Source organism: Lissotriton vulgaris, chromosome 9 (assembly GCF_964263255.1).
Source record: "Lissotriton vulgaris chromosome 9, aLisVul1.2, whole genome shotgun sequence".
Taxonomy (NCBI): Eukaryota; Metazoa; Chordata; class Amphibia; order Caudata; family Salamandridae; genus Lissotriton; species Lissotriton vulgaris.
In genome coordinates, this window is record NC_141697.1 from 211,146,848 (window position 1) to 211,218,936 (window position 72,089).

Below are 72,089 nucleotides of genomic sequence, written 5' to 3' on the forward strand. Positions count from 1 at the left end.
TTACAAGGTGCTTCAAATGGAGGCACTAAGAAGCCTATTTACGAGATGGTTTGTATTGCTGTTGCACCGCGCAAAGTCAGATTTATGAAACCATGCAGGTCATTTTGCGTGGTCCCGGATGGCTCCATAAATCTGGAGCAGGGCAACACAGCGCAAATTGCTGCATTGCCGTACTCTGCCCTGGGAAGGAGTACCATGGGTGTTGCGTGGGTCTTCCTACGCAACTCCCACCGAAAAACAATCCTGAATGTAGCGCAGACACCCGTGCACCATGGGCCCTGTATAGAACAGGACACTGCGCTGTACTTCATGACAATTTCATTTCATATTAAACCCTTAGGGCCAGATGTAGGTGGCCCAATACCGGTCGGTAACGGCCGAAAATACCGATTCTCGGCCGTTACCAACCGGTATTGAGCCATCGGGATGTAGGAGTCCGAAATCCGTCCGAATCGGTAAATTTACCGAATCGGTAAAGTTACCGAATCGGTAAAATACCGAGTCGGAAAAAAACACAATCGGTAAATGTACCGAATCGGTAATATACCGATTCGGTAAATATACCGATTTGGTATATTTACCGAATCGGAAGAGTTACCGAATCGGTAAAATACCGAATCGGAAAATAAGAAGTGGTAAAAACGTTGATTGAGATGTAGGGAAGCACAGAATACCGAATTAGCCTCAAAATCGGTATTTAAGAGTCGGTATTTACCATGGATTGGAATTAGGTGGTAACCAACCGCAACCCATAAAAAAGGACCCAAAATGCAATTCAACTTGCAGAATGGCGGCATTTTATGTCATTGCAAGACGGCTACAGCTACAGCAGGAAGGAGAGAGGGCATGGCAGAGAGAGGAGCAGGTCTACAGACAGAGGATCACCCTGTTCATGCTCACAGAGGCAGAGATCCTCCAGAAGAACAGGCTGGACTCAGACACCATTTTGGACCTCATCAGGGACCTCCAACCACTGTTGGAGCACACCACCCCAAGGGCACACGCTATCCCACCGCACATGAGGTGCTATGCAGCCTACACCTGCTTGCGTCTGGCAGCTATCAGAGTGTGGTTGCTGCGGTAGGTGGGGTGACCCAGAGCAGCCTGTCAAGGTTTTTCCACAAATTGCTTGATGCCATGTTACAGAGGATGGACCAATACATTTCTTTTCCTGCAACCCATACGGAACTGGTACAAACAAAAGCAGACTTCTACCAGATGGCACGATTCCCCCATATCATTTGCTGCATTGATGGCACGCACATTCCCATTTGCCCCCCTGCTGACACAGAATACATATACCGGAATCGGAAGTCAAGGCACACCATCAATGTGCAGGTGATTTGCAATGCAAAGTGCGCCATCACTGACCTGGTGGCAAAATTCCCTGGGAGTACCCACGACTCCTACATATTTCAAAACAGCGGCATCTATGCAGGGGAATTTGGTGAAGGATACCTCCTAGGTGAGACATTGTCAGACCCCTATAATAACAATAGCAGTATGAAGTACATGTATGCATGTGAGTAATGTTACCCCTTATCCTTCTAGGAGACAGTGCATATGCCCTCCGCTCATTCATACTGACCCCCTACCTCAACCCCTCAACACCCAGCCAGAGGAGGTATAACCGGGCCCACAAAAGCACAAGGAATGTAGTAGAACGGACCTTTGGCATATGGAAAAGCAGATTCAGATGCTTGCACAAGAGTGGAGGTGCAAGGCAGTATGCCCCCATCACCTGCTGTAAGATCATTGCTGCCTGTGCCATGTTGCACAACCTTGCGGTAAAGAAGGGCACTGAGGTGGAGTTGTCAGACTACGAGGATCATGATGACAACATTGTTGTGCCAGAAACCCCACCTGCTGGAGTGTCAACACCAAGTGATTGCAGATACAGACGTGAGGAGATTACAGACAACTATTTCTGAGTGAGTAAGATACACAGACATGTTGTGAATGTGAAAAACAAAATTGAATGTTGCCAGAATGTTCATGCACTGATGTGTATCAAACAAAAGAAATTATTTAAAGGGGGGGACTGTTAATGCCCCGGGTTTCCTCACGCACACTGTCAATGTCATTTTCAGCTGTGCTTCCCAGAGCCACTGGGATGTTGCTCACTCCCTTCAGCATGGCCTGCATGCTCTGCTGAGCGCCTGGTGCTCCTGCGTGGCTCTACAACAGCGCTAGCCCGGCTGCTGCGGCTACTGCTGTCGTCTGCCTCAGCCGCGTCCAGGGCAGGATTGACAGCAGTATGAGAGATGATCATGGCCTCCAGGGCACTGGTGATCCTGGCCATGCCCCTGGTTACCTCAGCGGTGTTTTGAGTGAGGCTCTCCTGCATGTTCATGTCTCTGCGGCATAGCTGGGAAGTTGCCGTGGCCAGCCAGTTCACAGCCCTGTTGTGCACACGTGCATCCCTGCGCCTTGTGTGCTTGATGGTTTCCATTTTTGCACACAGCTGGTTGATGGCGGTGGTCATGCGTAGCATTCCTGATGCAATATCACTGTTGGTCTTTGCAACCTCCCTGTTGCTTTCCACTAACTCACTAATGCCCTTGCCCATGTCTCCAATTTGCAGATTTAGGGTCCGGAATTGGCGGTGGCAGGCCTGAATACATTTTCCCTGCATGCGCTGGATGCGCACCATGCTCCCCTCAAGGCCACGGAACACAGTGCCCTCTCCAGGTGGACTTGCACTGCTGGGACTGCGTTGGTGGCGGCGAGTGGTGCTGGGCTGATGGGTGGACTGCTGTGCAGCAGGAGTGACTTGTGTGGGTGCTGGAGCCTCACCCTAAGCTCAAGCCATGACTCTCAGTGGGGCCACAATTCTCCTCCTGGCTGGTGAGGTAGCAGGTGCTGGCAGGGACCGTGACGGGGAGTTCTCAGGTGAGAACACCAATGGGGGGGATTGAGATCAATTAATCAATCAATCAAAGACATTTATAGAGCGCACTACTTACCCGTAGGGTCTCAAGGCGCTGGGGGGAGGGGGTGCCGTTACTGCTCGAACAGCCAGGTCTTCAGCTTCTTCCTGAAGGAGAGGTGGTCTTGGGTCAGGCGCAGGTCGGTCGGGAGGGAGGTCCAGGTCTTGGCGGCCAGGTAGGAGAAGGACCTTCCTCCTGTTGTCGCTCTTCGGATGCGGGGGACGGCGGCGAGGGCGTGGTTGGCTGATCGGAGGTGGCGTTTGGGAGCGTAGAAGTTTATTCTGTTGTTGAGGTAGCTCGGGCCTTGGTCGTGTAGGGCTTTGTGTGCGTGGGTGAGGAGGCGGAAGGTGATTCTTTTGTTGACGGGGAGCCAATGCAGGTCTCTCAGATTTCCGGAGATGTAGCTGGTTCGTGGGATGTCGAGGATGAGTCTGGCTGAGGCGTTCTGGATCCGCTGGAGTCTCTTCTGGAGCTTAGTGGTGGTACCGGCGTAGAGGGCGTTGCCGTAGTCCAGTCGGCTGGTGACGAGGGCCTGGGTGACGGTCTTCCTGGTCTCGGTGGGGATCCACCAGAAGATCTTCCGTAGCATGCGTAGGATGTTGAAGCATGCCGAGGAGACGTTGTTGACTTGCCTGGTCATGGAGCGGGAGGAGTCCAGGATGAAGCCCAGGTTGCGTGCGTGGTCTGTCGGTTTGGGTGCGGTGCCCAGGGCTGGAGGCCACCAGGAGTCGTCCCAGGCGGAGGGGGAAGAGCCCAGGATGAGGACCTCCGTCTTGTCTGAGTTCAGTTTCAGGCGGCTGGTCGTCATCCACTCGGCTACCTCTTTCATCCCTTCATGCAGGTTGGCTCTGGCGGCGGCGGGGTCGTTGGTCAGGGAGAGGATCAGCTGGGTGTCGTCGGCGTAGGAGATTATGTTGAGGTTGTGTTGGCATGCGATGGCCGCGAGGGGGCTCATGTATACGTTGAAGAGGGTGGGGCTCAGCGAGGATCCTTGAGGGACGCCGCAGATGACTTCGGTGGCCTCTGACTTGTAAGGTGGTAGGCGGACTCTCTGTGCTCTTCCGTCGAGGAAGGAGATGATCCATTCCAGAGCCTTCTCCTGGATTCCGACGTTGCTGAGGCGCTGTACTAGGGTGCGGTGGCAGACAGTGTCGAATGCCGCGGAGAGGTCTAGGAGGATGAGGGCCGCTGTTTCTCCGTTGTCCATCAGGGCTCGGATGTCATCGGTGGCGGCGATGAGGGCGGTCTCGGTGCTGTGGTTGGCTCGGAAGCCAGACTGTGAGGGGTCGAGGGATCCATTTGTCTCAAGGAAGGCGGCCAGCTGCTTGTTGACGGTCTTCTCGATGACTTTGGCTGGATACGGGAGGAGCGAGATGGGGCGGTAATTCTTGAGTTCGGTGGGGTCCGCTGTGGGTTTCTTGAGTAGAGCGCTGAGTTTGGCGTGCTTCCAGCTCTCAGGGAAGGTGGCGGTGTCGAAGGAGGTGTTAATGATGTCTCGCAGGTGGGGTGCGATGACAGCGTCGGCCTTGTTGAAGACGTGGTGAGGGCAGGGGTCGGTCGGAGATCCGGAGTGGACGGAGTTCATCGTGCGGATGGTGTCTTCGGTGCTGATCGGAGTCCAGGCGCGGAGGGTGGTGGTGGGGGGTGGTGGTACGGTTGTGGTGTGCGATGGTTGGTTGTTGAAGCTGTTGTGTATGTCCGCGATCTTGTTGTGGAAGTATGAGGCGAGGGAGTTGCAGAGGTCTGGCGATGGGGTGATGTCGTTGTTTCCTGCGCTGGGGTTGGATAGCTCTTTCACGATGTTGACGAGTTCCTTGCAGTTGTGGGCGTTGTTGTCCAGCCGGTTCTTTAATGCAGTTTTCTTGGCGGCGCGGATCAGCTGGTGGTGCTTCCGGGTGGCAAGCTTGAAGGTGGTCATGTTGTCCGGTGTTGGTTCCCTTCTCCAGACTTTCTCGAGGGCTCGGCAGTTCTTCTTGGAGCTCTTGAGTTCGTCGGTGAACCATGGGGCTTTCTTGCTGCCGGGTCTGCTGGGCGGGGTCCTCAGCGGGGCGAGCTCGTCCGCGCAGTTGCTGATCCACTTCGTGAGGTTGTCGGCGGCCTGGCTGGGGTTCGCTGAGCTGGCAGGAGGGTGCTGGCTCAGGGAGGTGGCGGGCTGGTCAGCTGTGATCTTGTTCCAGCTTCTGTGGGCAGCCTGTTGCTGGTGGTGGTGGGTCGTCGTTCTTTTGAAGGTGAAGTGGACGCAGCTGTGGTCCGTCCGTTGAAGCTCTGTGGCGTGGCTGAAGGCGATGTCTGTGCTGGATGAGAAGACTGCGTCAAGTGTGTGTCCGGCGAGGTGGGTGGGGGTGGACACCAGCTGCTTGAGTCCAAGATTGGCGAGGTTGTCGAGCAGGGTGCTGGTGTTGCGGTCGTTGTTGTTCTCCAGGTGGAAGTTGAGGTCTCCCAGGAGGATGTAGTCAGCGGAGGGGAGGGCATGCGGGCTGACGAAGTTGGCGATGTCCTGGCTGAATTGGGTGCGTGGTCCCGGAGGTCGGTAGATCAGAGTGCCTCTGAGGGTGGTCTTCGGGTCGGTGTGGATCTGGAAGTGCAGGTGTTCGGCGGTGGTAAGGGTGTTGTCGGTGCTAGTCGTGATACGGATGGTGTTCCTGTGGATGATGGCGATGCCTCCTCCCATCTGGTTGGCGGTGCGGTCCCTCCGGGTGAACTTGTAGCCCTCTGGGATGGCGATGGCGATGTCGGGAGCTGAAGAGGCGTTCATCCAGGTCTCCGTGAGGAAGGCAACGTCAGGGGCTGTGGTGTCGAGGAGGTTCCAGAGTTCGATGGCGTGTCTGTGGACGGAGCGGGTGTTGAGCAGGATGCACTTGAGGTGGGTGCTGCTGGAGTTCGACTTGGTGGGTGCTGGTGCGATGCAGGTGAACTTGCAGGCGTGGCAGCTGAAGGGTCCGTGGGTGCGTCGTGGTGTGGCGTGGTAGCACCCTGGGAGTCGACCGGCGTTGAGTGCGCTGAGGTTGGCGGTGGTGTACGTCAGGCGGGTCGGCCGGGGTCTTCGGGGGCCAGGGGTCCTGGCACTGGGCGCGGTCCAGGCGCGGATGGGCGCAGACGGGCCTCCCTTTGGCGCGCCTTCGGCGCACAATCGGCGCACCCGCTGCGCGTGACCGCTGCGCGTTCGCACGGTCGCCATATATGGTGTGGGGAGTGGGGAAACACGAGGGGATGAACAGGGTCGTCCTCATGGAAGAAGGCAGTGGTGTCTTCCTCCTCCTGCTAGGCATCTATGGTGCTTGGTCCTGCCTCCATACTCTCCTCCCTCGCTGGTGCAGTCCCTTGTAATGCAGATGTTTCACTGCCTGTTGTTGCCCCTAGGTATAAAGAAGCGTATGTAAACTGAGTGCTAATGTGTTACAGTCACTTCAATAAATGCATTGCACATTTCACTTTCATTACTCTCATTTGCTTTCAGTGCCTACCTGATTTATGTGCACTTACATATGGTCCTACATTAGCTGACTACATTTCCCATAATGCATTGCTCATGTATAGTGCTAGCAGTACTGGACTGGGGTTGGCCTGTACACAAAGGCTAAAGGGGAGCTGTTTGCTTGGGGGTGTCATGCTGCGCAAGCCTCTTACCTTTTGTAGTAGCTCTGGCTGAGCTGTCCACATCCCTATTCCCACAACACTGTCCGGCTCGATGGTTGACGCCACCAGTTCCTCCAGGTCAGTCAGGGGGGGCGCTGGGTTCCTGCCTCCACCGGTGACACCAGCCTGCTTGTGGATCTCTGCCATTTTTTTTTGGTGAGGCTCCTGATGTCGTAGAACCTTTTCTTCAGGTCCTCTATGCTCCTGGGGGTCACACCCACAGCATTCACCTTCTCTCCTATGGCAGTCCACAGTTTTCGTTTGGCTGACTCTGGTACAGTGAGGGACTGCCTGCCAAAGAGCTGTTTGTGGACCCTCACCACTTCGTCCACCAGTACCTGCAGCTCCATGCTGCTGAACTTTATTTCTCGTTTTCTTTCAGCCTTCTGGCTCTCAGTGCTGCTTGCCATTATCACAGTCTTTCAATTCAAACAAAACTCTCCCTGCTGCTCTGCCTCTCTTCTCAGCTCTGACTGTCTCTCCAGAACCTTCTAATGAGTTGCAGCTGCCTGGGTAGCCACTCCCTGGTAGGGTGGCGGAGGGTGGTGCCACCTGATTGGCTGTTTTCATTAGTTTCACTTTTACTTGCTTGCCGATTCGGGATTTACCGAATCGGTATTTACCGATTCGGTATTTACTGATTCGGTATTTCCAATGCATTCCTATGGGCCTTTTGGCCCATAGGGTTGTATGGCCATTACCGATTCGGTAATTACCGATTCGGTAAATACCGATTCGGTAACTACTGAAAGTCCGATACTGAATTTTTCCGATTCTGTATTTTTTCCCGAATTTTTTCCTACATCTTATTTACCGATTCTTGAATACCAAATCGTTAAAATTCGGTATTTAAGAATCGGTAAATGACTTTTACCTACATCTGGCCCTTAGTCTTCAAATAAAGTATTAGTAAACACCTTTTTCCGTCAATGGCCAAGAAAAAGAGAACAGATTCATCAGAAAAACTGATAATTATTGTAAAAGGGAAGTATGTGTTTTCAAAAGTGCTCCCACTAATTTTCTGAAACAGGCTTTTAGTGCTAACAAATGGGACCCATAATTTGCTCTATGAGCTGTCAGCAACTCATGGAAGAATGGCTAATACTTTTTTGTTAAAAGGTCCAGGAAGGAAAGATAAAGGCACAGATATTACGGGATACTGACTGCTCTTGGAGTATCTGGTAGGAGCACCATGAATGAGGGAGGACTGATGATCACCATCTGTGGCATTCCTCCAACTGAAGCATAAAAATATCTATCAGAATTGTATAACTTGCATTTCTATATTCTTCTCCTCTGACAAATGCAACTACGATATGTTTTTGTGAGTACATGTTCTCTGGTTCTCATATCAATTTTGGCTATTTCTTAAACTATAACATAACTAGCAGCCCGCCCCAGCGTTGCCTGGGGCAGAAAGGGGCTGGGGGCAGTACACCCGCTCCCGCCCTGACCCCCTCCCGCACCGACTCCCTCCCGCCCCAACTCACTCGCGTCCCCCTCCCGCCACGACTCACTCCCACCCCCCTCCTGCCCCAACTCACTCGCGCCCCCCTCCCGCCCGATTCACTCGCGCCCCCTCCCGCCCGACTCACTCGCGGTCCGACATTTTCATTTACTGCTGCCTCCTTCTTACCTCCCCCTGCATCACACAGTCTCACTTTCCCTTTCCTTACCTGTGCCCCCGCTCCTCACTGCACAGCCGCTCGTCACTGCACCGCCCTCCTCCTTCGTCATCACGCACGTCGCGTAGCGGCCAGCGCTAGGTCCCAGCCGGCGCTACTTTCAGGGGACTACTTTGTTTACAAACGTAATTTTTAATTTTTTTATTTTTTTTATTTATATAGCCTATGTCCATCTACACACCCTGACATTTTCATAGATGTATCGGGTGTGTAGATTGGCACTCTGGTTCCCGAGTTTACCTGGCCAAAAGGTGCAAGTTCTCTCTTTATAATAGTAGTATTGAAGAATCAAAGATAATGTGAGAAATATGCTTACTGTTTGAGGGAGGTGAAACCCTACTCAATGAGCAACCACAATTCTAATCAGGTTGAAACACAAGCAAACCCCAAATAAACCTGTGCTTAACCCTCCTCTAGCTTAGCACAAAGGCAGAGAGGCTTAACTTGGAGACAGTGTGTAAAGTATTTATGTAGCAAACAAACAGTAAATAAATTAAAAACAAACCACAAGACAAGAAAATATCCAATTAGTAGAACCAAAGATAAGTAATTTTAAAGATTTAGGTACAAATAATTAACAAGTTCAGGACGACTGTGATGGCGTGTGGGCCAAATACAGGGGCCAAGTTAGTCCCCCTAAGAAATGTACCTTAGATCCTGGGGAGACGAGAAGCGAGCAGAGCAGGAAAACAGCTTTGGAAAACAGTGAGACAAAAAGTACTGAGGAAGTAGGGCATGGGGCACTGTAACCTAATGGAGAAGTAAGCTGGCTGACTGGACTTGTCTCCGAGTCCAGGAACAGTCTGGCAGTCAGCTGAGGTGAGCAATGCGAGGCCTCCGGGCAGTTATGCGCTATATAAGTGGAATTTTTTCATTTCATTTCATTTCAGGTGGTGACTGGCAGCAAGAGAAGATGGCAAGACCTGCCCACTATGACCGCGCTTGCAGCCTTCATTAAATAGGTCCTGGGAAGGGTAGGGGGCTGGGGAGGCGGGAAGTGGGCAGAGCTGGAAAACGGCATCTCGAAACAGCGGGTGGGAGGGCCTGGGGCACTGTAACCTGATGAATAAGTTTGCTGGCTGAATGGGCTTGCTCCCTGGGGCAGGGGTAGTCTGGCAGTCAGCTGAATGGGAGCAAGGGGAGTAGGCAAGACCAGCTCACTAGGGCCATGATTGATCCTTCATTCAATAGGTCCTGGGAGGGGCACTAGGGAGGCAGGAAACGTGCAGAGCAGGAAAACTACGCAAAGAAAAGGTTGAGGTGGGAGGTAGCAAGTGTGCAGGTCCTGGGGCACTGTAAAATGAAGGAAATGTTGCTGGCTGGCTGGGCTTGCTCCCTAGGGCAGGAGTGGTCTGGCAGTCAGTTGAGGTGGCAACTGGCATCAAGGGGAGCTGGCAAGACCTACTCACAAAGGCTGCTCTGTGGCCTTCATTAAATAGGTCCTGTGCGGGGGAGAGGCACTGGGGAGGTGGGAAGCAGGCAGAGTGGCAAAACAGCATGCAGAAATGGTGAGGTGGGTGGTAGCAAGGGTGCAGGGCCTGGGGCAGTGTAACCTGATGGAGAAGTCTGCTGACTGGCAGGGCTAGCCTCATACAGCAGGAGCAGTATGGCAGTCAGCTGAGGTGGCAATTGGCAGCAATGGGAGCTGGAAAGACCTGCTCACTAGGGTCGCGCAACAGCATTCATTAAATAGGTACTGGGAGGGGACATGGGGGCTGGATAGGTGGGAAGTGGGCAGAGTAAAAAAATGGCACAGAGGAATGGCTAGGCGGGAGGTGGCGAGGGTGCAGGGCCTTAGGCACTGCATTCAATAACAAGAGGAGCTTAGAGGGAAAATTACGGGTATTAATGGGAAAAGCCCTCCACTCAATGAATACAATCCAAAAGAATTCCCAAAACCCGGGACTTATGTTAGTGATTATCTAACAGGCATGCGACTTTGATCCGCCTAGATTCTCAGGGAGTAGAATCTCGGCAAAACACCCGATATTAATTCTATATTGAGGTGTTTGTTGTCTCTAATGCCTTACTGTCCTAAGACAGACGATCTGGTCTGTCAATATTTACTGATTGTGAGGGGTTCAATATATTTTCAAAATATTTCCAACTCGGCGCAACCAAAAAAATGTGTCAGCCCTGCATCGAGCCATACACAGACCCACACATATACCAAAATAATAAATGAAAAAAATGTGTGGCGGAGAGGAAGGCACCTCATGGGCGAACACCCTCGGGGCAATCTGGTCAGATGTTTACCAGAGACTTGGCCCCTTTCTCATCATAGGCGGCCGTTCTTATTCCAGAAAATTGGTGAATAAGTGAGAAGAAAGTAAAGAGAAGGTGCATAGCAAGGAGATTTTGAGCGTGACTCCTTGAACAAACAAAACAGAGTGAAAGATAAAATCAACAGCCACACCACTCGAACTACTTTTATTTATGAAAAAGGTGTGAGAAGTTGAAATAAAAAGGCTGGTAGCTTAAACTTGCATACCACTACCTGTGACCGATATGTTTCACTGCCCAGAAACCTTTATGGCAGATTCATCAGGGTCAATACGCTGTTACTGCACCCACTTCCAACATATTTTAAACAGGAAGCTGCCGAGTTGAAAAAATAAAATGAAACTAAAATCACGACCAATTCATAGTCCAGAACACGTAAATGTTTATATTTTTCATAGCAAAAATTATTCAACATCAATTTATATTTAAATATGAGTTTACCCTTATTCAGCTATGCTCCCTCGTATCAGCTGAACAAAGGGTACTCCGCCAAGAAGTCGGTTGTCACATCAACCTGTAGGGTATTTGTATACAATTAGTATCATAGGTATACATTAGCCTGCTCTTAAAATTGCCCTTGCATGCGTGGGCTGCCACCCCATTTATGCAAATGCGTAAATCCAATGCACATGTACCCCAAAAGAGCATCAACCGAGAATAATGCAACAATCTCTATTTTGCCATATCAATACATATGGTCTGAGCTCATGGTGCCATTCATTGGTGTCTATGCTCAAGGAAAACCAGCTCAATGTTTTTTATAAAAAATATTTCATATGACTAAAGTCAAAACTGGAGCATTCGCATAACATACATATTTCCTCTGGCCCCATATTAGATAATCTGTGTAGGGCAACCTGAGTGCTGTTGCTAGTGAGGTCAATCTGAACCAGCTTATATAAATCAGGGACTGTGCATTCCTAGCGTGAATGTTAAAAGCTAGCAAAACACCCAACCAGCTTGCTATCGGCGTGTCAGTAATATCAACACAAACCGAGGCCGAGTTGTGTACGAAAAAGCACATCCCGGTTTTCGGTTATCTGTCCATTACATGAAACATATATGCAAACGTCGGGCTACTGGCGGCGCCCGGGAGTGTAAAGTAACTTGCAACACACCTAAATCAGCTTGTTAACGGCGTGTAGGTAATATAAACACAAACTAAGTTGTTTAACATAAGACAAATGCCGGTTTTGGGTTATCTGTGCATTACATCAAGCAGATATGTAACAAACGGGCTGCTGTCTGCGCCAGAGACCCGGAGCCCTCTCCTTACCGAACATAAACGTAACTGGGGCGTTGTATCATCCCAGGAACAACAGGCCGAGGCATACGTGCACTATTTAAACCTCTGCTGCCAGACAATCAAGCATCGCGCAACCAGAACACGTGATCGGAGTGGACCCCTAGTCACGTTATGATGCCTGAAAACCGAGCAAGGCTTCACTCTCCAAAACGGGCGCCATTATGAAATTAGTAAATAACCAGCGGGGGTGAAATCGGGTGGATAATTTTAAGGATTAAGAGTGGAATATCGATTCTCTGAGAATTCAATTGAGGATTTAAGAAGAATAGATTAAATAGCCTTCCTCACATATAGCAATCTCTTTACCCTCATATAATTGTTACTCCAATCTGCTTGCATGTTCAATGGAGTACAGGGAAATCAATAAACAATCTGGGCGCCATTATAGAGTGGTGAGGACTGGTAGGCACTGCAACCTGATGGAGAAGTTTGCAGCGTGGCTGAGCTTTCTACCTAGGGCAGGAGCAGTTTGGTGTCAGCTGGGGCAGTAACTATCTGCAAGGGGAGCTGGCAAGACCTTTTCATTAGGGGCACACTGCTGTCTTCATTAAATAGGTCCTTGTAGAGGTGCTGGGGAGGCAGGAGGCAGAAAGTGGACAGAGCAGGAAAATGGCACTGGGAAACTGCAAGGAGCAGGTAGCAAGGGTGTAGGACCTGGGGCGCTCAAATCTGATGGAGAAATCTGCTGGCTGGGCTTGCTCTCAAGGGCAGGAGCAGTCTGGCACTCAGCTGAGGCAGCAAATGGCAGCAAAGGGAGCAGGCAGGATCTGCTCACTAAGGCTGTGCAGTGGCATTCATTAAATAGGTCTTGGGAGGGGCGCTGGGTAGGCACAAAGCTTGTGGTCCAAACAGATGCTTCAGAGCGTGAGGATGGGGCAGTGTTGTCACAGCTAAATTATGAGGTTCAGGATCAACCAATTCCCTTTATCAGCAGGAGACCTCCCCAGAAAGCATTGCTGGTGTGCCAAAGATAGGGAAGTTCTTGCTTTGTTTGGTCACTGACAAAGCTGAAACCCTATCTGTTTGGGACTCTCAGATGGCTCATGTAGATGAGAGGGGAACCCCTAAACAGTTGAGTTTACTCAGTTCCATTGCTTCAGTTTTATGCATATCTTTAAATTCTTAAGGTGCGCAGGATTCTCAAAGGTCAATGTTCTTTCTTTGTACGTCACTTTAAAGAAACAAGGGTGAATGAGGACGTAGCGATCATTCATAGAACGAGGCATGGGTCTGAGGTTCAAAAACTCCTTTTGGCGATTAGCCGTGGCTTTTGAAACATCTTGACTGAAGAAAATGTTGCGACCTAACCAAAGCATTTGTTTATGTTGTTTGGCGGCAGCAAGAGGCTCCATTAGGTCACAATATAAAAGAAAATAGTCAATGATACCTAGAGGTTTGGTTGAGGATTGTGCAATGCGAGGGACAATCCTATGAGCTTGCTGGATATTGAGATCTGTCGACTTTAATAGACCAACAATCTGTGGATTCTGTAGTTTCAGGAAATAGATCGTATCATTATCTTTGGAACCCTCTGGAATACCGTAAATAAACAGATGTTGCATCTATTTCTGTTTTCCAAATCTTCTGTAACTTTCTTCAGCTGAGTTTCTTCTTTAGATAAGGCATTAACTGTATCAGCCACTGTGGAAGAGGTGTGGCGCTGCGGCCAGGGTGACTGACGCTGGACGCTAGGGATCACGGTTCGATCCCTGGGTCCGGTGGCAGGGGTCTGCCCAGCACCATGCGACTCTGGGCATTAGCTTTCTTAATCTTTGCAACGGCCCCCAGTGCCGAGATACCCCTTTGGGGGTGATTTGTGTGCTATACCAGTACTGGATTTGCATTTATTTACATCTTGTGCATCACTAATTCATTTCTCGACATCGGTTAACCTTAAGTCTAAGCCTGTCCATTTTTCATCTATTCTGTGGAGTGTCGCAGTGGTCTCTTCCATGAACGTACGGATATTCCGTAACTCTTCCATAATGTCTTCCAGTGTTAAAGGTAGTGGAGATTTAGACAGAGAGGCAGGGTCATTTTTTGCCCTTTTATTAACATTACTTGCAATTTCTTTACGGTTGGCATTGCTGGAACCAGAGGAGTCATGTGATTTATTTGAGCTAGCTGAATCCATTGTGAAGATATGCTTAAGGAGCAGAGACTTCGGAGTAACTTGTAAAGTGAAACAAAAGGCGGCTAAAAATAGTTCCTTCCAGAAGGTTGAGGCAAAAAACAACTACTGCCACTGTTAATGTGAAAAACTGGAACTATCAATAACACTCATAATTCTTTTTATATATCAGCACAATGATATCAAAAATGTGCGTCAAACAATATTGTGGTCAACAAAAACCATTACAAATCCTCCGTGATGCAATACGCTCAAAGGAGTCACATGTTGAAAAATATATTGCTGTGTGACTATAATTACAGCAAGGAAAGGGACGCGGAATTACTACATTTCAAAGAGAAGGGAGTGCGCAAGCTCGGCAAGTGTTAAAGTTTTGAAAAAAAGGAAAAAATATGAGAAGAAAAATCAGGAGCTCTTCCTCCAAAATGGTGACCCGGACGCGAAGCAACCCAGGAGTGTATTTGTCTTTGTATTTATTTATTAAGCGCTGCATTCATCCCGAGGGATATCAAGGCGCTGGTAGCGAGTATTCTGGTTCGGCTGCGGGAGTGGGACTTAATATTTGGGGAACTAGTGAGTTTTTAGTTTTTTCCAGAACAGCACGTAATTGGAAGTGAGCCGAAGGTCCAGAGTAGGAGAGTATATCTAGAAAGCTAGACCAAATTTAGGTCTAAAAACGTGCCTCTCCACTCCTGGGTGCCTCCCACATCCATTCCCGAGTCCAGCTATCAGTGTGTGCGCATTTAAGCGCCCCGTCACTTCCAAGGATCACCTGGTGCTGTGGAGATAATCACGGAGTGGCCATCTTGTTTTGCTGCCGCAGGCGTGTCTTAAATGGTTGTCTTAATGGTTTTAAAATGTCCCAGCAATGCATAAGATTGTCTCTACATTTTACCTTCTGTGTCTTTTTAATTTCAATAACAACCACATATTCGGGTAGTTGATGAGAAATTAAAGTTTCAGAAAGCATCATTAAACAGAGCATTGACGTCCCTAAATCATAGTTTCAATGGGTGAAAGAGACCGGAGAAGGAATATAAGAAGTTCATCAAACAGAAAAAAAACCCAAAAAAACAGGCACATCCCAAAGCCTGCGATGTAGTAAAATGAGGGACCAGAATAAGAATAGAAAATCTTTTTGAGAAATTGTTTCCCGGGATGTTCAGGTAGGTCAAATTGCCTTGAGCTGGGTATGGCTGCTAACAAATAAGTGAAGCATTATAATCAGCTTTTTTCACCCTGTGATGTCACAGCTGCCCCCTTTAGTGGTTTGCCATGTAGCAAAGTGAAAGAATTAGCTAAACTATTCCAGAAACAAAGAGTTAGCTAAACCAGCCCTTCACGTGGAAGTGGCAATTGTTAGCAAAACCACAGGAAGGCTGTCGTAATTTGACAATGGCCGAGTTAGCGCTTAGCTGTGCTACACGTTTTCCCGGTTAACTTGGCTATACTCGGAAACGCCATTTTGTGTGTTACGGCGGCCATCTTAGATCATAAGTGGCCAGCGTGCCCTTTAGTCCGTTGTCCGTGCCACTGACCACTCGAGTTTGCCCAGCAACAGGCTATTTTTAGTACTGGTCAAGCCTGTACATGCGCAGTCCCCACTGACCAGTCACCCCTCAGGAATGTGCCGCCAAACTGACCAGCGGAGTTGTAACCCCTCCAATGAGTTGGCTGTGTTCCAAAAATGACCATATATGTACATAACGCTCTGTAACTTTGTACCGCCTATCTTTTTATTACCTGTAAATGATATAAAAGAACGGGTCACACCGATGTTCGGTGTGATACTTCTTGCATTACCGAAGGGTGCTGTAGGAATGTACCACCACCCCATGGGGTCTTAATAAACTTGTTCTTTGAATTTTTCAGTTTCCGTGCCAACAGTTCTTGAATGTAAGTGGGTTATCTTCGGAGCATGTAGGCCTTGGGAACCCGATACTACAAGGCTACAGACTCAGACATGGTCACCCTTCAGTATTAGTAGATACTATAAGTATCTGGGCCCTGCTACTAATATTAATCTTTAATTCCATTCAATGAATTGATATTGTTCCAACATCCAGCGATAATTCATGAATACATCCCTTTAAAACTAAGGCCTACAGTCTGATGTCTCAAACTACTAGCCAAATTCCTTGATTGGGGGGGGGGCTGGCATTAGTGATTAGCTGGCATTAGTGATGAAATGAAGTCGTTAAATGGGGTACAGTGTTGGTACCCTACTCCTACATTTGTACATTGTACATGCTGAGCTCAGAGAACTGTCACTTTCAGTACAAAGACAAAGACGTGGTTGCTGAGTTTTGGCTGCTGGAGAGTTAAATTGATTTACATATGAGCATCCTGCATGCTTTTAGTTAGTATTAACTACTCACCAATGTTTGTGGACTGGGTCAGGGGAATGATGATTTTATAATGTTATATACCTGGCGCTGTCGCAATTTTCCATTTTTTGGATACTCTTGTTCGGCATTTCTGATATTTATAGAAAAAATATACAAATTATATGAACATTGTTTATGTTGTCTAGACAGTAATAGGTGTGCTTTATATGTATTTTTGTTTTTTTGCTCCACACCATTATTAATGTAACATGTAGCACTTATGACAATGTTGAGGCAGTGTAGTCATGGGTTGTGGCTGATCGGAGTTTTGTTTGTGATTATTATCAAAGTAAACTTTAAAAAAAATACCTTTCTATATGTGATTTATGGATTTTAAATTCACCTTTGATTGTATGAATTGGTATTTGCTTTGCCTAGATCCATAGCAGCAGGGGATACCTGAATGAATTGTGATAGCAGCAAATGTTACAAATGGCAGTATATGCAAGTGCCCAGAAGAATTCAAGATAACTAGAGTACAAAAAAGCTGTGTGATGTCCCACTATTTGGATTATTCAGTGATGATAATAACTGTGATGTTTGATAATACAATTCTGCATATGTTCTGTACTAAAATGACTTGTCTAAATGCCTCTAATAGTACTGGCTCTGCTGTATTTTGTGAGTGCTCATTATTGAGAAAGGATGAGGGGGAAAATTATGCTGTTGTCTTCGTTAAGTGTTGTCTGTTCAATCGTAACGTGTCTCCCTTCTAGGTACGTTTGGGAGGGCTTCAGAGGATCCCTATCACGTTTCCCTGCTCCAAACAATAAGTTGATAGACCTGCACCGAATGGGTGGGGGTAAGGGAAATGTACTGAGAAACTTCCCTGAAGGTCAGGACCATTGATTTTTTCTATCTTCTAAAAAAAACTCAGACTTCTGGAGTTTAGTTTTGGGAAACAAAAATGGTTTACTGAGCAGCTGAAAATGGCACACACTCTGGAAACTCTCGAGTCCTCAGTGCATCTGACTCTGTATAATAATAATTCTCGGATTTGTAGAGCATGGCTAATCACTTCTGAAGGCATCCAGGCACTGTCCATAGGCATGCGGAGATCAAGCGATTTGCCCAGAATCACACGATGTTGAGCTGGTGCAAAGACTCGAATCAGGATTCATGGTTCCACAGTTAGCAGATCTGGCCTTTACTCCACATTCTCTCCATCTTCATCATCAATTTTTATAATAATATTGATAAATGAAATAACAGCATTTATATCAATACAGCTGAAACTAATAATATTGATGTATTTTTGGAACCATATTTGTCAAGTAGATGTGTCACACTTGCACCACACAACAGGGTGCAAGTGCAACACAACTACTAAGTGTGACTTATCAAGACACGTTGGGCCACCTTGCGTGTCCCTGAGTGGCTGGATTATTCTTGAGTAACATAACGCAGAGCAAGTAGCTGTGTCTTGTTACTCTGCCCCGGAGAGGCGCTCCTTGGGTGGTGTGTGGGTGTTCCCAGCCAACACCTATGGATTTGGACTCATTCCCAGATAAAACCTGTGAATGTGCCAAAACTCCTACACCTCCTCAGGTGAGGCGTAACGAGGGGAAATATGTTTATCACTCTAGTTTTCTTTTCTTTCGTTGTGTGCTGCATTCTGCTGCACACATAGAAAGAGTAATATTCCTCACTGGATTGTTTTTGTGCAGGAAGGTCTTCCAATGCAGGCAACCTTGCACCATGGTGCAAGAGTGCACCATGTAAATGTTAAAAATGCACATTCCTGTCCTCTCCCAGTCATGAGCGCAGCAAGATGGCTTGCTGCCGTGCATTACAGTTTGATAAATATGGCCTGGCCCCTGAGTGCATCAGTTTGTGACGCACAGCTGCGCTTTCTAAGTACTGTAAACACCGAAGGTTACTATCACCCCATGTATAGTGATCATTACATCCTAGTATGATAGCATTTTAATTGCCATCCTTAAATATCTGAAACCTCTCACTTACAGATTCAGTGGTCCAACATTTATACTTGTAACTTTACAAGGCAAATAAGTAAAATATTGTGTTACAAATATCTACTTAGAAAACATGAAATGCGGTGTCTTGGATCCTATTAGATTTGAATAGTAAACATTGTGTCAAACAGAGGCAGGTCACTAAGAAAGGAGGGTTATTCTCCTGCCTGGGGCCATATGGAGTTATTAAGCATGCACTGTATATGATTTCTAAATGCACTTCATCAAACCAGAGCATTAATAATGAGGGGGGCTCGCCTGGTGTGCATATCTTACTTGGTAAGTCCGATAGTCACAGTGATCTTCTGGGAAAAAGGACAAGAGATTTATCGTTCTGCAAAATATAATAGGCAGAGGGATTAGAGCCGGCTCTGTAAAACGTACAGCTGTAATCCACAATCACAAACTAATTGCCAAGAGGCAATTCACTTTGCCGTGCACGCTGTATAAATGATCCTGCTCGCCCATTCATAATGAAAGGCTTAATGGCGAGGTTAGTAATCCTGATCTTAATTTCACGTCCACATGGAAAAGAAGGGGGTGAATGGCATATTCGAATTTTGCGCTCATGCATATTTAAAGGGAGGCTTTCAGTTTATTGTGCCCTATTTCGGAGGACAGACATGTTCTAATGCACTCCACCTTTGACATATATCTGTACATACATCATTCTTAACTTTCACAGTATGTTTATTTATTTTTGGATTAAGTAAATTGCTCTGCTAAAGAGAAGAAAATCATGCTTTCTGTTACACTCCACTAGTGGTGAACTAATATATAACCTGAAACAAAAATGTAGAGCATGTGCTTATCAATGTATCCGTTTATTTATACATCACAATATAGCAAGTGTAAGTGCCGCAGAGGGTATCTTTAAACTCCTGAAGGAAATCCAATCCGCATGGAAAAAGGGGTTTCTCATCTTTGACCGAGTACATTGTTAAAAGGAGAATATAGGCTGGTGTTCTGTCAGTAGTATTTAATAGAGTATATTTTAATGTACTCGCTTGCCTGCTGACGTTAAATCCATGTTGATTAAGTTAGACCGGCCCACCTCAAGGACATGCTCAATTCACTGTTAGGACCTAGTCCCTCATTTACAGGGAGTTGGCATAGGGCAGCCCAGAAAGTCAGCTTGCTGTGCGGCCCTACGCCAAAGTGAAAGGGCAGGAATGCAACATATTTATGCAATAGGGTGCATTTCTGTTCTGTTCTGGTCATGCACAGAAACATTGAATACACTCAGCAGTTATGGCAGTGGAATAAACAGAACAACCAGCACCTCTGCTTTGTTTGCAAAAAAGTCTATATGCAACTCTCTATTTCGAGGCGTGCTCTATGTCTTCTAACCATGACACCCACAGTATCACCTAATATATACCGGATCACTCCGAATATATGAATCAATTTATAAAATATAGACAGAGCACAACTCTGGGTTAAGTAGACAGCTGATTGAGCCCAGCCACCAACATTGTTTTAATACAAAAAACATATAGTAGGTTCTGTTCAGCATACAGTCTTCATAAAGGAAGTTCTGTGGTGACAACATTAATACAGCCACAGCCGACACGTGTTTCTTGGCCATTTGCGAATTTTTCAAGGCTGTCAACAAAATCATACAAAATATTACTTTGTAGTCTCTTAAACACACATGTGGAGAGATTTAAAACATTTTAGTTGTCTATTTCCTAGGGAGATTTCCTAGAGCTCTGTCTGCCACCTGTAACATAGGAATGGTCTAATAGATTATATGGCAAATTATTTGTTCTGATCTCTTAGAATCAATAATTCCCAAAGAGATCTTACCTGATTTAACAACCGGCCTGTGATGTCTCAATATCGCAGTAATAACTGTGTTACTCTTTTTAAAGTTTTTAGAATCTTCTTGGACTGATATTCACAGTGAGCCAATCTACAGTAATAAAAATTATCTTTTTAAATAATCGCCCTAAAATCAGCATATATTAAGAAATATTTGCCTAAGCTCTGTAAGGATCTAAATTTCCTAGTTCTTAGACCGGAGGTAGAGCCATTAGATCATATTTCCACTTGTTAACAAGGAGCATGGTATTATGTAAGCTTTCTACCTATTTGCACGAGGTCCCTAATATTCTAACATGAACAACATAGATATTGATTTATGTTTCACCAAAACGTACGTAGGCCAGTGACACGCATCTGAGAGCCCTACTCAAGAATCAAGCCAAAGGAAGAACTAGTCAATATTAAATTGATGGATTTATTTCTTCTCTCGCATTGTGGAATTTCTTGACAAAGGACAAACGGAAATAAGGTGTAGGACTCTTGCTCAGATGTGTTTTTATTGTGATTTTGTTTGTGTGGTATGTTAGTTGGTATGTAAGAGTAGAATGAAAGGTGAGAATGGAAGAATGATGGAGATAATTTGGGGGTTGTTCAAATACAAATCACTGTTTAGAAAAGCTCAAAGATGTCTTTTTCTAACTGAAAGAATAGTGTGAATTTGTTTTCTGTATTAAAATGTTTGTCAATAATAATAAAAAAAGATGTGAAAATAAAAAAAGAAATTTTATAAAAAAATATTTTTGATAAATAAACAAAACTCAAAAAAAAGAAAAAAATGTTGTGCTTAGATTCTACGCTGTAAGGTAAATGCTTTGATTAGAGTCACTACCATTTTAGAAATAAGATAGGCCGGATAAGAGGTTTTCTTTTTGTATTTATTCCTTTCCCCCTCCTCTTAGGTCTCAAAGAAATAGGGGGTCACCTTTGTGCTTAAGTGGTATGGTGGCTGTCATAACCACTGTGCCCAGGGCCTTTGAGGCAGTGTGATGCTCTTCTGGATGGTAGGGCGCCTTGACCACATTTGTCAACGACAATGATTGTGTGTACCTCAGCAGCATGTTTGAGGTGGTGAAAAGTTTTGCGAGAGGTCCAGAGAAGGTAGCAATGGAGAAGCTGCTGTTTGAATGAGCCTCTTTTTTAGTGGAAATATTCCACATATCAAGTTTTTCTCCATATATAGCTTTCATCCTCTAAAGTCCTAGAGTATGTACAAGGCTGTAATTTTTTTCACACTTTCAGCCTGTGCCCAAAATCTGTAGTGTACCAAAGGGGACTGCTACTTGATGCAGCTGTCTCCATAACAACATGCTGTGGGATGCCTGGAACATGTATTAGTGTACTGGAAGTGTGAGCTCCCCCTCTTGGTTAAAGCAGTAAAAATAGGAAGAGGGGGCGTACACAGTTTGGTGACAGGAACGATTGAACTCTTTTTTAAAGACTTTTTAACAGCCAAACAATTAAAAAAAGAATAAGGAAACCACTGTTCTAGATATTTGCAACCCTCTCGCTGAGAGGCAAGCTAAGTATGCCCCATTACGTCATAAGACAACACTATGTTCATCAATTCCTAACGAAAATCAAGTATGAAATCTTCCTCAACTGTAAAGGGACATTACGGCTCTGGGCACCATGGTGGACGACTTAGATAAGACTATCTATTGTTTGTGGGTAGGATGTATTTACTGAAGTTCAAGTAAGACAAGAGGATCTCATAAGTCGGTCTTCCTAGAAATATTGTTCATATAACTGACCTGCCTCCGGAAGCAGTGAGACAAGACACACAGATATAAGTATGTTGCTGCATTTTATCACAGATACACCACAGAGGATTGACTGACTAGACTCAAGTAGTTGTTGGAGTAAAGCTACTAACGTAGCGATATCGTCTCTAGAGAAACATTATCATTCAGTCCAGACTAATCCCTGCACCACAAACTCAATTTTCCATGAAGGTAGGAATTCGCCTCTCCACCCTCCCAACACTGCGTGTAGTGCAAATAGTGTGAACCCTCATATAGTGACACCCCATTTTATGGTGATTTTCTTGTATGACCAGACTCATCCCTGCTACACAGCTCAAATGGTGGGAAATCATCATTCAAACACGAAAATATACATGGGTCTGAAAATTGTGATTGAAAGATTAAGGGATCTGCTGATAATCAATGTTTCTAACTGATGTAAAAAGAGGAAAGAATTTCCTTAAGGACTAGAGCCCTCACCCACCCTGAGGTGGCATGCTTCATCATAGGATCCCTCCTCACACCACAACATCAGTTGTGGTGTGGGCTACAACTCCTAAAACAGGAGGAGCTCTTGGATGTTTTTTGACCTACCCTATGTGAGTTAAAATTATGGGTAAGCTGTTCACAGTGTTTCAAAGAGTGGTGAGGCTGTAACTGTTGCCTCATCAGATCCTAAACTGTATTCATGTCTACAAGGGTCAGGAATAAAAAGAATAGAGTGAAGCAGGAAAAAAGAATATTCCTGAATATGTCTTGTGGTTGCACATGCTTCTGCCTTAAAATAACATTAAAGAAGGTATAAGTAGCATTCATTGGGACCTAACTCAAAATCACTAAGCTGTGAATTGTAACAGTGAAATAGTATGAAAGGAATTAAAACTCTGGTACAAATGGTGGTCACCAGGGAGTAAAATCCACCTCATTGGTACCTGTAGGGAAAATGGTCGTTCTTCAGAACATCATACAGAAAGCACAATCTAAAGGTGTGCCAAACCTGTACCGTAGCAGTGTACACTCATTAGCAATGCACCCCACAAACACAGTGAAAAGGCATGCTGATCCATTGTGTATGATGACCCCTGGAAAGTATCAAGACATGTAGAACCTAAGTGTAAGCACATACACAAAATAAAATCTTACCCGCTATTGTTGTGTTTTACTACCTCCTCTTGTGAGTAACCTGGCAAGTGCCTCAAGGCTGTGGCTTAAAAACACACACAACCACTATTATTATCAAATGCTAAATTAGCTCAAAGAGATTCCTAAATTGTAATTTCTCATATGATATTTGTAGGTGGACTATCTAGTTGTCATACAACCTTGGTATCAGTTTTAGGTACCAAAGTATCAAAGGCCATATTCAAGTACATAGCTCCTTCTATGTGTTTTAATTATGGTCATCACAACATAAACATTATCTCCCTGTAAACCCATGAAAAGTGCAAACAGATCACCAGCTAATATCTGGGGCTGGTGTTTGCTCAGAATCACTCATCCAGAAATTCTACATAATGATACAAATGCAGCCCAGATGGTTAGCAGAACAAAAACTGGACTATGGAACAAAAAGATTCGTATTACTTTCATTGTTTCATTGATTTCAATGGTTAAAACTGCCAAAGTGACTGATCAGATAAATCTTTCACTATGGGACTTAGGAAGAACAGTGTCTAAGGTTGTAAAAATGAGGGAGTAAAGTGCAATGTGCCAGGAGCAAACTTATAGGTCTTCCTCCTGTGTGGGCATGAGCTGCACACAACCAATCACCTCAAGATGTTTTGTGCTTAGCTAATAAAGATTCTATTCCCTCAGTGGCTGTGGATCACCTGAGAAGGATGAAATTCCAGGTTGGCAATTACCAGAAAACATGGCGTCTTGACCTTGTACAGCGCCGCACATATCCTATGAGGTTGCCAATGTTGGTTAGTAGATCTCCTAATTGATGATGCTGAGTGCCATACCTGTGGTATGTGGCCAGGCTCTGTTGTCATCACTTTACTAAGAGAGAGGCAAATAAGGGTTGTAAATGCCCCCATTCTTGCTAGGGTGCTTGGCGTGTTTTCAGGGAAGAACAGTTCTGAGGTCTCCCTGCTGTGCTTGATGCCTTTAAACCAAAACAAAGAAAGAAGAAGGCGGTGTCATTCCTCTGCCAGTTTAGAACAGCAGCACAGTAAATCGAGCTAAGATTCTTTATGATAATTGCAAAGCGTGCATAAGATTGCTTCCTCATGATACGCCCAGGCAAGATTGGCAAAGGGATAAGCCTCGTATACAGAATTTTCTTGTGAGCCAGGGTTGAGAGAGCTAGTTGAAAATAGAACTGTGCCTTCCCTGGGATGTAAGATACATCCAGCACCTCTGTCAGAGGGCTGGGACGAAAACTCCCAATGTCCCGATCAAAAGAGGTTAAAAGCACTATTCTTTACTTTGTTCCAGGCTTGGAATGGAATTTCTTGTTTATGCAGAATTTCGATCTTGATCTTTATAGAGCTTCTTGAAGTGCTAGCTGTGATTGTCGGGGGGGACCCTGCTCCATCAATGATTCATCTCAGACGGTGTTTGACCGAGGACTCCAGTGCCTTCAGGACCCTAAGATACATCTTTATTAAATCCCCCTGTCCCATGAGGTCAGGTCTCCTGAGGCCCAGCTCCAGCCTTAGCCTCAGCCTCAGCCTCGATCTTATCACTTGTGGGGGCGAGTAGAGTTTTCTTGTACGCCTTGATCTGGGAGTTTCTGAAGAACTATTGAAGGCACCAGGAAACGCCTGGTGACCATAATTAAGGGCCGGGATCAGTTTTGCTCTCAAAACTGTAGGTATAGGCTCAGCTGTTGGACTTGGAGGTGGTTGCTAAGGTGCTTCAGTAGTTGGATGACAGTGGTAGCCTTTGTTTTAGGATGCCTTAGATGAGCAGCCGCTTTCTCACTTTCCAAGAGCCACACTCCAAGATAGTTATAGGCTGGGATTGTAGTAATTCGTTGGTCACACAGCTGCCATTGAGATTGTTTTTTGTGCTGTTTTCTTGTGCAGGTATTTACCTAATACAATAACCTTGGTTCTGCCCTGGTTCATATGCACGTTGTTTACTTGATTAAAGCGATGGGAGTGTTGAGGGATCTCTGCATACAAACTCTGGTATGGTCCATGATGGCGGTATCGTCTGCATGCTACAAGATTGAGAGATGCAGCCTTCCCAGTCTGAGTATGACTAACTGGCTTCTTCCAGGGCTGCTCCCATTTATGCTGTGTAGAGATTGAAAAGAGGGCGGCCACCATGCAGCCCAGCAATTACTGTGTCTTCTGTGATTGGCGTGCTTTGTTGGACCCCAGGATCTGGAGTTCAGCAAGTTGGCAAGGGTGCTGCTAACTTCACTTGGTAAGTTGTGTATAGCTGTTCCACTTGACCAATCCAGGTGTCAAACCTTAAGCCTGGATAGAGGAAAGAAAGTCAGCTATCAAACCATCCTGCCTAAAAAGAGCACCAGAGTACTGGAAGGATCTTGTAGCAGATCTTCTGCAGGCTTTGGGCAATGGCCAATTGAAATCTCCGAATCACACTTTTCCAACACAGACCCCCCGCCATATCAAGGAGCTAATGGCATGCAAACACACCCTCTGCAGGGCCCAAGCTGCCAGGAGAAGAGGCAGTAAACCCGGAGACTGCCAAATTATCAGTCAGCTTCGGGCAATCAATATGCAGAAAGTACTGCAGCACAAAAAGGAGCTAAACGAAGCATAGTGACTCAGAATTGTAACGCTACTTAAAGATAAAAGTCACTCCCGACTATGGAGGTACATAATTCATCTTGGCAATTCAGGCCTTACCAAAGAGAGTGGTGTGGCTGGAAAGGAATGATCAAAGAAATGTCATAATTGAGCTTACATATATGACTTCTCATTCTGACACCTATCATTGTTCTTTTAAGAATAATACATTGTATCACGTTCTGAGTGTTCACTGGTATGGTGAGCTTGTCCAAAACAGTCCATGTGAGGTCGTCTGTGGTATGCCCAGTTTATAGATAGTGCGCTGTCAGCTTAATAGGCTTGTTTGAAAGTAATGGTACTGCAATTATCTGTAATGTGCACACTAATCTTCCTTGTTGTCGTACCTACATAGGGGAGACCACAAGGGCATTCAGTCATGCAAATGAGCTTGGCACTGACAAAACTACCATGTTGTCATAACGCCCAAGGGGTAGTCAATTCTAACTCAAGATGTGTACTGTGAGTGGTTTAACAAACACACTCCACATCCCGAGGGATGCGCCAGTTAACATGCGCCACAGTGCGCCACAGCTACGCCACCCATGGTGCGCCGCATTTATGATGCGGCGCACCATGGGGCAAAAACGGCACAGATGCGTCACGCATCTGTGCCGGAAATGTGGCGCATTGCTGGAGTTGCGTCGCAAGCGCGACGCAGCTCCAGCAATGCTCTGGGGGGGCCTATTCTTTCAATGCTGCCTCAAGCCTTACGCCTGCTTCAAGCAGGCGCAGGGTTTTGACGCAGCATTGCCCTGAAAGTGACTGAGTGAAATCTCATAGATTTCACTCAGCCACTTTCAAGAGGCGTTCCATCGCAGGAACGCCCCCCCCCTGCGCAGGAACGCCTCCTCATGGCGCAGTGCTGTACAACGTGACGCATCTCCTAGATGCGTCACGTTGTAAATAGGGCGCAGGGATGCGCCACGTTTCCGCGCCGTTAAGTCACGCAACGGCGGCGTAAACGTGGCGCAAGCCCTTCATAAATCTGCCCCTCTCTATCTGGGTTGGACTTTTAAGTAAACCATGGCGCATATTATCAAATTATCATGCAGCACGGTGCAGCAAACCACCTTGCTGCACAGCATGATCAGGAAAGGGCTGGAATGCGCCATATTTAATATAATGTAATGCATTCCTGTTTTGTCCTAGTGCTGGCGCACAATTGAATTCCATAGAAATCGCTATTTAGGAATTGCAAAATATGTACAAAATGAGTAATTTCCTATTGGCGATTGCTACAGAGTAGGAATCACTATTTGGAAATTGTAAATAGGAAATGCTCCTGCATTCCCACCTATGGGCTAAATAGGGAATGGTTTGCATTTCCAAATGTGCTTCCTTATAGGAAATTGCAATTTAGGAAATCCAAACCCACATGTAGGTGCACATATGTCCTAGGGGCATTTGTACACTTCATTTCACATTTTTAAACTCATTTCTTTTATTTTGGACATGGTTGCCATTGACTTTGAGTCCATGGTAATAACATTTCCTAAATACTCAATTTTCATTTAGGTAATGCTTTGTTCATGAGCTTTAGGAATCGCAAATTGGTAAATTCTATTTGTGATTTCAAAAATCACAGTCACAATTTGCGATTTCTACCAGGTACACATTGCAAATTGCCACCAAGATTTGACCCATGTGCATATCAAAAGGCCACTTAGCATTTCTTAACTTAACAGCCTGAAAAAGCGATTTGGACTGTTAAGAAATGCCAAATTGCTTTGTCTATATGGCCCTTAACACCATCGATGCTAGTGTTATTTTCCTCCTGTGCTGCAGATCATTTATTCCCATTGTTCATGACGAGCTCAGCTCGTCATGAGTGTATGGAGGTGTACATCATGACGAGCTGAGCTCGTCGTGAGCGTCCAAGGGGTTAATCTGTAATTCTGAAAATAGCGCTTTAAAACTTTTGCATTTTCATGTCTTAGCCATTTGGTGCCTGCAGCCTGTCTCTGGTCAAATCAGTGGGCGTAGCTGACAGTTGGACTTTTATATTTCTCCCAGACAGCAAAACACATTGGGAGATTAGGAGAGAGTCAATGAGCTATCACTAGCAGGGTGGGCGAGAGGAGCTGGGCCTAGTCTCACACCTAAATTGGCCGTGTCTTGTTCTAACCCAATGGGCTGCATACGCCCTGCAGTTAGTCTGGAGGCAGGGCAGGCAGGACATCTGTGTACTTCAAAGGAAAGTATTTTGAAGCCCCCTACATTTCAAACAAAAACAAAACAGATGCCATTACTGATATGATTCTGAAAACCTACTCAGAGTGCGCTACGCCAAAAGCTAAACACTGTTGCCACATGGAAATAAATTCCATTCCTTATTCGGGAATTTCTTTATTATATTTTTAAATCATTATCTTATGGAGCATTTATCAACATTTAAGAAATTAGAAACACAGTATTAACAACAGATTTTAGAGTACATATTCACAATATTTACAATACGCTTCTCACCCAGCCACAGAAAACATCAAGACAAATTGAAAGACATACACTCTACAAAGACAGATGACTTCAAAAGACACAACATAAACCCAAACTACCCTTTGCAAAATGAGGAATATTCCACGGGAAACCAAACTGTTAAATAGTTTGTATTAAGCGACCTTTGTGGTAGCCAAAATATTATTATTATTTTTACAAGTCTTGGATCAAAATGCACAGAGGTACTTTTTTTTGAGAAAACATGTTTGGCAAAACCTAAGGTTGACGCATTTTGAACCCCACTCTAAGTCATGGGGTTCACATCAGTACCAACATGTTTAATGCACTTGTTGAGATCTGCCGATCTCTCTTAGGTTCATTCGCTCAAGACACCTATTTAGTCCGAGGAGTCTTTAGAAGAAGTGATCTGGTTTATTTGTCTCCACTACCCCAATATCTTTATTTCTCGGGGCCAAAAATTACTGTTCAGTTCTTCTCTTTTACATTGTGGATCGAACTCTTACTTGAATCAAAGTGTCTCAACTTCTCTCTTTCTTTCCCTGCTTTTCCAAAGGACCCTTTGGACTCTTTGGAAATGCACAGGAATAAAGAGAGAAGTTAGGATACTTTGATTCAAGAAAGTGTTCGATCCCTGACGTAAAAGGGCACATAAAGACTTTGGGGTCTGCATTTGGTACATTTAAACATAATTAGTGTTATGAAGAAATTACTCCATAACCTTGTTTTTATCCACATTTTGTCCCAAGGATATACTTCCCAAGCCACCACTGCCATTATGTTTTTATGAATACAGAAAGATACACCTCTTCTCAGGTCACCACATTTCATTCAATCAGTTGTTCTCATCGTAGCAATATCTTATTTGAGAAAACCACAGACATCAGCAGTGTTAGTGGGGCGATCCCAGGGGAGGATAGACTTGGCACCTGACCACCCTGTGACCAACCTCTCCTAGGAACACAGCCGAGCACTGGCGGGAGACCCTCAGGGAGAGGATCCAGGATCAAGAATCGTACACGATGCGCTAGCACCACTTAACAAAGAGAACGTATTCTTTATATCTTCACGTAAAGATGGATCTTTATGATCCGCAGTTTCTTATGCACAGGCGAGCAAGGGCTCAAAAAGTCTCGATAGGGATAGGGTAGCGGGATAGTCTCAAGGCTCAAAGAATCCGGCGCACACCTCTCAATTCTTGAGCTGGGGGATAAGGGGTGATCTTGGGTCCAGCCGGACCAGAATAGTCTCTGAGCTGCGATCGAATCAGCAGGGCTCGAGTAAGGATATTGCAGTTCTTACTGTCTTCGGGAGCCACGATCAGAAGAGCAGGGCTCAAGGGTTCTCAAGGTTGCAGGGGAGCCGCGACAGCGTCAGCAGGGCTCGGTGATCTCTTTGGGTGCAAGGGAGCCGCAACAGCGTCAGCAGGGCTCAGATAGTTCTTCAGATTGTAGGAGAGCCGCGACTAAGTCAGCAGGGCTCGGTGGTCTCTTCGGTTGCAAAGGAGCCGCGACAGCGTCAGCAGGGCTCATGTAGTCCAGGATACAACTGGTTTGATCGTCCCAGAGCCACCCTTGATATAGGACTCCCTTCCTTTGATGTCCGGAGTCCTCACAGGCGGAGGTCTTAGCACCTGGGGGCTGGTTGTTGGCGGTTCCGCCTCGGCGGCTCCTTTCATCCTTTCAAGTTTGGTCTGTAGGGATCCCAGACACTCAGCAGGCCTGGAGCCAGCCCTCAGGGAGGCTGGATGGGTGATCGAAACTCATCTCTCGAGGGGAGGTGGAAGGTGTGATCTAGCTACTCCTCCCTCTCTCGCTCACAGGGAGTGCTCTACTCCCTGGCTGGTTATGGCGCCGAAGGCCAAGGTCGGGCTGGGGCCGGGGGTGCCATCTTAGGTGCAGAGACATGGGCCTCGGCCTCCTTAATATAGCATGCTTAACCAGGTGCACAATTGTCCAGATTTGTGCCAATAAAGATCTAGCATTATCCTATGCAAGAAACTCATTATCTTCATGTGTCAAAAACAGTAAATATGAGGCAGATTAAAGTCACTAGTCACTATCTAAAACCTAGATAGAGCTGATAGTTCCTGCATTAGAGAAAGCAATCTACATTGTCGGTGTTTCAGCTGTATATTGTTCCAAAATTGTAACCTCATAATAATCCAATCCGTTTTCACAGTTGTCCATCTAGCATTCCTGTCAAACTTCCAAACTATTCTGAAGTGAGATGGCAACACAACAGCCAGAGGGATAGCATAATGAGCTGAATGTTTGCAACTGGGATGAAGCAGTGATCAGCAGGCCATGAGTTGAAATCCTGGAAGAGCCAACTTAATCTCCTATCCTCTCAAATGTTGTAAATTGAGTGGGAAACAGCTATTATTTAAAGCTTTTTGAAAGGGTACATATGCAGTACGTAGTGCTACATAAAACAGGGTATTATCATTACTGGTGTAAGCAGACTGTCTCCCCATGCTAGGGACTTTCGGATTATTATGAGCATCATCAAATGCATTTCTTGAACCAAATGTTATCTCATAATGATATTGTAATTGTATATACTGTAAATTCTTCTTTTCTTCCTAGGATTTCTAAGGATAATTACATTGCAAGTTGCTGTGCTGACTGTAATTGACTATGTAGAAGAATAACCTAAAGCAGAGCTTCACTGTCCTAACACTATAAGATATATTTATTTCTAACATTAAAATGTGTTGACCAACATTTAAATAAGTATCAATATGGTACCTTAAATATTTCAGCTATTACCACTCTCTTACCCTTGTCCTATGAATAACCCCTTTCCCTCCCGATCCTACCGAGGAGCAGTTTAGACTTCAATTGGCATCTCCACCAACTGTCCCTGCAAAATGAAGAACTGCCCTGCACATACTACTAACCACAGGAGATCACAGTGCTAAAGTCACTATTTCATATTCTGAGGCATCCAAAGAGCTGTCTATAGAGAGATTCTTCCACAATTTTAATAAGTTCTGTAAGGGTCTTTAAACAAAATATTACATAAAAAAGAACATGATACAAATTTTTGTGTTAGGAATATAAAAATGTCAAAAACATAATTGATAGGAATATTGCAGATAAGAATACCATTTTAAGTGTTATTTTTATTATTGTATGCAATATCCATTTAAAAGGTACTGTGGCATAAAATATCATTTGTAGGTATTTTATTGTAGTTTGGTTAATTTTCTATGTTTAATATTTTTTATTTGTGTGTTTAGTAAGATAATATATTATTTATTACAATTTTTACATTTGTATTTCTAGTTGCATTAATGTGTAAAAAAAAATATATGTAATTTTCTTTAGTAGCGGTATGTTGCGTTTTTAGGAGATAAGGTTGGAGAGATTTATAATAAAGGAATACGTTAATTCTAATTTATTGTACTATTTATTAAAATAAGTGGTATGTAAATGAAAATTGTAAATTTAAAACTGCATTTGTTACAATAATAGCTTTTCTAAATAAGAGTTTATAATTATTTATATTATAATTATTTATATTATAATCTATAAGCTATGAGGTAATATAAATTTTATGGTCATGTTGTGTTCCCTAGCGAGTACCCCACCGACTCCATGTACGAGTTAAAAGTGCATGTAACTTCCCTCCTGTACCAGCTATGAAGACGCAAATACATTTGCGTCCAACGTTAACTTGTCCTCTTTCAGACCCACCATGAATGGGTTTGATGGTCCGTTCCTAAGTATGCTATGCCAACGTCTTTTTGAAGTGTACTCCTACGTTTTCCAGCCTGGCTGAAAGTAGGCCCTGAATCTCTGCCATCGAGCCTCTTTTCTGGCTTCTGACTGCGAGGGCCTCTGCCCAAGCAGCCCCCGTCCCCGTGAACTCTGACTTACTTCTAGCGCGGCCCTCCGTGCTCAGCTCAGCCTGCTGCTTGCCAAGATTGACTATAACCTTCGAGTTATCTGTTTTCCTCCCCGAAGATACATTCCAGCCTGCTAGCTTCAGTAAACATCCTTCCTCTGCTACAGGGCTAAAGGGCCGACCTGTCTTTATGCAAGTAATTCATAGCCTCTGTTGCCATGCTTCCATGGAAGGCCCCATGCCCCACGCTTCTCATACAGACACTCAGGCGCTTATACACGCACTCCCAGCAAGTATAGAATAGCTTCTGCTCTAGAGACCTTTCTGCCCAGATAGCTCAGTCCCTAAACATCAGATACCAGATATGATAGAAGCACAAGTTGATCTGACATGCCAGACTTCTGTCTCTTTCCGTCAGTGTAAATGTCAAGTCCCCTGCACCCCGTCTATCACACGTCATGCAGCTGCGCGCGCATCCAAGCCTCCGATTTCTGCTGACATTGCAACATTCTGTTAGCACCACCCCTTGGTGCCACCCACTTGCGTCACCTATCAGTGACGTTTCTAGCACACACCCTAGTTACGCCTAGTTTACGCCTCTTGATGATGTACTAGCACCACGTGTATACTGTTATCTTGTCTTCTCTCAGCTGTTACGCCTCTTACATTGAACGTTATGATGTAAATCAAGTATATAAGCTATGTATTGTCAATAAACGTTAGCGCGCTCATCTATCCCTTCTGACACCCTGTGTGGTGGTCAGAACATGATATCCTGATTCCTTTATGAGGAATAAAACCCTTAGAAACTCTTACACCACGGACTCTGTTTTCCTTCATTTCGATTGAGTTATTATTGATTAAGTACTTACCTGCATAGAAATTAAGAGAGTAAATTAATTATTTACATCATTTTGGCGCCCGAATAGGGACCCCTCCCCCACCTCACGCGCCGGAAGGTGCGTTGCAATCCGTGTCCCCTGCCATCAGTTAGACGGACAACACGTGTACTGGCAGGATTTCCTGCATCCCCCTCTGACACACGGAGGTGACGAAGACTGCGATCAGTGCCCAGACGAGGCGGTGAGGAGTGCGGAGGATCCCGACCAGAGCCCAGCCGAAGGAAGCAAGGTCCGAGGTGTGAAGAGGCCCACCAGTTTTCCGAAGTTTTCCGAAGTTTTCCGAAGTTTTCCGAAGTTTTCCGAAGTTCCGAGTCGAGTCCAGTCGAGTTTCCGAGGCCTTCTGTTTTCCATGCTTCCCGGTGAGTACCATTGCTGGGTCGTATCTAGACGGGTTTGGGTACGCAAGTCCGGTCTGCACTGTTTTTAGGCAGTGTATCTGTACTGTTTAGCAGTATATAAAGTATTCCGAATTTCTGCACTGTTACAGCAGTGTATCTGTATCGTTGAGCGGTACATTCAGAGTAAGGGGAAGTTAGCTATGTCTTTAAATGTTTCATGTGATTAATGTCGTGGTATGAATGTGATTGTTTTTGTGCATTATTGTGTCTTTTTGTATAAATAGTTACAGTTGACATTAAGTATCAAGGATCAAGAATTGCAGTATCAAGTAGGCACAATGCCGTTTTCCAACAAATTAAAGCAGATAGGAACTAGGAAAGGGATGTTAGAGGAAGAGATTCCAATCCCCCCTAGGGATACTCCAGGTAATTTTATGTACAATAAACATGGCATAGACGCCATCCTGTATCTCGAGTTATGGACCGATTATACCAAGCACCTAGAAGAAAGATACCGATGGCCAGTTAACGGAACATGGGATGCCGAGTGCATCATAAAGGTAGAAGAAATATTACGGAAAAAGAAAGCTAGACAATCTCAGAAAGACGCCATAGAATTTTGGCGTAAGGAATCACGTAAGCGTGCTGATAGAGCACTCCGTAGAGAAGACAGGCTTAAAGAATCAGAAAAGGCCCAAGAAAACGAATTAGTTACTGAGGGAATTCGAGTAAAAATAGAACAAATAGATCGTATCCAAAATGGCAAAGTGAACAACATGTATCTTTTGGCCGATGGTACCCCTGACGCCATTTCAGAAATACCGAAAAATTTGCCGTCACCATTAGTTCCAACTAAAGTAATGCATAAGACTACTAAAGACATATTCCTAAATTCATATCTCGAAGATGTAGCGCCAGCTTACACCAATCTGCCTGTTCGTGCCCTGCCTACTGACAGGGCCGGGGGTGGTACTGCCCCCCAAGATCACTCTCAGCCGACACCGAAAAAGACTAGTTCCGTTCCGCCAGCCCCGCCACTTCCCTCACCTAAAACTGATTTGCCGAAACCACTTCAATCAGATCCTACTAAAAGACAAATTCAGATACTGACTACACACAGAGATAATGCCCAAGCTTCCGCTTCAGGAGGTGCGATCGCGGGTCTCCAGACCCCGCCACCGACTCACAGATTAAATCTCAGAGGCATGCAGAGTCCTCTTACGCACAGATCCCCCCGTTCTTCTAATTCATCCCGCCTTGATGCCTTAAAAGAAAATATGTCAGTTTGTAGATATGATCCAGAACCCGGACAGGACGACTTAATGATATTAGCGTCTTTACGGTTAAGATCTGCTACTGATAGTTTGTTATGTTATGCAGGAATGAAGGAACGTCTAGATAGAATATATGAGTTCGTTCAAACGGGAAAGGACCCCGACAGTATTAAGGATGCCCTGGAGAAACAGAAAGTTAACATGCAAGCACTGATACTACGATTTTTCATAAATTGTCTAATAAGAGAACGAGACAGGCCCGGAACAGAGCAGAGTGAATTAGATGCATTGAACAAGTGGGGTCAAAATATAGCCGATGGAAAACATGACAGACAAAATTGCATAGAGGCCATGTATAAAAAGATTAAGAAAGCAGTGATAGCAGTACACGAGAAAGAGAAAGAAAAGGCCCCCTCCGAGGAGGAAGAAGAATCTGAAGAACCAGAACCGACTACAAGCACTATAGCATATGTAGGTAAGGGAACTTATCTTAGGAAGGGTATCCGTCCAGAAAGCAAGAGAGTTTTCTTCTCTGCCTTAACGAATCCGAATTCTGCTGAGCATCAGTTCCAGGAAACTGATAAACGGCTTCGAGATCGAGTTGGGTACCATGTACTCAATTCTATGGATGAACAAGAATTAGCCCGATCAGCGGTATCATGGGCCGAAAATGCAGACATATATAATGATGACACCGTAGCACAGACATTTCTGAACCTCTCCCCCGACGAACAGAAATTAGCAGGTGTATACATGATCCAGCACCTTCTCATCAAATACAGAAAACATTATTCCGATCCAGGTCCCTTACACGAGACACTGGAAGCATTACTGATGGATAGATGGAGAGGTCTAAGCACTAAATTAGTCCAAATAATTCTAGAACAACGACGCAGATATGACACCTTTGTAAGCTCTGAATATGTCCCCGCCCCACCTCCAGAAAGAAAAATGTACCATATGCAGTGCGGGGGTATTGAAAGCCAGAACCCCTTACGAGAAGTGCACCCTGTTATGGGTGAGGATAAAACCTTGAAACGCGTGTATGTACACACGCCTCTGACTAAATTAGAACTGTTAGAAATGAAGAAATTAGTACCGTGCCATGATAAAGACCCTGCAGGTTTTCATAGAGAGCTCAAAGACATGTTACTGATGGGGGACTACACATATGATGATATCATGAAAATGTTGAAAGTATTATTGCCTACGGGTATATTCGAGAAATTAAAGGAAAAGGACTGGGAGGTGGGAGACGCAAAGATTGCCTGGGCAGAAATAGAAGACGAAGAGAAAAAACGGGTTCCAGGGTTAGGCCTTGGGGACAAAACTAAAGCATTACCAGGTTTAATAGTACAGGTCCTGCCCAGATTATTGACAACTAGAAAGGAGGATTGGGATGCAATCTCGTCCTGTAAACAGAAACATGATGAAGATACTAGCGACTTTTATTCAAGATTCGAGAAATGTTTTATTATCAATAGTGGCCTCCAGCCAAGTAGCGAGTCGTACCCACATCTTTTCGTATCAAAGTTAGTCGAGAATTCCCTACCGTTAGTTAAAAATAGAGTGTATAAAGTCGAGAGTACATGGCAAGCAAATACGCCATCCCAGATGTTACAAATGTTACAATATCACCAGAATAGAATTAGGGAAGAACAAGATCAGGAACAGAAGCGCATGAAAGACACGAAAATGAAAATGTTAGTAGCCCAGACGGTTCCATCCGACAGTCACAGAAAAGGTACGACCCAGACAAGTCACACTGCAGCTCCTGTTAAAGGGACATGCAATTATTGCAAGCAGCCAGGTCACTACGTACACGAATGTGCAGTTCTGAAACATAACATAGCGACAGGTAAAACTAAAGAGAGACCGCATCCACCTAGACAAGACCATAACCAGCATCAGTCTACACAGAATACACAGCCCATGCATGCATCTGCACAGACAGCACAGACCGTAGCAGTACCACAGCCACAGCCCATTGCTGCAACTCAGCAAGTCTCACAACAGATGTACCAGTATGCCCAGTCTGCTTACCCCGAATATTCCCGATATACATGAAACAGCCTAGAGAGGGAAGGTGGCTTGCCTCTTATCGAGATTCCTGTAGATCAAGAAGGTCCTTATGTACACAGTCAGGTATTGGGGAAAGATAGAAAGTTTTTAATTGACACAGGGGCAAGTCGCACTACAATAAGTCATGACGAAGTTCCAGGGGCACCCCTCTCAGGCTCACAAAATGTTTCCCTTGGGTTTTCAGGACAGCCTATTGTAAATGAAGTATCAGAACCAGTTCCCCTGGCTGTGGGTCCATTATCACGCGTTACAGACCTATTACTAACAAAATCATGTCCGGAGAATCTGTTAGGAATTAAAACACTGAAGGCTCTAGGAGCTATAATATGTTGCTCCCCGGAGGGGGTTAGACTCTTTTTGCGGGATTTCAAGGGTCATTACGTCCTTCGTGAGTTCGACGTCAGATTGAAAAATGTACCTGATTACTTGTGGGCAAAAGGCCCAACTGATGTAGGATGTATGCACATTACACCATACCGCGTTACCCTCAAGGCAGGTGTTGTATTACCCAGAATCAGACAATACAAGTTACCACCCGATGCTGTAGCGGCTTTACTGAAAATCAGTGAAGAGCTCATTGCCCAAGGAGTGGTCGTCGAAACCGACTCCAATATCTGTAATTCACCCATAATTCCGATTCTTAAACGTACTGATCCCAATGCACCGCCAGTATATCGGCTGGTGATTGATCTTCGAGAATTGAATAAATGCATTATCCCACAGTATCCTGTGGTCCCCGATATATCATCTCTATTGACTGCTATTGATTCAGAAGCAACGTTCTTTACTGTAATTGATCTCAAGAACGCCTTCTTCAGCGTGCCTATTGATCCCGAGAGCCAATATCTCTTCGGATTCTGTTTAAATGGACGCAGTTTCAAATTTTCGCGCGCACCTCAAGGATTTACAGAAAGCCCCAGCATCTATAGTCAAGCACTGAAAAGACAACTAGATTGTATTCAAATGCCAGTTAACACCGCTTTACTACAATACGTCGATGATCTGCTGATCACCGCACGAAGTGAGCCCGAATGTGAAAAAGCATCACTGACAGTTTTACATTTCCTGGCTGACAAGGGACACAAGGTGTCTCCTTCGAAGCTACAATTCTGTGCTCAGCAAGTTGTGTACTTGGGTCACTTACTGTCCAAAGTGGGGAGACAGCTCACTCCCGATCGCATTCAGTTAATTGTGAACATGCCGCAACCCAAGACACAAAAGGAAGTGCGGGCCTTCATAGGCCTCACCTCGTACTGCAGACAATGGATTCCCCAGTATGCATTTTTAGCTAAACCACTCATCCAGTTAACGACACAGGAGGCAGCAACTTCGACTGTCCTCCCTTGGACTCAGGAACACACACAAGCTTTTGAAGAATTAAAGAAAGTTCTATGCCAAGCACCAGTTTTAGCGACACCATGTTACAGCAAACCGTTTACACTTTTTGTTACAGAACGTGATGGCACAGCGTTGTCTGTCCTCACTCAAGACCAAGCAGGTTCACATAAGCCTTGTGCTTATTTTTCTAGTACATTGGATTCAGTAGCTCAAGCACTCCCTGCGTGTTTAAAGTCAGTAGCAGCGACAGCGTTAGCAATAAGACAAAGTGATTCAATTGTTTTAGGTCATCAGTTAACAGTTCAAGTACCACATTCTGTAGAGGTTTTGTTAAACAGAACCCAGACTCAACACTTAACTATAGCACGACTGACAGGTTATGAATTAACACTATTCCAGCCACACATAGAAATCAGACGTTGCAGCATCCTGAACCCAGCAACACTGTTACCTACAGTTATGACAGATCCAGCTCCGCATGATTGTATAGAAATAATTAATGCAGTAACTAAGCCAAGACGAGACTTAACAGATGTCCCATTGACAAATCCAGACCTGACGCTTTATGTGGACGGTTCATGCATGAGAACAAGTACAGGAGAATTAGTGGCCGCGTACGCCGTGACCACTGAAACTGAAATTAAAGAAACACATCGTATTGACACCCTGTCTGCTCAAGCAGCAGAGCTCATCGCTCTGACCCGAGCTTGTATTCTAGCCAAGAACAGAAATGTTAACATATACACAGATTCCCGCTATGCCTTCGGAGTTGTACACGACTTCGGAGTCCTCTGGCAAGAACGAGGTTTTCTGACTTCTCATGGGGCCAAGATACAACATGGCCCCCTCATTCAAGCACTGTTAGAAGCAATACATTTGCCCTCGGGCATATCAGTCATGAAGTGTAAGGCACATACCAAAGTCACAGATTCTGTTTCCCAGGGTAACGACCTGGCAGACCAGACAGCAAAACATACAGCACTGACTCACACCCAGACTACTGATGTGACAAAGACAATAGTCCAGACCCAGTGTATGACAGTTAGAGATCCCGCCCTAGACGTAATTGACATCCAGACACATGCTACTCCAGAGGAGATAAAGAAATGGACTGAACTAGGAGGGATTCAGACAGATCAAGGTTGGGTGACGAAGGGAAAATCTATATGGTTTCTCCCCGACTCAATGGTTCAAGTCATGATAAATACAGCACATAGTCCTGCCCATCTTGGAGAGAAAGCCATGTTAGACAGTTTACAGAATCTCTGGTACAACAAACATTTACGAGCAGCAGCAAAACAGAAAGTGCGTACTTGCATGATCTGTTGTCAGTTCAATCCAGGTAAAAGCGTCCCTGTTGAGCAAGGTGGATTCCATCCTCCCGATCACCCTTTTGAAGTCCTCCAGATGGATTATATCCAGATGAATAGCTGTAGAGGATTTAAGTATGTCCTTGTAATTGTTTGTGCTCTGTCCCGCTGGACCGAAGCATACCCAGTCCCAGACTACACTGCTCCGACCACTGCCAGACAGTTGGTTCGTGAATTCTTCCCACGGTACGGTTTGCCCCGTGTCGTGTACTCAGATAACGGACAGCCGTTCTCGTCCGAGTTGATGAAACAAGTTTCCCTCTTGCTAGGATATCAGTGGAGGTTCCACTGTGTCCGACATCCCGAAGCAGCTGGCCTTGTAGAAAGGCATAATCAGACACTAAAAATCCGTCTTGCCAAGATCTGTCAGGAAAAAGGGGTCGACTGGATAGTCGCCCTGCCCGTGGCACTATTCTACATGAGAATGGTCGCCCACTCAAGATCAGGGCTATCCCCGTATGAAGTGGTCTTCGGCAGACCGCCGAATATGTGGGGGACGCCCGTTCCGAAAAAGATCACTGATGTTGATTGTAACATGTTGACAGATTACCTTGCCTCCTTGATGTCTGCACTCCAATCATGTCGTTCACAGGTTGCCGCAGCCTTCCCTGACAACACCGATGTAAAGGCGCATGAGGTCCGTCCAGGGGACCTGGTACTCGTCAGGAACTTCGACCGGAAAAGTCCGCTGGAGCCCCGCTGGAAGTCTCCGAAGACCGTTCTGCTTACCACCAGGACCGCCGTGAAAATCGAGGGGAGAAAGGGGTGGGTCCACACGAGTCACATCAAGCTATGCAATGAACTAAAAAACGGACTGAAACAGGACTCTGACTCGTCCACCCCCACCAAAGACTGTGTTGAAGCACAAGACGTTACTGTGCCTAAAAGAGAAAAGACTCCTCAAGAACTTTACCGTATGAAGCTTCGATCTAGCAAGTCAGACAGTTTAATTGTTTAAGTCCTCCCCTAGGTGAATCGGTTAAATAGTTTCTGACATATATCCCCTAGATCGAGTTAGAGAGAGAGAGGAAAAGAGAAGAACATATTGCAAATCACTTCGTAGTCACTGCATAGTGACACTAATAATCATGTTTATTCTGAGTATTCTAATTATTATTGCCAGCATTCTGCTTCCTATGTACTGGCCTATTTTCAGGCGTGAACAATCTGCTTACAATGTCTCTGCTGAACACACTTTTAGTGAACTTCCTGCACATGAACTCTCCTACAGACTTGCGCTGCGCAACAATACATTCATTAGTATGTTACACCATTCCCATCAGACAAATAATGCTACAGACTGTTGGATATGTGGCCGACTCCCTCCCTACCAGAATTACAAGGGAGCTCTGCCTCTCTTTCCGTACCCATTCACTCACAATGGCTCCTGTGGAGCATGGTTTAAAATAATTAATTCTTTAGATCCTGATATTGCTGTTTTCGATGGGGGCTGGGTTTGGGGAAACTTGAACTTAGTCCTGCTCAACGTCTGTTATCCTGATAAAGAGGGACTTCCCACTCGAATAGGAACTGATCTAGAAAATGAAGTATATGGATTAGGTAATTACACGATTAGCCTTATGATCCTCACTGTTGAATCTGAAACTGCTCCAGTTTTGCCCCATATGTTAGTATTACCAGTTACAGGTGAATTATGTGTTAGCAAGAAAGGTTCAGTACACATAGGTCATAGTAAATGCACTACTGTGGTCGAGTTCAGTGACCATGGTAAATCGTCCTTTAAAGCTATCAGTCATTCCTACTTCGTTTGTGGTCATACCGCATACATACGTTTGCCTCCAGATTGGGATGGTACCTGTTACATTGCATTCCTTCTGCCACCTGTTTTTCTAGCTCCCCCTGATTATCATAGAAATACGAATCTAGCACCGAATAGACCCAAAAGAGATATTCCCCTTGTCGACTACACAGAAACGGCATGGGAACAGTACACTGATTTTAATAAAGGATTCTTTTTCTTCCTAGGGCCTGTCCAAAACAGTAAATTAATACGCAGATTAACGAGAACACTCGAAGCAGTAGTGAACGAAACTGCCTCCGCTCTAGGTAACTTAACAGAGGAGCAGTCCGCTATACGGACTGTTGTCCTTCAAAATCGTCTTGTGATTGACGTCATCTTGGCAGATAGAGGTGGAGCCTGTAAGGTCATCGGGTCAAGTTGCTGTGTTTTCATTCCACAAAATGCACCATCTGTCTATCAAGCTATCACCCGTTTACATAAAATTGCAAATCAGATACATCAGAATCCAGGCACCTGGACTTGGTCCGGTTGGTTCTGGACTACGTTAACAGCTTGGGGATGGAAGATCTTATCCTTCCTAGGCATTGGCCTTGTTATAGTATTCAGTTGTTGCCTGTGCCTGCAGTGTGGGCCAGCGATATGTGGACTGTGTGCCACATCCTGCATTGAGCATTCCAGTTGCCTCTCAAATAGTCAAAGAAAGAAAGACGAACATATAATGTTACAAGAACAAACCGATCGATTTATGAGGATCGATATATCATGAAGGGTCCGTAGGGAACAAGGAGGGAATGAGGTAATATAAATTTTATGGTCATGTTGTGTTCCCTAGCGAGTACCCCACCGACTCCATGTACGAGTTAAAAGTGCATGTAACTTCCCTCCTGTACCAGCTATGAAGACGCAAATACATTTGCGTCCAACGTTAACTTGTCCTCTTTCAGACCCACCATGAATGGGTTTGATGGTCCGTTCCTAAGTATGCTATGCCAACGTCTTTTTGAAGTGTACTCCTACGTTTTCCAGCCTGGCTGAAAGTAGGCCCTGAATCTCTGCCATCGAGCCTCTTTTCTGGCTTCTGACTGCGAGGGCCTCTGCCCAAGCAGCCCCCGTCCCCGTGAACTCTGACTTACTTCTAGCGCGGCCCTCCGTGCTCAGCTCAGCCTGCTGCTTGCCAAGATTGACTATAACCTTCGAGTTATCTGTTTTCCTCCCCGAAGATACATTCCAGCCTGCTAGCTTCAGTAAACATCCTTCCTCTGCTACAGGGCTAAAGGGCCGACCTGTCTTTATGCAAGTAATTCATAGCCTCTGTTGCCATGCTTCCATGGAAGGCCCCATGCCCCACGCTTCTCATACAGACACTCAGGCGCTTATACACGCACTCCCAGCAAGTATAGAATAGCTTCTGCTCTAGAGACCTTTCTGCCCAGATAGCTCAGTCCCTAAACATCAGATACCAGATATGATAGAAGCACAAGTTGATCTGACATGCCAGACTTCTGTCTCTTTCCGTCAGTGTAAATGTCAAGTCCCCTGCACCCCGTCTATCACACGTCATGCAGCTGCGCGCGCATCCAAGCCTCCGATTTCTGCTGACATTGCAACATTCTGTTAGCACCACCCCTTGGTGCCACCCACTTGCGTCACCTATCAGTGACGTTTCTAGCACACACCCTAGTTACGCCTAGTTTACGCCTCTTGATGATGTACTAGCACCACGTGTATACTGTTATCTTGTCTTCTCTCAGCTGTTACGCCTCTTACATTGAACGTTATGATGTAAATCAAGTATATAAGCTATGTATTGTCAATAAACGTTAGCGCGCTCATCTATCCCTTCTGACACCCTGTGTGGTGGTCAGAACATGATATCCTGATTCCTTTATGAGGAATAAAACCCTTAGAAACTCTTACACCACGGACTCTGTTTTCCTTCATTTCGATTGAGTTATTATTGATTAAGTACTTACCTGCATAGAAATTAAGAGAGTAAATTAATTATTTACATCAGCTATATTGAATTAAAAAAAATTTATTTCAAATATTCAAATGAGTATTTAAATGATAGTTGATTTGTCACAAATTTAAATACATATAAAAAATAATAATGTAAAATATTTGTTAATTTATTTTTATGAAACAAATAATATTGGGAATATTTTAAAATAGGATGTTTAGATATAAAGGTACAGTTGGACATGAACCAAATATCATAAAAAGAAAAGCCATGTAATGGAGAACTTTAAAAATTAATCTAGCTAGGTATTGGAACATCATGGTATTGTCTGTTAAGTGCATATGCTTGTCTGAGTAAAAAAGCAGTGTGATACAATTCAAAATCGGGAAATCGTAAACCACCTTCATGTTTTAGATTTGATTAATTTAGTTAAAGCAATATGGGCAGGTTTGTTATTCCATAGAAATTTTTCTACAAATGGAATGGATTTGATTAACATAGTAATTAGGAAATTTAAAGGGCAACATAGTGAGTAAAATAGAATAAGTAGTACAATCATTGTTTTAATGGTATCCAATCTGTCCCACGAAGATAGATGGAGCGGTGAACACATAGAGAGAGAGTTTGGAATTAGAATTTTCTGAGTATTAAAGTTAAGGGTAAAGACAAGACCCTTAATTTTAGACGGGCTCCATTTAAAATTAGTATGAGAAAACATGAATAGGAGGCATATTGAGTTTAAGGGTAAGATTTCAGTTTTAGAAATGTTTTATTTATAACCTGATATTGTAGATTATAAATCAATTTCCTGCAGGAGGGGAGGTAAGGAAATTAATTGTTTTGAGAGGCACATCAGGATATCATCTGCATAAGCAGATAATTTAAATTTGTGGGATTTGTGGCGGAAACCAGAAATAGAAGGAATAGGATAGGAGAGAGGGGAGAACCTTGCCGTGTTCCTGTGTGAAGGTTGAAATAAGGGGATAAGGACCCATTGACAGATATACATGCACAGGGATCAGAATACAATAGTTTAATTAATGCAATAAATTTGGAGCCAAATCCAAACCACTGAAGAGTTTTAAACATGAATAGCCAAATAATGCGGTCAAGGTTTTTCAGCATCAAGGGACAATGCAGCTAGAGTATCAGGATAAGTTTTTTCCCAGAGTGAGAATATTAGAAAACATTCTAGCATTATCTGAGGAAAATAAGCATGGGCGGAATTTGCGATTTCTCAATATGCGAATTTGCGTTAATTCGTAATCGCGATTCGCAAAAATCCGCCACATTCCGCGAGCTTGTGAATTTATTTTTTGCGAGTTCGTGAGATTTTTTTACCGGTTCCGGAACAAGAACTTGCACATGCGGTCGCAACGGTCGAAAACATGTTGTTTCCACTTAACCAGCCTGCTCGCGATGCCTTTTTCATGTTTCGGATCACAATGAAGTGTTCCCGTTCGCAATTTCCTGTTTTGGGTCGCAATGACGTGTTCGAGATTGCGGCATCGCTCGGCCAGCTACCAAAATCTTGCAGCACACGCAAACAGGGAGGAAAACTCATCAGCGAACGAAGAATCATGGTTAGTCAATGACGCGCACACAAGATTGTATTTTTGAAGCACAAACAAGAAAAAAAATCTGCCAACTCGCAAATTGCGGATTTTTGGGCAATTTCGCACGATTTGCGGGATTCGCGAATCGTAAAATTGCCAAAAATTTGCTGAAACTGCAAGCGGATCGAATTTTCCGCCCATACTCACAGGAAAGTCTACCTTTATTATAGCCAGACTGATCTGGTTTAATAAGTAGGGGAGTAGCCCCTTCTAAGGTAGAATTTTTGTGAAAATATTGCAATCATAATTAATTCATTACATAGAGTGATAATTATGGGAAAGGGAAAGATCTTTATCAGGTTTACGGAGAATAACAATAAGAGCGCCTAGAAAGGAACCTTCAGGCTTAGAATGTGAGAGGAGGTAAAGAGCTCAAATAAGTGTGGAACAAAACTGGATGAAAAAGAGGATATAAGTCCAATGGAGAAGCGATCAGGGACAGGGGCTTTAGCTCTCTTTAAGGATTTAATTGCGTCTGAGATCTCCTGAATAGTTATATCTTTTTCCAGGAGAACCATGGCATCCGGAATAAAGCATGAAGAGGAAAGACCATCAAAAAAATGATTAAATATCTGTATCAGTGGGATGAGTGTCATCTTGAATGGTAATAAGTCTGAAATGCCTTAACGATGTCTGAATCAGAATGTAGAAGGGTATTGGTTAACCCTGGGCATAGTAGGCGTAGCGGGGTTACGCGAAGCTACGTTAAGTGGGCGAGAAACTACGCCCACCTACGCACTTCGCGTAGCCCCACTACGCGCCACCCGCCTCCCTCCCTAAATACTTAAATTACCTTTTTAAAATGAATAAAAACCACTTACCTTGTACGCTGCATTCCCCGGGGCTCCCTCTTGTAATCACGACGCCGTCTTGGATACTAATGGGCATGCGCGGCCGCCCGTGCATGCGCATTTCTTGCGAGAAATGCATATACGCGGCGGCAGCGCATGCGCATTAGTATCCGAGACGGCAGCGCGATTACAAGAGAGAGCCCCGGAGATGCAGCGGATAAGGTAAGTGGCTTTTAAAGGTTAATTTAAGTATTTAGGGAGGGCGGGAGGGAGGCGGGTGGCGGGCAACTTCGCTACGCCCACAGAGTGGGCGTAGTTTTCCCTGCTACACCTACTTAGCAAAGGGCGAAGAAGGCAACACTACGCCCACTCTGTGGGCGTAGCGAAGTACTTAGTCCAGGGTTAGTATTGGTAAGTATATTGCGAATGGTGCTGATGTATTTCTTTTCTGATTTGACTTTTAAATAAATAGCCAACATTTTGCCAGCTTTGTTTTGTCCCCCGCGGTATGTAGATTTTTTTCTGAGTAGAATGTTACAGATATCAATTGTAGCCAATGTGTTTTGTTTAAATCAGATTTTGCTTTGATTAAATCACAAAGGTGGACAGAGGATTTAGAAGTATAGTAAGCGGTTTCAAGGGTCTTATTATGACTGAGGGAGGAGCTATTTTATTTTAGCAGTATATGCGATGGCAAAAGCTCTAAGCGAGGTTTGACTGCATCCCAGTTGTTATGCATAGAAGTGTCACTTGATTTATTAAAATGAAAAAAATCTTGAATAAAAGAAGTAGCATTTAGAATTTAAGTCTAATTGGATAATAACAAGTTATTAAATATCCATCTAGCCTAGTTGGAAGTGGCAAGGGACAAATCAAGCAAAACTTAGAGTGGGGCGTGGTCATAAATAAAAATGGAGCCAATCACAGAGGATTGGAGCGAGGTAGTAAAGGTTTTGATATAAAAATATAATCAATGCACAACATAGTATGATGAACATTAGAATAGAACGTAAATGCATAATTATCAGGAGTACTAGTTTTCCTAGCATCATGTAGTGGATGAGAGGCATTAGCAGATTGGAACGCTTTATGAGATGTTTCTAGTTTAAACTTACAATCAGATTTCCTATCAGAAAAGTGGTTGAGACAAATATTAAAATCTCCAGCAAGAATAATATTGGGATTAGAAATTGAAGATCATTTTAGTTGGATATTGTGCCAAAAATCTGGGTCAGATTTAACCAGCCCTTAGATATTAAAGAAGGTAACACGTTTATTATAAATCATGGTGTGAGGTATTACACATCGTTTACTCACATCATTTTCAGTTGATATAATTTGCAATTTCAAAGATTCATGACAGAGGATGGCAACATCATCTTTATGATTAACAGCAGGGGAAAAACATCTTGGCCCACCCATTGACGTTTAAGTTTGACAGATTCAACATCATTACAATGGGTTTCCTGCAAAAAAGCAATCTGACAATCAATATTTTGTGAGAACGTACCTTTTGACACTTAACGGGGTAAACCAGACCACAAATGTTCCACGTTACAGGGGGACAATCACAATGATGACGAACTTCAAAAAACAACAATGAAGACAAAAGACGTTAGTCATGATAGTGAGACAACATGATAAAACTAATAAGAGCATACGGTAACAAATAAAATACATAATCAACATATATAATGAGGAAGAAGAAGAACATAATTAATAAGGGGGAAATGAAAAAGAGGATACAGTATAAGTGGAAAAGGAAAGAGAGTAAAAGAAGAAAAGAAGAAAACGGATTAAGGACAAAAAGCCAGATCTGTAATGTACAGAAGAAGAGACACAAATCGGGCATTTCAGCACAGAAGGACAAGAGCTACAAAGAAGGATCTGTAATGTACAGAAGAAGAGACACAAATCGGGCATTTCAGCACAGAAGGACAAGAGTTACAAAGGTAGAAAGAATAGAAACAGAAGACGATGAGAGACATAAAGAGAATTAGTTGATGTAGGAAATAGAGAGAGTAAGATAGTATACGTTTAGATAGTTAAACCACATAAAACATCATAAAAATATAAAGTACAACAAAGACCTTGACAGAGAAAGATAATGAGTTATGAAGAATTAACAATATAATAATTTAAGAAACATTGAACATTTTAAGAACACACAGCATTTGTGTCCTTTGGTACACTGGCAATAGAGTGCAAAAACTGTTTTAGTTTGAGAGAATCTTCAAAAGAATAAGATACACCTTCATAAGTAATTTTACAAAGACAAGGATGTAAGCTGCCATAACGAATCTTTATAGACCTCAGTTGCAGACGGAGAACTAGGAATTCCCTGCGTCTAGCAGTGGTAGCATTAGAAAGGTCTTGTGAGATGAAGATATGATGGCCAGACCAGACGGCGTTTTTCCGTGGCAATTTTTAATACATGCATCATGTGGTAGCATTAGAAAGGTCTTGTGAGATGAAGATATTATGGCCAGACCAGATGACGTTTTTCCCTGGCAACTTTTAATACATGCATCAAGTCGGTGAAATCAAAAAAGAGCATAATAAAGTCACACAGTTTGTTAGAATGAGGTTGAAGACAACCAAGACTATGTGCTTTTTGGATGTAGAGAGGAGTGGAAGATTGAAGGTTGAGAAGGTCAGACAAAGATTTCTTCAAGAAAGAAAGGCGATCCGGACCCTCAACATTTCCAGGTAGTCCATACAGTCTAAGGTTGTTCCATCTGTTGTGATTTTCTAAATCCTATGTATGGAGCTTGAGCTTATGATTTTCTTGTTCCAGTAAGGGTACTGGTAGATATATCTTAAAGATTCATATACGCTATTCCATTTAAGACATTTCACCTTCCATGTTGATCCAACAATCCTCAATCAATTGCAGTTTTTCATTGGTGGCATTCATGAATGGTTTTAACGCACACAGTTCATCTAAAATGTAATCCAGGACAGGATCAGAAGATGACTGGACCAGAGATACAGGGTTATTTTTGGCTCTTTTTGGTTTGGCTCCAGATGAAGATGGTTTCTTAAGAGAAAGTGAATCCTTAGCCATCTTGACCAAATTACTTGTCGACAAGGATGATTTGTAAAAGAAGAGCTTCGTCCCATGAAAGGGAAGTTCAGTGTTATATGGCACGAGGATATGACGATGAGTCAGACACAATATTGATGGAAGACGCAGCTGGAACCCAGAAGATGGAAACTTATAGTATAAAGCAAGCTCACAGTAAATGAGTGATCATTTATGAGTGATCATTTACATTTACTCAGGTTCAAATCATACTTTGAAAGGAACAATCATATGCAGTCTCAGTGGCAAACAGAGTAGTTGAAGAGAAGGCAATATACAAAAAGGTTAACAATACCATCCTTAAGGGAATGCTGCACCATTAGACATAAGCAGAGCAAAGGAATTACAGTGGTGATAACATCCTATGTTCCTTCACACTTTAAGCCTTATGACCACTTGCAAAAGGAACATCAAATATATACAAGGCGGCTTGTTGAGTCACAAATGATCATTGAGGATAAACAGGATACAGAGGAGACAAACTAGGCGCAAAAAATATTGACAGCTATTGGGTCTAAATAGGTGAGTAGCCAGTAGACATCCTTAGACTAGAAAAGTATGTGAAGCAGGATTGAGACTTGGCCAAGAAGAATGCAAAGTTACCCTCTTGATTTTATTCCAGGCCGCCGCTAGATCTTTCAGCACTCTTAATCTAATCTTTTTAAAGTACTTTGGATCAGCAAATTTATACAGAAAGCCATGCTGCTTGACATTCTCCATTCTGAGCAGCGCAGACAACAGTTTCCCTATAACTGAACTCCCCGGAGTACCCATCAAAAATCTACAATTCTTCAACAAAAAAGCCCATGATAAATCTGAAAGTCTGGGGCCGCCAGCCCTCCCTTCAAAAGTTTTCTCCTAATCTTCTTCCATGACAAGCGGGACCCTCTTGAAGCCCAAATAAATGAACCTATCTTGCTCTGAAGTCTTGCCTTTCTCAAATAAAAGTGGCAGTGAATCAAACAAAAAAGTTATCTGAGGTAGGACCATCATCTTCAACAAATTGACAGTGGCCATACAGCGTTAGCGGGAGATGAGCCTACCCTCGCAGAGCAGCAGAGATCTCCTTCCTGACTCTAACAAAGTTAACTTTGGTAAGCTCTCGTAAGTCTTGTGTTATCCTCACTCCTAGATAATGCATCTCCAATTTGCAGGCTATACACTCTGTATTTAAATTCCAAGACATAACATCTGTCTTGTCCACATCTATAAGGTATCCAGAGACAGCCCCAAACTCCTTCGTTAGTTCAACTAAACAGCCCATCGACTGCTGCAGCTTAGAAGTTAGGATAACTTTATCATGGGCATATAGCCCGATCTTCCTTGACCATCCCTCAAATTCAAACGGGGGATCCTCTCTGCTTCTCTAATCCTACAGGCTATGGGTTCAATGTAAAGGGCAAATAAAAAGGGTGAAAGGAGACACCCTTGTCTGGTACCTCTCATTATTTGTATTGGCTGAGTTAATGTCCCGTTCACTAATACCCTGGATGTGGGGGAGTGATATAATAGTGCCAAAACCGAACTGAAATCTACATCCAACTTTAGATGCTTTATCAAGGCCTGTAAGTAAGCCCAGTTCACCCGATCAAACGCCAGTGCGATGACTGCCAGGGGAAGGTTATGAGCAGAAGCCACATCTATACTCTCAATAAGGGAGAAAGTTAGTTCCTTCAGGTACCTGCCCTTGATAAAACCTTTCTGGTCTTCATGTACTAGCTGGGGGAAAACTTTACTGAGCCTGTCCGCCATGGTCTTTGAAAAAAGCTTGTAATCACAGTGCAATAGTGAAATTGGCCTATATGAATCCATGTACTTTGCCGGCTTTCCAGGTTTAGGCAGTAGTATAATATTCGCCTCATTCCATGAGGGCGGGAGAGAGGCCTTCCCCAAAAAAACCTCATAAAATAACTGCGTTAAAAAAGGCGCTAGTATACCTATTAGCACCTTATAAACCTCCGCTGGAAGCCCGCCAGACCCTGGTGCCTTCCCTTTCTTCACCTGTTTAATCACGCCTTCCACTTCTACCTTACAATGTCTCCTGATTCAGAGTTTCCTGAAGATCCTCCAACAGTGGTTTCATCGCCTCTAACCAATGCCCTACTACCTGTGCATCAGGATTAAGATCTTCATTGTAAACTTCCTCAAAATATCTATAAAATGCTTCCGCTATGCCTTTGTATCCATAACCACTCGCCCAGACTCCCCCACTATCACTCCTTGATCAGATTCCATACCCGATCCTTTCTCGCCTTCCAGGCTAGCAATTTACTACTCCCCTCTCCATACTCAAAATGCGCCAATTGACTGGCGTCCCATTTCTCCTTAGCCCTTTGATTTAGAACAGCCACCAGCTCTGCTTTTAACTCAACCAACTCCTGCACAATCCTTTGCTCCACCTCAAAGCCACCAAGACTTATTACCTCTGCCTCACGCTGATGGACTTTCTTTTCCTATTCAGCTGCTCTGTTAAAATATATTCTCCTTTTATTAGCTCCCAAAGCACCTAGCCTAGCTAGAAGAAAAGCCCTGCATGTCTCCCAAACGATCTCAATTTTTGCTGACCCCACATACTTATCTAGAAAACTTCAGTCTCCTCACACAAACTAACCAGGACTTCCTGATCATAAAGGACTGTACGATCCAACCTCCAGGTTGAACCAAATGTACCGCTCTCGACCTTTAAAGACAAAATGACAGCTGAGTGATCCAAGAGGTGAACCCCTACATGGGAAGCCTGTGTCACGCAATCCATCAATCTAAAGTCTATCAAAAAATAATCAATTTGTGATCTGTGGCTATACTTATTATTATAAAAAAGTGTAACCTAGTAGCTGACCAGACCTCTGTCTCCAAACATCACATGATCCTGACTGGACCATCAATCCCTTCACTCTATTTGACATTTTCATATGCGCCAGAGCCCTACTATTAGATGATTGATCTAGCTAATGGTCCAGGACTGTGTTAAAATCACCTGCCAAAATAATTCTACCCGAAAAACATAATGATTCAATGGCCAGCTCATCTAAAGGCCCTAAATCATCTTGATTTGGACCATAATACCCAATATTAGTATACAACTGACCTATTATCTTAAGACTCACAATCAGCCATCTACCCCTGGTGTCTGCCACTTCACCCTCTACTAAGTAATCTACCCCTTGTCTAATCATCATCATCATCATCTTCATCATCATCATCATCGTTTTATTGTGTGATTAATTAAAATCCTTTCAATATTTACAAGAAATAAAAATAGTGCAACAGCAAGTACAAAAGGCTAATATAAATGAAGTAAAGTCAGAATAATCTGTCTCAGAAAATGTCCTCTCTGTGGTCATATATCTTGGAATAAAACATACTAAGTCTGTCCATATCAGTTCTTTCTCTAGATGGCCTTTATCACCTAGTGATCAGTCCCTGATCTCCTTTTTTGGGGCCGCAAATGCCTTATATCTTTTCCTTGTCTTGTAACAGCTTTGTTACCTTCGCCATGAATTTGATTCCCCGACATGAAAGGATAGGTGAAACACCACTTAGCCAGCATATCACCACCTGCCTGCAGGTACGGATCTTCATCATGTTGAAAATTGCCCGGAGATATCTTCTTCTTAAGACTTGCAGCGCTGGGCATACACATAGTAAGTGTGTCACTGTTTCATTCTTGTATCCGCATAATCTGCAGTTAGTGATTTCAAGTTGTTGTTTCCAAGAAGGCCTTAGATCTTTTGAATAGTGCGTGCCCAGACAAAACGCTATCAGAGATTTTTTTAAGGTGTTGGCAGTAGTGTAAGGCTAGGTAGTCTTGCGGCTTTTGGGTGGTGCATGAATTGACTACTGTCCAAGCGTGTCGCCGTTTAGTTAAGGTTCTTTTGTCTTTAAGCAAGGAAATCCTTTTTGCTGATCCATTTGCTATTTTGCAGAACTGCTTGTGGTCGATATTTTTTTCCACACTTTGTGTAGGCCCAATGTTGTCAAACACTGGCTGAGAAATTTACCCCATTGGGTAGTGTTGGGCTTGGCTACCTGAAAGTTTATTTCCTCCCAGCATAGATTGTCCATTGACTCACTAGGGGCGGATCAAAGCTTATGGCAGAATTTTGCAAATGTGGACTTCGACCTGATTTCTTGGTTTTGCAAGCCGAATTCTAAACAAAATTGGGCTGGCGCAGCTGTGCATGGCAACCAAAACACAACTTTATATATTTTGTTTTGTAAGTTGTTTAGTATCATTGATTCGCCTCCGAGCCATTGATTCGCCTCCGAGCCATCCATACCCCTTGTCTAATCAAAACTGCGATTCCTTTGGTGACTGCCAGTTGCGGAGTTTAAAAATCATGAGCCAGCCAATGCTGTGACGAAAAAAGTTGTTTACTCTCCGCCCCAGTTTAGTGAGTCTCTTGCAAAATCATAATGTGAGCTAGGGAATCCCTCAAAAATTTCAAAATTAGATCCCTCCTTCACTTTACATGTAAACCATTTACATTCCATGACAGGAGTGCTAACTCTGTCAAACTACCCCCTTTCATAATACACCCAGTGACCAATCTCAAACCGCCTAGCGGAGAGAAAGCTTCTAAGGACATTTTCACATCTTCACCCGCATACCCACCACCCCACCACCCCCACCCCCTACCCTACTGCTCCCCTGCAACCCACCCTGGAAAACCCACACAAATTTCCCATGGCCCTTCCTTGGCCCTTCGGGTACCTGCGACGGATGGTGGACGGTCCCTTTTAACTATAATCACAACTACGAAAAATATACTTCTGCGCTGCATACATTCTACTAATTTAACACATTTACCCAGTGGGCCAAGCTGTGGCACAGCAAGATCCTGAGGAAGTGCCTGCCACCCACAGGGGTGTAAGTCTGAAAACACCACACATCCACCCAGAGAGATGGAAGACTAAGCACCAAACATCCATGACATCTCACCTCCATATCCCTAGCTCACAGGAAGCCCATCAAGGCCCCATTAGCTCCTGTATACACAGGCTGTCTGGATCTGACTTGCAGAACCCTTGCAGGTGCTCAGCAGTGGGTAGAGAGCCGTGCAAAGGACAGAGCTCCTGTCTGGAGTCCAGTGCAACCAGACCTGACCCTCTAAAACAGAGCATCAATGCAATGCACTTGCAGGAATGCAGGCTCGCGGTCCTAATATTACATCATAATGTAATGTCTCGCAACCGCTGCACTCTTAGTACAGCAGCAGCCTTGGCCCTACCACAGAGAACAAGATGTGATTCATTTTGATATTATATATAATATTTATACAATCTATGATTTTTAGGTGAGCCGCACCAATACTTCATAGAAAAAAGTGGCAGTTGAGCTCTTTTTGAAATTTCTGTCCATATTTATTTTCCTGCTTAATAAGGTCCTCTAAGTTGTTTATAGCCACGCAATGTACGGTTTTGTTTAGTATTACTCCATATGGACATAATCAAAACATGCCAGTCTCCTCTAACATTCCAAGCTTCAAATCGGGTAAACTGTGAGAAAAAGTGAGGATGAATGTTCAAGGCAACAGCAAACCAACTCTCTCCCCTCCAGCCTCCTGAGAAATTCCCAAGTTAAGCAGCTACAAATTACTTCAAACAGAAACAGTTCTAATTCATCCCTTTGCCGAACGATAAAGTGGCCAGGCAGCCAGAAAACTGTGGGTGCGCTAGTGTAAATTACGCGAAAGGGGCACAAATTGTGTGTGAAAAATGTGTGTGCGAGAGTGATAATTGTATTTTTCTATTGGGCCAAAACACAAATAATATAGCGTGCATTGTTTGCAGTTTCAAGCTCAAAAGAACAATTTTTCAATCTGAAACTACCTCTTGTTTTTGGAAAAAGTTAATCTCATTTTAACTCAATCAGGAGCCATGGAGCCTGGATGTTCTCCAAGCAGCTAGCATGAAGAGTGTAGTATTCATTTGATGTTGCCTTTTGTTGGTAGGGAAGCAGTGCAGATGGAAACTGCCACATGAAACATGGCACAGTCCGGGCCTTTGAGACAAATCCGCAAATTGAAAATATCTGTCAGTGTTCATACACAAGGCCTGTCTGATAATCATTCAACTGTGTGATTTACATCTAAGGTTACTACAAGAATGGTGATGCTACAGCCAGGGGTCCTACAGTGGACCAATTTGCGCTAGAAACACAAACATAGATAACCTGCAGGAACTTCTGTCCATACGTGTGTCACTGGGTTCTGCCTAAAATGTGTAGTGTAGCTGCAGACAAGTGCTGTAACCTGCCCTTTTTCATTTGCAGAGTCTGCAACAAGAAAAACATACTAGTTTACATATGCGGAACAGCACTGGCACTGACAATTTACTCTGGTAACCAATAAATTGGGAGGTCAGGTGTGGCAGAGGAAAGGGGCCGTTGAGTCACGAGGTGCTGCGCTTTAAAAAGCAGAGTTGACAGTTAACTTATACATTTATTTGCTGCAAAGAAATTGGTGAAGAGGAAACACAATAATAGTAAATCTGTTCCAGATTAATTAATAGCGACTTGTTGTAGTACTATCTACTAATCTCTTACCTGTGACCTGCAATCTCCTTGGCACTGGCTCCATGAGATCGCTGGCAAATAATGTGCTTTGGTGGGTTCCCGGCCCAGACCAAGAGCATCAGCATGCAATGCAAAGGATAAGTAAAAAGGAATAATTTATGACCTGCTTCTGCTGGGTTTTCATTTCAGTGCATACAGTTTGTTAACAGAAAGCAGGTACGCGCTTTTTATTACTTCAACAATGTCGTATTAAGGTTATTGCCGAGACCGGAACTTTCCAGGACCCAGTCTCCGTGCCAGCAGCTCATCCATCAGCCCGCCCTCATCTGTAATAATTAACCAATGCGAAAGAAAATGCTCCTTTAAAGGGAGGCGTGCACTACTGACATCACTAACATGATGCAGTCATCATCCTGGACCTGGGTGGGCCATCCTGCAGGAAGGAGGACGACACAGGACAAAAGACAGGTAGGTACATTTCTTTTTTAATAAATATTGGGCTCATCTCACTAGGGAGAAGAATTCAATAGCCCAGGCCCCGTTAAAAAAGTGCCGGTGCTTAGCACCTGAAAGCTCCTGCACAAATTAAGTACTGCATTTACCTGCCTAAACTATATACACTCGCTTTGACACTGCTCCAAAAAACCATCTACATCCTCTACAAACTGGAAAGTATGCATTTTATTCTTCCACATAACTTTTAAAAAATCAGGAATTTCAATTGCACGGTACCTCCCAAGCTCTTTAAAGGCTCGATCCGTTTCCTAACTCCCACTGCCTGCTTGCAGTTACAATTGACAGGTCTGACCTGACCTCCACGTTCCCTCCATCTACCATTATAGCTTTCTTTTTCAGAGCAGCAGCCAAGATTTTCTCACGATGTATCCTCTGAATATCCGTTGCGATCTGATCCTCTGTTTCTTCTAGCTCCAACTCTGTTTTTAGCAGCTGTACCACATACCTTTTTATATCAGATCCTTCTTTGCCCTCCGGCAGCTTCAACATTTTTAAATTGTTTCTTCGTTGCATATTTTCTAATCTTTCTAGCTGATCCTCATGCTCCCTGTCCCTAAACCTGACATTTTCTAATTCTTTGCTATTCTCCAACACTTTCTCCTGGATCTCTTTAACCTCCAGCTCCAACGCCACCGTACGCAAGCTCAACCCATCGAATTTGGCTTCCAGTAAGCTACAGGCCCCTCTAATCCCTTCCTGGTTTACTTTGGACTCATCAAAACCCGTATGCATGTCTATATTCAGCTTCTTTAGAAGAGTAATAACCGAAACATCCAGATCTTCCTGCACTGGGGGACCCTTAGTCACATCCTCTTCACTGATTGATGCACACACACTTCTCTATGGTCCGGGGAGTTGGGAGGTTTCATCACCCAAAATCAAATGCTCTGTGCTCCCTTCTATACTTCCCCCCAAATCCGCTGTATTCAAAATGGTTTGGTTCTCCCCCTCCATATCTGTCTCCAGAACCTGGTACCTATTAGGACTCAAATGTTTTGACCAATCTAACAAGTTAATTTCCACCGGGGCACCCAGCTGAACGCAATAACCCCCCACTTCGGCCTGAACTGTCTGAACAGTCTTGTCACCCTTCGATGTTTCTAAAGGAACTGGATTGGCAGGTAATTATCCTCTCTGCAATATCAAAGTTTTGGGGAGGGGTTTATAAAAGGAAGAAAGGGTGGGGGTAATTTTTACCTTCTGCTCTAGTATGCCTACCTTGCCAGACTTGTTACAACTATTGCCTGGCTTAATATATTTTTTAATGGTATTCTTAGGCTTAGTTCCTGTACTACCTTTAACCTGTACCTTGGTACTCAAAGCGCCCGCTTCTTTAATTTGTAAATGTATTCCTAAATGTACTCCTCCCGCCTCCATCCCTGCACTCCTTAAGCTGTACCTGGCACCCTCTTTTTTAGTTGTGTTTTTACTGCACTTATTGGCAGCCAAACAATCTGCACCTCCTCTGCCCTCCTTACCACTCCTGCTGCTGTCCGAAAATTGAGCCCCTGCAGAGTGCTGGTTGCAAACTTCCTTAAAAACTTCCGCCTCCCTGGCTTTGCCCCTGCCCCTGCCGGGAGCCCCCACACCACAAAACAAAATCCTTGAGGCAGCTCGCCTGCCTCTCCCATCCTCAGCTGCATGCTCTGCTCCAGAGCTCGCTCCCCACCGCTTACTCCGCCTCCACCTCCTCCAGACTCGGCTAGCGCTCCCCGATCCAAGCCGCCATACACTGCCTGCAATCACCGCTGAACCGCAACACAGCCGCGGTACCAATCTGCTCCAAAAATGTCTAAAAGGAGGGAAAATCAGGTAAAACCTGCCCACCTGCACTTTTCCCGCAATTCTAGCCGCGCAGAAGGTTCACATCGCCTAATATGCCACCTCTGTCTCAGACACCCGCGACCAGCCAACTAGCTGGCAGTCATGTTTTCCTTTTTCCATATTACAGCTTTATGGCTCCGATCTGGGATATGCCAGGATCCCCTCCATGGTCTAAGGATGTGTTGGCAAAAGTAATGAGAGTGGATGGACCACAGAGGTGGGAAGATCTATTTCCGGAGGGCACCCTGGCTCCATGTGGGTATTGTGATCAGAGTGGGGTCAGAAATTTTCCAGGTTTAAATACCTGCAGATTCAAAGCTGGGCGGCAGGTAAGGAAAACCTAATCGGTCATCATAACGATTTTGAAGAGAAGTTGGGGTCAGAATTGCAGATCAAAAAAGAAGTTGCGCTGTGGTATTGGCCAATACTGGAGATGGAGGATGGTACTTTTATGCTGCCGGAGACCCTGTGGGGAGAGTGCTTGCGAGAGATTGCTTCAGAAGACCAATGGCAACTAACAATGTTGATACTATATAAAGTTGTTAGTTCTGCAAATTTAAGGAGAAATCACTTGTTTACGCTCCATAGGGCATATTGGTCTCCCAGAAAACTTGCGAAGTTTAATTCTGGCGGAATGGTGGTGTGTCCTAAGTGTAAGAGTCCTAACGAGGATGATCTATATATGTTTGTTACCTGCCCAGTGATAAAATAATTTTGGGAGGCTGTAAGTACGTGTCTATCATCAGCTCTGGGCTGGCAGATCAAGGTAAGCCCTGAACTTGTTATGTCGGGAAGATTGGACTTACAAGGTAAGGGCATAGATGACAATGTAAAACATGTGTTTTACGCTATATTACTGGCTTGGAGAGAGATTTGTAAAAAGTGGGTTTCTGCAGACTCCCCAACAGAACTGAATTGGATAGGATCTATGAGAGCTATTGCTAAGCTGGATATTGTGGAACTCCCTTTTTGTCTTGTTTTGGGTGAAGGGTTAGGTGGTAGAGAAATAGGTGTGATAAGTCCTGTGATTAAGCTTTTCTCCGATCTCGGTTGGCTTCTAGCCTTAAGGAAGGCTGGTTAAGATTGCAAACTTCCTTACAATGAGCAGAGCAAATATATAAGATGAGTAGCCCAAGGGCGCTATCGTGACACTCGGGGTAGAGAGAAGGCGAATGAGGACAAATATAAATAAATAAATACATTTGAAAAAAAAGAAGAATGCAAAGTATGAGTTAATTCACAATACTTTGCTATCAATGTGGCATTACTGCAGGATGGCCATAAATAGAACAGTGATGTGCCACATACTGTCATAAAGCCCGTTTTTCACAAAAATTGTGTTTCTCTCACAAGACGCTGCGGTGCTCATACAAAATGGCTTGCGACAGGAAAACAAAAATGCGTTATACGGAGCCAAGGAGCAAGATAAAAAACTCACCCTCCTCATAAAACTTGAGCCACCATCTAGAGAGGATGTAGTCCAGACAAAAGGAAGCAGCACAAGATCTGAAAGTGGACAAAATCTTCACCTTGTGCTCAGTGAAGTGAAGGTGCTCAGCCACGAGCCGCCATCTTGCCCAGCGCGTATGCCACGCCTCCCCAATGCTGAAAATTATAATGTCATCATAATAAAGTGTTAGATTTTCTAATTTTTACATTCATATTTATTTTAAAACCTTTTAAAATATTGTCAAATTAAGTTATGAAAATAGAATAAATATGTATACATTTATATTTTGTTGACAAGTTATATTTTGTAGTTTTAATTTCAAAAAAATGTATTGAACAATTATATATATATTTTTTTTTGGGAGAGGTAGGGGGAACATGACGGCCGAAAGCTAACGGCCGTGACGGAGCTCCTCCCACTTTGTGCATGGCGTTCTACTGTGTCAGGGCGCTCGCGGCTTAGCGAGCTCTGAAGCTCTACCGTTGTCGAGTTACCTGGAAACCTGGAAACCCGGAGCTGGTGTATCAAAACTGTGGCGGGTAATCCTTTCGCTCCAGTATCGTTCGACAATCCGATGTAGGGAATGGGGCGGTGATCGTGTCAGAGCGTCAGCTCCTCAGATGAGGGGCTGAGCCTCGTGGAAGCTTTACCTGCCCGAGGTATTCAAACGCTCTTTTCTCTAATCTGAAGAAAGGATTTGCTCGTTGTCGACGGAGCGGGGGGTATGCTTGTATGGCGGGGGTCTCTTCCCTCCTTCTTTTTTTTGATTTTTAAATCTGTGCAGCCCCCGACAGCCTCTATTGGATAGTTGATATCGGCAGCTGATTTTGTGGCCATAAAGCTGGAAGAAAGTTTTGGGCGGTATTCGGAGCCTCTAGTGGTGTTTTTCCAGATACAAGCGCAAGTTCTCTTTTGGACAGCATTTCTCATGTGGTGCCTGCAAGCAAAAAAAAGGGTCCTTGTAGGGTAGGGTGAGAATAGGTTACCATTGATATTGGATATTGGATACTGGATATTGGATAGTGGAAGATACCATAGGCGGATGGTGACGAGAGGGGGCAGTGTGCCCTTAGAGCCTGCCTGGTTCCGGGAATTGGGTGCTGTTAGATCCTGGAGGTGTAATCTGGGGGGGCCATATCAAAAAACAGGCAGGAGGATAACTTACTCATTGGGGACAGCAAGCCCACCCCCTGGCAAAATACATGTTAATGGATGCTTTTTAAGGAGCGGGGGCTGTCACTATGATTCCATAACCTTCATTTTGGGAGTTTCTGCACTGTTTAGTGACACCGCTCTTAGCCCGGAGGGTAAATCGGGAGTAGGAGACATCTGTTGGGGCACCTTAGATACTGCGCCCTACGTCCCTACAGTGTTTATTTACCACTCAGGGATTTATAACAGTGGTGGAGGGGGAGAGCACTGTATGGAGATAAACAATCAGCACAGTACTCGCCTACACCCCGGCCTCTCCCCAGATAAGTTAGATAAGTCAGGGTCTGTGGTTTCTAGGACTCTCCCTCCAGTTGGCGGGTATACCTCCGTAACAGGGCCTCTAACTTAATGCCAGGCATCTCTAGACCATCAATCCCCCCAGTAACCCTTATTAAAGCCATAGCACAGAAAAGGAAGGTGAAGGGGAAGGGAGATCACAGCGGATCAGACACACCGCCAAGGAAAGGAAAGAGCAAGAAAAAGACAAAATGCGGGCCACCAGCTGTAGTGAAAGTAACTCCATCACTAAAATCTTATGATGAGGTTCTCTCTGCTAGTACATCAAGCGGAAAAAAAGAGATGGCAGTGGCGAAGGGTACAACGAGCACAATAAATGAAGATGCAGAAGTTAATAGGGAAGAGGCTCCCATAGAGGAGATAGTTAATGTGAATCCCTCATCTTCATCTACATCTACATCCACGCCTACTCAGTCTTGTCCAACCCCGCAACCGTCTCTACCTTCTGCAGCCAATATGCTTGAAATAGTGCATTCTGCTGTGGAACTCACTAATGGCTTTTCGGCTTTGGATATCCAAGATGTAGAGCATCCGGAGGAAATATTTGGACACAAAGAGGATGTCTCTAACAGTACCTCCCTGGACATTACAACATCTGCACCAACGGTTCAGCAAACTCTGGCAGATATTTTATTGTTTCTAAGAGATGATATTGGGAGACGGTTTACCACATCAGAGGCTAATCAGACGGCTATCCAGGCCTCTTGTGAGGCACTTGCCCAAAAAGTGGAAGTGCCCAAGATCAAAGAAGCCCTTACTACATCTGTAGTTAACATCGATAAATTGGTTCAGCAAAATCGGGAAATGAGAGAAGATCTCGAAAGACTTGAAAATCATTTGAGGAAAAATAATTTAAAATTCCTGAATATTCCTGAGGACCTTAAAGGGAAGGACATTAAGGCATTCATTGTTGCAGTGCTTAAAATGACAGTATTAAAAGACTCTCCTGACTCAGATCAAGAACTACTGAATGACATCCAGAGAGTCCACCGTGATCATTTTAGGCGAAATGCAGGGAAAGAACGTCCAAGAAAAATCTTGGTCAACAAGAATAATATTGGGATTAGAGATTGAAGATCATTTAGTTGGATTGGATATTGTGCCAAAAATCTGGGTCAGATTTAACCAGCCCTTAGATATTAAAGAAGGTAACAAGTTTATTATAAATCATGGTGTGAGGTATTACCCATCGTTCACTCACATCATTTTAAGTTGATATAATTTGCAATTTCAAAGATTCATGACAGAGGATGCTAACATCATCTTTATGATTAACAGCAGGGGAAAAACATCTTGGCCCACCCATTGACGTTTAAGTTTGACAGATTCAACATCATTACAATGGGTTTCCTGCAAAAAAGCAATCTGACAATCAATCTTTGATAAGTGAGAACGTACCTTTTGACACTTAACGGGGTAAACCAGACCACAAATGTTCCACGTTACAGGGGGACAATCACAATGATGACGAACTGCAAAAAACAACAATGAAGACAAAAGACGTTAGTCATGATAGTGAGACAACATGATAAAACTAATAAGAGCATACGGTAACAAATAAAATACATAATCAACATATATAATGAGGAAGAAGAAGAACATAATTAATAAGGGGGAAATGAACAAGAGGATACAGTATAAGTGGAAAAGGAAAGAGAGTAAAAGAAGAAAAGAAGAAAACGGATTAAGGACAAAAAGCCAGATCTGTAATGTACAGAAGAAGAGACACAAATCGGGCATTTCAGCACAGAAGGACAAGAGCTACAAAGGAGAAAGAATAGAAACAGAAGACGATGAGAGACATAAAGAGAATAAGTTGATGTAGGAAATAGGGAGAGTAAGATAGTATACGTTCAGATAGTTAAACCACATAAAACATCATAAAAATATAAAGTACAACAAAGACCTTGACAGAGAAAGATAATGAGTTATGAAGAATTAACAATATAATAATTTAAGAAACATTGAACATTTTAAGAACACACAGCATTTGTGTCCTTTGGTACACTGGCAATAGAGTGCAAAAACTGTTTTAGTTTGAGAGAATCTTCAAAAGAATAAGATACGCCTTCATAAGTAATTTTACAAAGACAAGGATGTAAGCTGCCATAACGAATCTTTATAGACCTCAGTTGCAGACGGAGAACTAGGAATTCCCTGCGTCTAGCAGTGGTAGCATTAGAAAGGTCTTGTGAGATGAAGATATAATGGCCAAACCAGACAGCGTTTTTCCTGGCAACTTTTAATACATGCATCATGTGGTAGCATTAGAAAGGTCTTGTGAGATGAAGATATTATGGCCAGACCGGATGACGTTTTTCCCTGGCAACTTTTAATACATGCATCAAGTCGGTGAAATCATAAAAGAGCATAATAAAGCCACACAGTTTGTTAGAATGAGGTTGAAGACAACCAAGACTATGTGCTTTTTGGATGTAGAGAGGAGTGGAAGATTGAAGGTTGAGAAGGTCAGACAAAGATTTCTTCAAGAAAGAAAGACGATCCGGACCCTCAACATTTCCAGGTAGTCCATACAGTCTAAGGTTGTTCCATCTGTTGTGATTTTCTAAATCCTATGTATGGAGCTTGAGCTTATGATTTTCTTGTTCCAGTAAGGGTAACAGTAGATATATCTTAAAGATTCATATACGCTATTCCATTTAAGACATTTTACCTTCCATGTTGATCCAACAATCCTCATTCAATTGCAGTTTTTTATTGGTGGCATTCATGAATGGTTTTAACGCACACAGTTCATCTAAAATGAAATCCAGGACAGGATCAGAAGATGACTGGACCAGAGATACAGGGTTATTTTTCGCTCTTTTTGGTTTGGCTCCAGATGAAGATGGTTTCTTAAGAGAAAGTGAATCCTTAGCCATCTTGACCAAATGTACTTGTCGACAAGGATGATTTGTAAAAGAAGAGCTTTGTCCCATGAAAGGGAAGTTCAGTGTTATATGGCACGAGGATATGACGATGAGTCAGACACAATATTGATGGAAGACGCAGCTGGAACCCAGAAGATGGAAACTTATAGTATAAAGCAAGCTCACAGTAAATGAGTGATCATTTATGAGTGATCATTTACATTTACTCAGGTTCAAATCATATTTTGAAAGGAACAATCATATGCAGTCTCAGTAGCAAACAGAGTAGTTGAAGAGAAGGCAATATACAAAAAGGTTAACAATACCATCCTTGAGGGAATGCTGCACCATTAGACATAAGCGGAGCAAAGGAATTACAGTGGTGATAACATCCTATGTTCCTTCACACTTTAAGCCTTATGACCACTTGCAAAAGGACCATCAAATATATACAAGGCGGCTTGTTGAGTCACAAATGATCATTGAGGATGAACAGGATACAGAGGAGACAAACTAGGCGCAAAAAATATTGACAGCTATTGGGTCTAAAATAGGTGAGTAGCCAGTAGACATCCTTAGACTAGAGCAGTATGTGAAGCAGGATTGAGACTTGGCCAAGAAGAATGCAAAGTTACCCTCCTGATTTTAAACCAGGCCGCCGCTAGATCTTTCAGCACTCTTAATCTAATCTTTTTAAAGTACTTTAGATCAGCAAATTTATACAGAAAGCCATGCTGCTTGACATTCTCCATTCTGAGCAGCGCAGACAACAGTTTCCCTATCACTGAACTCCCCGGAGTACCCAACAAAAATCTACAATTCTTCAACAAAAAAGACCATGAATAAATCTGAAAGTCTGGGGCCGCCAGCCCTCCCTTCAAAAGTTTTCTCCTAATCTTCTTCCATGACAAGCGGGACCCTCTGGAGGCCCAAATAAATGAACCTATCTTGCTCTGAAGTCTTGCCTTTCTCAAATAAAAGTGGCAGTGAATCAAAAAAAAAAGTTATCTGAGGTAGGACCATCATCTTCAACAAATTGACAGTGGCCATACAGCGTTAGTGGGAGATGAGCCTACCCTCGCAGAGCAACAGAGATCTCCTTCCTGACTGTAACAAAGTTAACTTTGGTAAGCTCTCGTAAGTCTTGTGTTATCCTCACTCCTAGATAATGCATCTCCAATTTGCAGGCTATACCCTCTGCATTTAAATTCCAAGACATAACCTCTGTCTTGTCCACATCTATAAGGTATCCAGAGACAGCCCCAAACTCCTTCGTTAGTTCAACTAAACAGCCCATCGACTGCTGCAGCTTAGAAGTTAAGATAACTTTATCATCGGCATATAGCCCGATCTTCCTTGACCATCCCTCAAATTCAAACGGGGGATCCTCTCTGATTCTCTAATCCTACAGGCTATGGGTTCAATGTAAAGGGCAAATAAAAAGGGAGAAAGGAGACACCCTTGTCTGGTACCTCTCATTATTTGTATTGGCTGAGTTAATGTCCCGTTCACTAATTCCCTGGATGTGGGGGAGTGATATATTAGAGCCAAAACCGAACTGAAATCTACATCCAACTTTAGATGCTTTATCAAGGCCTGTAAGTAAGCCCAGTTCACCCGATCAAACGCCTTGGCGGCATCCAGTGCGATGACCGCCAAGGGAAGGTTATGAGCAGAAGCCACATCTATACTTTCAATAAGGGAGAAAGTTAGTTCCTTCAGGTACCTGCCCTTGATAAAACCTTTCTGGTCTTCATGTACTGGCTGGAGGAAAACTTTACTGAGCCTGTCCGCCATGGTCTTTGAAAAAAGCTTGTAATCACAGTGCAATAGTGAAATTGGCCTATATGAATCCATGTACTTTGCCAGCTTTCCAGGTTTAGGCAGTAGTATAATATTCGCCTCATTCCATGAGGGCGGGAGAAAGGGCTTCCCCAGAAAAACCTCATAAAATAACTGCGTTAAAAAAGGTGCTAGGATACCTATCAGCACCTTATAAACCTCCGCTGGAAGCCCGCCAGACCCTGGTGCCGTCCCTTTCTTCACCTGTTTAATCACGCCTTCCACTTCTACCTTACAATATCTCCTGATTCAGAGTTTCCTGGAGATCCTCCAACAGTGGTTTCATCGCCTCTAACCAATGCCCTACTACCTGTGCATCAGGATTAAGATCTTCATTGTAAACTTCCTCAAAATATCTATAAAATGCTTTCGCTATGCCTTTGTATCCATAACCACTCGCCCAGACTCCCCCTCTATCACTTCCTTGATCAGATTCTATACCCGATCCTTTCTCGCCTTCCAGGCTAGCAATTTACTACTCCCCTCTCCATACTCAAAATGCGCCAATTGACTGGCGTCCCATTTCTCCTTAACCCTTTGATTTAGAACAGTCACCAGCTCTGCTTTTAACTCAACCAACACCTGCACAATCCTTTCCTCCACCTCAAAGCCACCAAGACTTATTACCTCGGCCTCACGCTGATGGACTTTCTTTTCCTATTCAGCTGCTCTGTTAAAATATATTCTCCTTTTATTAGCTCCCAAAGCACCTAGCCTAGCTAGAAGAAAAGCCCTGCATGTCTCCCAAACGATCTCAATTTTTGCTGACCCCACATACTTATCTAGAAAACTTCAGTCTCCTGACACAAACTAACCAGGACTTCCTGATCATAAAGGACTGTACGATCCAACCTCCAGGTTGAACCAAATGTACCGCGCTCGACCTTTAAAGACAAAATGACAGCTGAGTGATCCAAGAGGTGAACCCTTACATGGGAAGCCTGTGTCACGCAATCCATCAATCTAAAGTCTATCAAAAATAATCAATTTGTGATCTGTGGCTATACTTCTTATTATAAAAAGTGTAACCTAGTAGCTGACCAGACCTCTGTCTCCAAACATCACATGATCCTGACTGGACCATCAATCCCTTCACTCTATTTGACATTTTCATGTGCGCCAGAGCCCTACTATTAGATGATTGATCTAGCTAATGGTCCAGGACTGTGTTAAAATCACCTGCCAAAATAATTCTACCCGAAAAACATAATGATTCACTGGCCAGCTCATCTAAAGGCCCTACATCATCTTGATTTGGACCATAATACCTAATATTAGTATACAACTGACCTATTATCTTAAGACTCACAATCAGCCATCTACCCCTGGTGTCTGCCACTTCACCCTCTACTAAGTAATCTACCCCTTGTCTAATCATCATCATCTTCATCATCATCATCATCGTTTTATTGTGTGATTAATTAAAATCCTTTCAATATTTACAAGAAATAAAAATAGTGCAACAGCAAGTACAAAAGGCTAATATAAATGAAGTAAAGTCAGAATAATCTGTCTTAGAAAATGTCCTCTCTGTGGTCATATATCTTGGAATAAAACATACTAAGTCTGTCCATATCAGTTCTTTCACTAGATGGCCTTTATCACCTAGTGATCAGTCCCTGATCTCCTTTTTTGGGGCGGCAAATGCCTTATATCTTTTCCTTGTCTTGTAACAGCTTTGTTACCTTCGCCATGAATTTGATTCCCCGACATGAAAGGATAGGTGAAACACCACTTAGCCAGCATATCACCACCTGCCTGCAGGTACGGATCTTCATTATGTTGAAAATTGCCCGGAGATATCTTCTTCTTAAGACTTGCAGCGCTGGGCATACACATAGTAAGTGTGTCACTGTTTCATTCTTGTATCCGCATAATCTGCAGTTAGTGGTTTCAAGTTGTTGTTTCCAAGAAGGCCTTAGATCTTTTGAATAGTGCGTGCCCAGACGATACACTATCAGAGATTTTTTTGAGGTGTTGGCAGTAGTGTAAGGCTAGGTAGTCTTGCGGCTTTTGGGTGGTGCATGAATTGACTACTATCCAAGCGTGTCACCGTTTAGTTAAGGTTCTTTTGTCTTTAAGCAAGGAAATCCTTTTTGCTGATCCGTTTGCTATTTTACAGAACTGCTTGTGGTCGATATTTTTTTCCACACTTTGTGTAGGCCCAATGTTGTCAAACACTGGCTGAGAAATTTACCCCATTGGGTAGTGTTGGGCTTGGCTACCTGAAAGTTTATTTCCTCCCAGCATAGATTGTCCAGTGACTCACTAGGGGCGGATCAAATCTTATGGCAGAATTTAGCAAATGTGGACTTCGACCTGATTTCTTGGTTTTGCAAGCCGAATTCTAAACAAAATTGGGCTGGCGCAGCTGTGCATGGCAACCCAAACACAACTTTATATATTTTGTTTTGTAAGTTGTTTAGTATCGTTGATTCGCCTCCGAGCCATTGATTCGCCTCCGAGCCATCCATACCCCTTGTCTAATCAAAACTGCGATTCCTTTGGTGACTGCCAGTTGCGGAGTTTAAAAATCATGAGCCAGCCAATGCTGCGACGAAAAAAGTTGTTTACTCTCCGCCCCAGTTTAGTGAGTCTCTTGCAAAATCATAATGTGAGCTAGGGAATCCCTCAAAAATTTCAAAATTAGATCCCTCCTTCACTTTACATGTAAACCATTTACATTCCATGACTGGAGTGCTAACTCTGTCAAACTACCCCCTTTCATAATACACCCAGTGACCAATCTCAAACCGCCTAGCGGAGAGAAAGCTTCTAAGGACATTTTCACATCTTCACCCGCATACCCACCCCCCCACCACCCTCACCTCCTACCCTACTGCTCCCCTGCAACCCACCCCCCACCCTGGAAAACCCACACAAATTTCCCATGGCCCTTCCTTGGCCCTTCGGGTACCTGCGACGGATGGTGGACGGTCCCTTTTAACTATAATCACAACTACGAAAAATATACTTCTGCGCGGCATACATTCTACTAATTTAACACATTTACCCAGTGCTTAATTTGTAAAATATTAAGGGCAGGTGCTCAGATTTTTTAAGGAGACCACACCCACACACCCCTGGCTCCACCCACTCACCCCACCCACTTCCTCTATTGGCTCCACCCACCCACACCCAGAACTAGTATTGCTGAACATGCCATAACAAGGGTTAGACCAAAATCTAGAAGTTGAAAGATCAGGAAATGAGCCATGTGCATCGCCATAAGGATGCACTACAGGACAGTCTTATACCCTGTACTGTGCCCCTGTGGCTGAGGGTCAGTCACTAGCCACGTGTCATTGAAGCACAGATGTGCCAAGCTGTGGCACAGCAAGATCCTGAGGAAGTGCCTGTCACCCACAGGGGTGTAAGTCTGAAAACACCACACATCCACCCAGAGAGATGGAAGACTAAGCACCAAACATCCATGACATCTCACCTCCATATCCCTAGCTCACAGGAAGCCCATCAAGGCCCCATTAGCTCCTGTATACACAGGCTGTCGGGATCTGACTTGCAGAACCCTTGCAGGTGCTCAGCAGTGGGTAGAGAGCCTTGCGAAGGACAGAGCTCCTGTCTGGAGTCCAGTGCAACCAGACCTGACCCTCTAAAACAGAGCATCAATGCAATGCACTTGCAGGAACGCAGGCTCGCGGTCCTAATATTACATCATAATGTAATGTCTCGCAACCGCTGCACTCTTAATACAGCAGCAGCCTTGGCCCTACCATAGAGAACAAGATGTGATTCATTTTGATATTATATATAATATTTATACAATCTATGATTTTTAGGTGAGCCGCACCAATACTTCATAGAAAAAAGTGGCAGTTGAGCTCTTTTTGAAATTTCGGTCCATATCTATTTTCCTGCTTATTAAGGTCCTCTAAGTTGTTTATAGCCACGCAATGTCCGGTTTTGTTGAGCATTACTCCATATGGACATAAACAAAACATTCCCGTCTCCTCTAACATTCCAAGCTTCAAATCGAGTAAACTGTGAGAAAAAGTGGGGATGAATGTTCAAGGCAACAGCAAACCAACCCTCTCCCCTTCAGCCTCCTACAAATTACTTCAAACAGAAACAGTTCTAATTCATCCCTTTGCCGAACGATAAAGTGGCCAGGCAGCCAGAAAACTGTGGGTGCGCTAGTGTAAATTACGTGAAAGGGGCACAAAATGTGTGTGAAAAATGTGTGTGCGAGAGTGATAGTTGTATTTTTCTATTGGGCCAAAACACAAATAATATAGCGTGCATTGTTTGCAGTTTCAAGCTCAAAAGAACAATTTTTCAATCTGAAACTACCTCTTGGTTTTGGAAAAAGTTAATCTCATTTTAACTCCATCAGGAACCATGGAGCCTGGAGGTTCTCTAAGCAGCTAGCCTGAAGAGTGTAGTATTCATTTGATGTTGCCTTTTGTTGGTAGGGAAGCAGTGCAGATGGAAACTGCCACATGAAACATGGCACAGTCCGGGCCTTTGAGACAAATGCGCAAATTTAAAATATCTGTCAGTGTTCATACACAAGGCCTGTCTGATAATCATTCAACTGTGTGATTTACATCTAAGGTTACTACAAGAATGGAGATGCTACAGCCAGGGGTCCTACAGTGGACCAATTTACGCTAGAAACACAAACATAGATAACCTGCAGGAACTTCTGTCCATTCGTGTGTCACTGGGTTCTGCCTAAAATGTGTAGTGCAGCTGCAGACAAGTGCTGTAACCTGCTGTAACCTGCCCTTTTTCATTTGCAGATTCTGCAAAAAGAAAAACATACTAGTTTACATATGCGGAACAGCACTGGCACTGACAATTTACTCTGGTAACCAATAAATTGGGAGGTCAGGTGTGGCAGAGGAAAGGGGCCGTTGAGTCACGAGGTGCTGCGCTTTAAAAAGCAGAGTTGACAGTTAACTTATACATTTATTTGCTGCAAAGAAATTGGTGAAGAGGAAACACAATAATAGTAAATCTGTTCCAGATTAATTAATAGCGACTTGTTGTAGTACTATCTACTAATCTCTTACCTGTGACCTGCAATCTCCTTAGCACTGGCTCCATGAGATCGCTGGCAAATAATGTGCTTTGGTGGGTACCCGTCCCAGACCAAGAGCATCAGCATGCAATGCAAAGGATGAGTAAAAAAGAATAATTTATGACCTGCTTCTGCTGGGTTTTCATTTCAGTGCATACAATTTGTTAACAGAAAGCAGGTAGGCGCTTTTTATTACTTCAACAATGTCGTATTAAGGTTATTGCCGAGACCGGAACTTTCCAGGACCCAGTCTCCGTGCCTGCAGCGCATCCATCAGCCCGCCCTCATCTGTAATAATTAACCAATGCAAAAGAAAATGCTCCTTTAAAGGCAGGCGTGCACTACTGACATCACTAACATGATGCAGTCATCAGCCTGGACCTGGGTGGGCCATCCTGCAGGAAGGAGGACGACACAGGACAAAAGACAGGTAGGTACATTTCTTTTTTAATAAATATTGGGCTCATCTCACTAGGGAGAAGAATTCAATAGCCCAGGCCCTGTTAAAAAAGTGCCGGTGCTTAGCACCTGAAAGCTCCTGCACAAATTAAGTACTGCATTTACCTGCCTAAACTATATACACTCGCTTTGACACTGCTCCAAAAAACCATCTACATCCTCTACAAACTGGAAAGTATGCATTTTATTCTTCCACTTAACTTTTAAAAAACTCAGGAATTTCAATTGCACGGTAGCTCCCAAGCTCCTTAAAGGCTCGATCCGTTTGCCTAACTCCCAGTGCCTGCTTGCAGTTACAATTGACAGGTCTGACCTGACCTCCACTTTCCCTCCATCTACCATTATAGCTTTCTTTTTCAGAGCAGCAGCCAAGATTTTCTCGCAATGTATCCTCTGAATATCCGTTGCGATCTGATCCTCTGTTTCTTCTAGCTCCAACTCTGTTTTTAACAGCTGTACCACATACCTTTTTATATCAGATCCTTCTTTGCCCTCCGGCAGCTTCAACATTTTTAAATTGTTTCTTCGTTGCATATTTTTTAATCTTTCTAGCTGATCCTCATGCTACCTGTCCCTAAACCTGACATTTTCTAATTCTTTGCTATTCTCCAACACTTTCTCCTGGATCTCTTTAACCTCCAGCTCCAATGCCACCGTACGCAAGCTCAACCCATCGAATTTGGCTTCCAGTAAAATACAGGCCCCTCTAATCCCTTCCTGGTTTACTTTGGACTCCTCAAAGCCCGTATGCATGTCTATATCCAGCTTCTTTAGAAGAGTAATAACCGAAACATCCAGATCTTCCTGCACTGGGGGACCCTTAGTCTCATCCTCTTCACTGCCTGATGCACACATACTTCTCTATGGTCCGGGGAGTTGGGAGGTTTCATCACCCGAAATCAAATGCTCTGTGCTCCCTTCTATACTTCCCCCCAAATCCGCTGTATTCAAAATGGTTTGGTTCTCCCCCTCCATATCTGTGTCCAGAACCTGGTACCTATTAGGACTCAAATGTTTTGACCAATCTAACAAGTTAATTTCCACCGGGGCACCCAGCTGAACGCAATAACCCCCCACTTCTGCCTGAACTGTCTGAACAGTCTTGTCACCCTTCGATGTTTCTAAAGGAACTGGAATGGCGGGAAATTTTCCTCTCTGCAATATCAAAGTTTTGGGGAGGGGTTTAAAAAAGGAAGAAAGGGTGGGGGTAATTTTTACCTTCTGCTCTAGTATGCCTACCTTGCCAGACTTGTTACAACTATTGCCTGGCTTAATATATATTTTTAATGGTATTCTTAGGCTTAGTTCCTGAGCCCAAAACAATAATCAAGAACTTGGGAGTTAGATTGGAGCCGGAGTTGACCATGAAGCAAAATGTCAATACTACTGTGGGATCCTGCTTCCATGTGATAGGTCTCCTCCGTAGAATTTTTCCTTTCCTCCCTTACTCCCATAGGAAAACATTAGTTCAGGCTTTGGTTATCAGCCGCCTTGATTATTGTAACGGTCTTTTGGCAGGTGCAAATGAGGAGGTTTTGGATCGTCTGCAGGTGGTGCAGAA